At 39.7% G+C, this 72089-nt stretch overlaps 1 protein-coding gene across 1 annotated transcript; it reads right to left on the bottom strand.

Annotated features, from left to right (window-relative positions):
- Window positions 1–26413: 26413 nt before the first annotated feature.
- LOC110933350 lies at window positions 26414–28816 on the bottom strand. The gene is made up of 4 exons (XM_022176580.1): window positions 28553–28816; window positions 28024–28389; window positions 27155–27616; window positions 26414–26659 (listed from the first exon to the last, which is right to left on the bottom strand). Exons 1-4 carry the CDS (start codon window positions 28814–28816, stop codon window positions 26414–26416), a joined length of 1338 nt encoding a protein of 445 aa, XP_022032272.1.
- Between the last annotated feature and the right edge of the window lie 43273 nt (window positions 28817–72089).

The raw sequence follows: 72089 nt of genomic DNA, 5'->3' as shown, positions 1-72089 counted from the left end.
TCTTTTATACAAACATTGCCTGCATGACGTTTTATACAGACATTGTTTTTGGCGTTTTTCAGGTAATGTACCGTAAGTCTGATTGCACCAGCACTTGCTCATGCAGGTGTTTTGAACAGTTTGGTTTGCTATGTAGACATGTATTTTATGTTTTGAGAAGTTTGGATATTAGGGAATTTCCAAAACAGTACATTTTGAATAGATGGCATAAAGAGGCTTCGCCAAATTGCTCTTCCGATTACTCAATGAGTCATGAATTTATGACCGAGCTTGATCCCGATGTGCAAAGTATGATGCGAGAAATTATTTTTGCAACATAATATAATTTGAACCGTTTATCTGGTAATAAGGAGGAGCTATCCTTATACAAGGATCATGTTCAATCTTATATGAAGAAGGTTCAAGATATGTAGATTGTTGCTCCTCCTCCTAGTACTAGGGATAGATTTGCGGAGATAACAGGTCAATATCAAAACGACAAGAATCCGATAAGAGTCCATGTTGGGTATAAGTCGAAAGGTTCTTGATCTCGCAAGCGTTTGAAATCCAAACAGGAGGAAGCAATCGAAAAAAACAAAAGGGAAGCTCGGGGCGAAAGAAAGACAGTGTAAGAATTGTAAAGCTTACAGACACTACACATCGACATGCTAGAAGCCCGTAACTAAAAGAAAATCGACACGGTCTTTGAGAGCAAGTGAAGAGTAGTTTGGCGTTGTTTGTATATTTTTATTTTTTTTCAGAACACAGAAATATTGGCATTTGGTGTCACACCCCCAAAATCCACCTGCGGAGTACTACCGCTTGGAGGAGTGACTGACCAGGATCCAGCCACCAATCATATTGAACAAGCATATAAGTAGTTATAAAGTCTAACCAATACAATTGGTGTTCAATCAAAACATAGTTTAAGTTGCAAGCGGAAGCATAAGTCTTAAAATTAAAACATAAGTTCAATTGTTTTCAAGTTTAACATGGCACACAGCTATCCATGTCCCACAACGACTCTCCTCCGTGCAAGCTCCAGCTAAGTACCTATGGTCCTGCAAAGCATGTAGTAACGAGTCAATAACAAGTTGAGTGAGTTCACGGTTGGGTATTCGTTTTAGGTTGTTTCGAAAACAGTTTCCTTTATCTGGCATCCTGCCGTGGGGGTTACCCCAAAGTTAAAAACGTGACTCATTTATTCCCGGTTACTCTGGCATTCCAGCTGTGGGGGCTACCCCGTGTTAGTTATCTGGCATTTCGGCCGTGGGGGCTACCCCATGTATACACTAGACTCGTTACCATATCGACTGCTGACTGTAGTCATGTTTATGTGCCCTGAAACTGTCAATGTCTATCATCATTGACGTGCCCCAGATCCATTAGTTCACGCCCGTCCTCTGCGGCACGGTGTGAGGTTTGTCAGACCTAAATAGCGCTATCTAACTAATGACCCGCTCGCCATTGGCCCGGCGATTAAGTCGATATAAAAGGAGGGACTTCGTGATAGAGTTTTGGTCTAGTACGAGTTATCTGCCCGTGAGGACGAGGAATTACATTCCTGAACCATTGCTGTCCTACCCAAGGAGGACGAGGAATCTACGTTCCTTAACCCTATTCCCAACCCAGGGAATCCCATGCTTTGTAGAGGGTGTGAACTCACCTTGGTTTGCTCGGCAGATACACAGAAAAGTCAATCAAGTTGTAAGTGGTCAACTACGTCCTAACATAGATACCATTCATGTCAGATTCTGACCAAGTAGTGCACGTATGTTCTACATGCATTGGACACAAGTAATGATCATGGCATACAAGTCTAGCATGGCAGTTCAACAACAGTTCGCAACAAGTTCCATCGTAACATTCATGTAATAACCAAAGTCTAAGTGTGACCCAAACCGTTGGTCTCGTAATAGCACGCAAGCCCAAAACACGCATTCAACAGTAACACAAGAAGCCCATAAGTCCGGCCCAAATACTCAAACCCTTAGCAGTGTGGACGTCCAAATAGTGTGTACATGCATATGGTCTCGAGTCGAGACTGTGCGGTCTCTAGTCGAGACTGTGCGGTCTCTAGTCGAGACTGTGCGGTCTCGAGTGTAGCTTACAAGATCTCGAGTCGCAACCGAGGTGGTTTCGGGTCATGCATGTATTGGTCTCGAGTCGCAACCGGACTCGCAAGCATGGTCTCGGGTCATGATGTTTGTGTGATGATCATGTGTGGTCTCGAGTCGAGACTAGGGGTTCTTGACTCGCAACCTGTGTCGCAATCTATGTTCTCGAGTTGTCATGGTCATGGTCTCGAGTCGGAACCAGGGGTCCGAGTGTTGGTGATGAGCTTGACCGAGTCCTTGTTGATGCCGATTGAATCCGAGAAGAAGGAGAGGAAATGTGAAGTTTTATCTCTAGGGTTTTAGTGAGAGAATGTGGGAGAGTGTGTGTGAGAGTGAGTGTGTTGTCCAAAGAAATGGCAAGCATGGCTATCTACTAAGGTTATATATCCGTTCCAAGTAGTGCACCCTAAAGGGCTTTCGGTTGGGTTAAAATGAGGTGCGTGGCCCATCCGGCCCACTGTTTCATTGTTCACTCGAGACCGCATGGTCTCGAGTCGTGTCCTTGTGTCTCGGTTCACATAATCATACTCATACATACAAGCATAACGCATAATCACATAATTTCACTTAGGTCATTCATTGAATCAACAAGTTAATTAATCACATAGTGTTCAAGCATGTTACATAGAGATACAACGAAAGGTTCTAAGTTAACTAATCACATAGTGTTCAAACACTAACCGATTGTGAAAGGCACCGAGATGGTAAAGAAGATGAATAAAATGGAGTGTCCGAGTGTTGGTGATGAGCTTGACCGAGTCCTTGTTGATGCCGATTGAATCCGAGAAGAAGGAGAGGAAATGTGAAGTCTGATCTCTAGGGTTTTAGTGAGAGAATGTGGGAGAGTGTGTGTGAGAGTGAGTGTGTTGTCCAAAGAAATGGCAAGCATGGCTATCTACTAAGGTTATATATCCGTTCCAAGTAGTGCACCCTAAAGGGCTTTCGGTTGGGTTAAAATGAGGTGCGTGGCCCATCCGGCCCACTGTTTCATTGTTCACTCGAGACCGCATGGTCTCGAGTCGTGTCCTTGTGTCTCGGTTCACATAATCATACTCATACATACAAGCATAACGCATAATCACATAATTTCACTTAGGTCATTCATTGAATCAACAAGTTAACTAATCACATAGTGTTCAAGCATGTTACATAGAGATACAACGAAAGGTTCTAAGTTAACTAATCACATAGTGTTCAAACACTAACCGATTGTGAAAGGCACCGAGATGGTAAAGAAGATGAATAAAATGGAGTGTCCGAGTGTTGGTGATGAGCTTGACCGAGTCCTTGTTGATGCCGATTGAATCCGAGAAGAAGGAGAGGAAATGTGAAGTCTGATCTCTAGGGTTTTAGTGAGAGAATGTGGGAGAGTGTGTGTGAGAGTGAGTGTGTTGTCCAAAGAAATGGCAAGCATGGCTATCTACTAAGGTTATATATCCGTTCCAAGTAGTGCACCCTAAAGGGCTTTCGGTTGGGTTAAAATGAGGTGCGTGACCCATCCGACCCACTGTTTCATTGTTCACTCAAGACCGCATGGTCTCGAGTCGTGTCCTTGTGTCTCGGTTCACATAATCATACTCATACATACAAGCATAACGCATAATCACATAATTTCACTTAGGTCATTCATTGAATCAACAAGTTAACTAATCACATAGTGTTCAAGCATGTTACATAGAGATACAACGAAAGGTTCTAAGTTTCGAGTTGTCACATCATCCCCAAGTTGAAAGAAATTTCGTCCCGAAATTTGGTAAGCACTCACTGAGGAAGCTAGTTAAGTTGTATGGTTTTCCCGGTTTTCCTGGGGTGTCACATCCTCCCCCCGTTGATCTGGAATTTCGTCCCGAAATTCCGTAGCTTCAGCCTCAGTAGTGGTCGTACAGTTTGCGAACAGTTGGGGATACCTTTGTTTCATCTGATCTTCGCGCTCCCAGGTGAACTCTGGGCCACGACGTGAGTTCCAACGAACTCGAACGAGAGGTATTCTAGTGCTCTTGAGGACCTTAACATCCTGGTCCGTGATTTCAACTGGTTCCTCGACGAATCTAACTGCTCGTCGATAGTGAGTTCCTTCAGAGGAACTATGTGGGTCTCATCTGACAGACACTTCTTCAGATTCGACACGTGAAAAACGTTGCGAACTGCACCGAGTTCTGCTGGTAAGTTTAGTCTGTAGGCCACCCTGCCTATCTTCTCAATGATTTCGAAAGGTCCAACGTATCGTGGGTTAAGTTTTCCTCGTTTACCAAAACGAACCACACCCTTCCAGGGTGAAACTTTGAGTAGTACCCGCTCCCCAACCTGGAGCTCAAGTGGTTTCCTGCCCTTATCAGCGTAGGCTTTCTGACGGTCACGAGCGGCCGCCATGCGTTGTCGTATTTGAGCAATCCGCTCAGTAGTGTCCACCACATGTTCCGGACCAGTGATTTGGCTATCCCCCACCTCTGCCCAACAAAGAGGTGACCGGCATTTACGCCCGTACAATGCCTCAAACGGAGCAGCTTTAATGCTGGTGTGGTAGCTGTTATTGTACGAGAATTCCACAAGTGGTAGATGCTTTTCCCAGCTGTTGCCAAAGTCGATTACACATGCACGAAGCATGTCTTCTAAGGTCTGGATAGTGCGCTCGGACTGCCCATCCGTCTGAGGGTGATACGCTGTGCTCATATCTAAACGTGAGCCAAAGGACTTGTGCATTGCTTGCCACAGCTCTGAAGTAAAACGTGCATCTCGATCGGAGATAATAGAGGTGGGCACCCCGTGCCTCGAAACAACTTCCTTGAGGTATATTTCCGCTAGAGTGGAGAATTTATCCGTTTCCTTGATAGCCAAGAAGTGAGCAGACTTTGTGAGTCGATCCACGATCACCCAAATAGTATCGTTTCCGCGCTGAGATCTAGGTAGGCCAGTAACGAAATCCATGGAAATTTGCTCCCATTTCCATTGTGGTATCTCTGGTTGCTGGAGTAGGCCTGAGGGTTTCTGATATTATGTCTTGACTCGCGCACAAGTCAGACACTTGCTGACGTAAGTTGCTATGTGGGCCTTCATGCTAGGCCACCAATACGTAGTTTTAATATCGTGGTACATCTTATCCGAACCAGGGTGTACCGAGTAGCGGGACTTGTGTGCCTCATCCATCACAAGTTCTCGTAGGTTGCCATAGAGTGGAACCCAAATGCATCCTGTCACGTAGTAAGCACCGTCTTCCTTCTGTTCTAAGCGTTGTTTTGACCCGCGTAGGGCTTCAGCCCTGACGTTTTCTGGTTTCAGTGCTTCCATTTGAGCAGCTCGTATTTGAGAAGGGAGACTAGAATGGATCGTGAGTTGTAAAGCTCTCACGCGCTTAGGCGCAGTGTCCTTTCGACTGAGGGCGTCAGCCACAACATTGGCCTTGCCCGGGTGATACCTGATGGAGCACTCGTAGTCATTCAGTAGCTCGACCCACCGTCGTTGTCGCATATTCAGTTCTTTCTGTTTGAATATGCGCTCTAGGCTCCTGTGGTCGGTGTAGATGGCGCACTTGGTACCGTACAGGTAATGTCGCCATAACTTAAGTGCGAAAACAACAGCTCCCAGCTCTAAATCGTGTGTAGTGTAGTTCTTCTCGTGAACTTTGAGTTGTCGTGAGGCGTAGGCTATGACTTTATCTCGTTGCATCAATACACAGCCAAGACCTTGAATTGATGCATCACAGTAAACCACAAAATCGTCTGTGCCCTCTGGCAGTGAAAGGATAGGTGCACTACAAAGTCTATCCTTTAGGTGCTGAAAGGCTAACTCCTGTGCATTTCCCCATCGATAAACAATGCCTTTCTACGTTAGCGAGGTGAGAGGCTGTGCGATCTTAGAAAAATCCTTAATGAACCTCCTGTAGTAACCTGCCAATCCCAAAAATTGGCGGATTTCCTTTGGTGTGTGAGGTGCAGGCCAGTTCTTAATAGAGTCTACCTTGGATGGATCAACGTGAATCCCATCCTTGTTTACCACGTGGCCTAGGAAATGGACCTCACGAAGCCAGAAGTCGCATTTCGAGAACTTTGCGTAAAGCTGTTCGGTTCGAAGGAGTTCCAGAATAAGTCGTAGATGCTGCTCGTGTTCCTCCTGACTCTTAGAATAGATCAGGATGTCGTCGATGAAGACTATAACGAACTTGTCCAGATAAGGCTTGCACACTCGGTTCATCAAGTCCATGAAAACTGCGGGTGCGTTTGTCAGCCCAAACGGCATGACCAAAAACTCATAGTGCCCATAACGAGTTCTAAAGGCTGTCTTAGAGACATCCTCTTCTCGAACTCTCAGCTGGTGATATCCCGATCTCAAATCGATCTTTGAATAGTAGCTCGACCCCTGCAACTGGTCGACCAAGTCGTCAATACGTGGTAGAGGATAACGGTTCTTCCCAATCACCTTGTTGAGTTCACGATAGTCGATACACATTCTGAAGATACCGTCCTTCTTCTTCACAAATAGTACTGGAGCTCCCCAGGGCGATGAGCTTGGACGAATAAAACCCATATCCAAGAGTTCTTGCAGTTGCGTAGAGAGTTCCTCCAACTCTGATGGAGCTAAACGATAAGGTGCACGAGCTATAGGCGCAACTCCAGGAGCTAGTTCAATCTGAAACTCGACTTGGCGATGGGGTGGAAGACCAGGTAATTCCTCAGGGAATATCTCAGGATAGTCACGCACAACCGGAAAATCTTCTATCTTCTTCTCCTTCTCTGAGGTGTTAGTAACGAGAGCCAAAACCGCAGTGTGGCCCTTTCGTAAGCACTTCTGGGCCTTAAGGAGAGAGATGATGTTCTCAACAGCACTTCTCTTGTCGCCACGAATTATGAGAGGTTCATCACCGGAACCAGGAATACGAACAATCTTCTCGTTGCAAAGGATCTCTGCTCGGTGTTGGGATAACCAATCCATCCCAATGACAACGTCGAAACTACCCAAGACGATAGGAATAAGGTCAATAGAGAAGGTCTGGTTAGCGAGAATAAGTTTGCAACCTTTGACTACGTGTGAGGCCTCCAAACTCTTACCATTAGCTAGCTCTACAGTGTGCTTGTTGCTCAAGGGTGTTGGAATACGCGTAAGCATTTGACTAACTTCTAGTGACACATAGCTAGTATCGGCACCCGAATCAAATAAAACTGTAACATAAAAGTCGTCGAGAAGGAACTTACCCGTCACCACGTTGGGGTTGTTCCTTGCTTCACCTTGGCCAATCACGAACACCCGCCCCTGGCACCATTGTTGTTGTTGTGGTTCCCATTGTTACCGTTCCCCTGATTGTTGTTGTTGTTGTTCTGGTTCTGGTTCAGTTGGGGACAATCTTTCTTGAAGTGGCCTTCAGCTCCACACTGAAAGCACCCCTTGTTGTTACCTTGTTGCTGCCGCTGATTCTGTTGAGCTTGCTGACGATTCTGATTGGCGGGGTATAAGCTCCTGCAATCCTTTGCAGCGTGACCAGGCTTGTTGCACCGATGACAGTTGCCCCTGGTGCATGGCCCACTGTGGTGTAGGTTGCAGCGATTGCATTTGGGGTGATTCCCCTTGTACCCACCATGACTTTGACCACCAGACGATTGCTGACTGGGGCTCTTGTAGTCATCAGTCTTTCTCTGCTGAGACTGAGATTGCACAAAAGTTGAACCCTTGCTTGAAGCTCCGTCCCATTTCCGTTTGTTGTCACTAGAGGTACCAGAAGTAGTTGCAGCACCTATTCGCTTTGGTAACTTGTTCTGCTCCACCGCCTGATCAGTAAGACGGTGAGCCAACTGAACAACCTGCTGGATAGTGGCCAGGTTCGCTGAAGTCACATGACTTTGGATTTCTGGCACCAAGCCCTTGAGATAGAGTTCAATTCGCTTATATGGAGGATCCACCATAGTAGGACACAATAAGGCGAGCTCATGCGATCTCTTAGTATACGCCTCAATTTCTGACCCCGTCATCTTGAGGTTGTAGAACTCGTCTTCCAGTTTATGAATGTCATCACGACTGCAGTATTCCTCCCTGATCATTTCCTTGAAAGTTTCCCATGGGGTGGCATTGGCAGCAACCAACCCTAGCATTTGAACTTGAGCGTTCCACCACGTGAGGGCTAAACCCTCGAGAGTACCGGTAGCATACTTCATCCTGCGCGCTTCAGGGCATTCACACATTTCGAACACAGATTCTAGTTTCTCAAACCAGTGGAGGAGACCTACTGCTCCTGCAGTTCCGCTAAAGTAGTGGGTCGGCAGTCCATAAAGGTCTTAAAGGTGCACACCGGTGGCTGAGAATGTTGACCTAAGGTAGGTGAAAGAAAGACAGAATTTAACACAAAGGTTGGTTCACGAGAGTAGGATCCTAAAGATCCTAGAATGAGTTCGGACTGCAGGATATACCTCCTGCGTATGCAGCTGCCAGTGCCGCAGCAACTCGTTCGTTAATCAGAGCCGTCAACTGGGCTTGAGTCATGTTAACGCGTCCACTCATGATCTTCATACAAGAGGGAAACATGAGTGAGAGAGGTTCGCGAAAGTACGATGATAGGATAGAGTAAGCACGCACGTGTTCAAGCAACAGTAGCTATACTAATCAAGCATACCATGGGCAATGTACTATGTAACTAACAAGTAGGCAATATACACAGATCATATCACCTAGAATGTCGAGCCTTGCATGTGGAGTGAAGCGTCGTTGTGGACCGTTGAGCACTGTACAGGTTATAGTCTGGTTTTAACAAAAACGTTTCTCCTTTATTAAAACCAAGTTCACTATAACCAATGGCTCTGATACCAATCTGTCACACCCCCAAAATCCACCTGCGGAGTATTACCGCTTGGAGGAGTGACTGACCAGGATCCAGCCACCAATCATATTGAACAAGCATATAAGTAGTTATAAAGTCTAACCAATACAATTGGTGTTCAATCAAAACATAGTTTAAGTTGCAAGCGGAAGCATAAGTCTTAAAATTAAAACATAAGTTCAATTGTTTTCAAGTTTAACATGGCACGCAGCTATCCATGTCCCACAACGACTCTCCTCTGTGCAAGCTCCAGCTAAGTACCTATGGTCCTGCAAAGCATGTAGTAACGAGTCAACAACAAGTTGAGTGAGTTCACGGTTGGGTATTCGTTTTAGGTTGTTTCGAAAACAGTTTCCTTTATCTGGCATCCTGCCGTGGGGGTTACCCCATAGTTAAAAACGTGACTTGTTTATTCCCGGTTACTCTGGCATTACAGCCGTGGGGGCTACCCCGTGTTAGTTATCTGGCATTTCGGCCGTGGGGGCTACCCCATGTATACACTAGACTCGTTACCATATCGACTGCTGACGGTAGTCATGTTTATGTGCCCTGAAACTGTCAATGTCTATCATCATTGACGTGCCCCAGATCCATTAGTTCACGCCCGTCCTCTGCGGCACGGTGTGAGGTTTGTCAGACCTAAATAGCGCTATCTAACTAATGACCCGCTCGCCATTGGCCCGGCGATTAAGTCGATATAAAAGGAGGGACTTCGTGATAGAGTTTTGGTCTAGTACGAGTTATCTGCCCGTGAGGACGAGGAATTAAATTCCTGAACCATTGCTGTCCTACCCAAGGAGGACGAGGAATCTACGTTCCTTAACCCTATTCCCAACCCAGGGAATCCCATTCTTTGTAGAGGGTGTGAACTCACCTTGGTTTGCTCGGCAGATACACAGAAAAGTCAATCAAGTTGTAAGTGGTCAACTACGTCCTAACATAGATACCATTCATGTCAGATTCAGACCAAGTAGTGCACGTATGTTCTACATGCATTGGACACAAGTAATGATCATGGCATACAAGTCTAGCATGGCAGTTCAACAACAGTTCGCAACAAGTTCCATCGTAACATTCATGTAATAACCAAAGTCTAAGTGTGACCCAAACCGTTGGTCTCGTAATAGCACGCAAGCCCAAAACACGCATTCAACAGTAACACAAGAAGCCCATAAGTCCGGCCCAAATACTCAAACCCGTAGCAGTGTGGAAGTCCAAATAGTATGTACAAGCATATGGTCTCGAGTCGAGACTGTGCGGTCTCTAGTCGAGACTGTGCGGTCTCGAGTGTAGCTTACAAGATCTCGAGTCGCAACCGAGGTGGTTTCGGGTCATGCATGTATTGGTCTCGAGTCGCAACCGGACTCGCAAGCATGGTCTCGGGTCATGATGTTTGTGTGATGATCATGTGTGGTCTCGAGTCGAGACTAGGGGTTCTCGACTCGCAACCTGTGTCGCAATCTATGTTCTCGAGTTGTCATGGTCATGGTCTCGAGTCGGAACCAGGGGTCTCGACCCCCCAGCAACTGCTGATTCTGCACAGTTGTACTATCCAATGGAAATTTGATTTCATGCAACAATTGTGTACTATCCATTTAAACATGTTTCTTGTCTAACAATTTACTAAAATGGATCAAACAATCAGATTTCAAATATTCATAACACATTCATAGCACATTCATGTTGTTCTTCATATATTCAAGTCATGTTCATGTTGATCATCAAACTTGTTCATCATATTTTTAGGGTTTTTAGCATTAATCATTGTCACACCCCGATTTCCACGTGTCACCGGTGGGCCCGGTGTGGGGTACAGTGACGTAGTTGGCATCGTCATAGACAATCAACACAATATAATAATGCACAGCGGAAGCAGAATAGATACATTTCAACTTTAATTTAAAATGACATAGTAACATCATAAGTAGTTGAAACGGATCCACAGGCGGATCAAATAAAATAAGATAAAATTGTTCAACAGTTATTTGTCGTCCGAGCTTGCGAGACTATAGTGGACGCTCTTAGGAAACAGCCAGCCTATTTTCGTATAGTACCTGCACTTAACCTTTTGGGAAAAATACGTCAGTTTACACTGGTAAATACAAATCGACTGACTCATTTTGAAAATGATTGAAAATTGATTTAAATGCACAAGGCATAAATATTTTTATTAACTTGGGATAATTATGCAATATAAACTTGTGAACGATTTACATGCACTCGTATCTTTGGTGGCCCGGGATCTGCTGTCCGGGCTAAAGATTAAATGACACACCACATTAAAGAGTTATACACGCCGAGTGTACGCCTACACCCCGTGCTCTAGTCGTGGCCATCTCGTAAGATAATGCCAAGGATATCCAGGACACGGTCAATAACCCCCCAAAGCCTAAAGTAAGACAAGACTGTTTAAACGAGTCGCACAAGCTATTCAAGACTGTACACCCATAAGGCGCAGGACTTGTGCGCCCGATCAAGCGGTATTTTAAATACCGTACCCCAAGCCCGTATAGGGAAAATAAGTCAAAATGTATTTACCTGAGCAAGTATGTAACACAAACGGTAAGTGTGGTAGCTTTTACTGGGCCTCCTAATCTGGAACAAAGGTTTATAATTAACCTATTAGATTTCTAACGGGTCTTTTATTTAAGCTTAAGCTTTGACCGGTTAGTTTTAAAGATGATACGGTTTACGCACGATTAAGCGAAAGACAGGATAGAATGTGATTTAGACCCGACAAGTTTGAATACTTGTATAATATGGGTATACTAAATACATTCTGGATTTTGAGATAAAAATGATAACGTTTGACCCGTTTCGGTCAATTTACGCAAACTAGTTACGTAAACCGAACCGAACGCATAAAGGGCGCTACGGGTAGCCAAAAGAGTCAAATGCAAGTTTCCTGAGATAATATTCTTTAAATATGATATAACATCAGTAAGTTATGTTCCATATTGCCCGGAATAATTTTAAACTCAATTTATGCCTTAAAAGGGCATTTTGGTCATTTAAAAGATTATGAAAGAGTCAAATTAGAAATCTGAGGTTCGGGTCTGGTTCATACAGAAAATATACTTCATTTAACATATTATAACAGTAGGGTATGACCCATATACCAAACTTAACATTTAAAATCAAACTATGCACCGTAGGGGTATTTTAGTAATTTCACAAGGGCTAAAAATGCCAAAACTGGAAATCTGAGTTCATATACTTATACTTACTGTTATTATGTGAAAATATGCTAATTACATCAGTAGGTATAAGTCCTATATGTTAAAAATGAGTAATACGCTTACTATGCGCTAAAAACGCTTAAAATACGATTTAACGACGTTTCCGGGTTTTCAAAATAAATCTGATATTTTTATATTTCCAGAATGCTCAAAATAATATATTTAACATATAAAATCAGTAGAAAAAGGTTTCGGGTCAAAAGAATGTGTAAAACTCATTTTATGGCTTAAACGGTCAAAACCGACATAACCCGAAAGAACTAAGCGATCTAAGATACGATCATCCAAAAATTAATTAAAAATCATCTAAAATCCCAAAATATTATAATACATCAGTTGGTAAAAAGTTTTGTATCAAAACGTGGCCAGAAATAGGTTATACACGAAAAGGACCGTTTATGTAACTTTAAGATATAGTTTTACGCTAATGGCCATAACTCAAAATCTGGACCACCAACTGATCCGAAATTTTCGGTGCAAGTTTATATATTAGAAATAAAGATTTCTACTCTTTCACTTTTCCAAAAATCACGTTTTATATCAAAAAGGGCAAAATAGTCAACTTTATGCATACATCGGAAACATGCATTTGAATCGGCTAAGCATAGACTTAATCAACAAAAATTCCAGAAAGTTTTACCAAAATAAAAATGGTCAAAAATACTCTCCAATACAGATCTCAAACATGCATGTACGAATCCGAATCGATAGTCTACGAAATAGTCGTTTTATAAGACTTTCGGTTCCGATTCGTATCTCTACTAAAGATTGTCGAGTTGATCATTGTAAAACACATTCTTATATTCATTATAAAGCTATCTATGATGATCAAACAGATTGCATGTTATTTATATTACCATTTAAGCTATTTTTCTCAAAAATCACTTCTGTTGACTTTTTAGAATCACGTTTGACTCGACAATTAGCATGCATATAGTGGGATTCAGATAATACCCTTTAGAGGGTTTGTTTCCCACATAATTACCAACATATATCTGGTTTCAATTTGAGAAATGACTGAGTGAAACTCGTTTAATCAGAAAGTCAAAGTATATGAACAACCAGTTTGACTTTTACTAATATTTGATGTAAGAACGAATTAAGGACTGAAATAGAAGCTTACAAAGGTCCTATAGATGCTTAGTGAACACTAGGATGTTGCCTTGACGTTCAGATTAGCTCCAGAAATCTGCCTTGAAGGTTCTTGAGAGTTGAGAGCTTTTGTTTACAATTGCAAGTGCCAAGAATGAGCTCTTTGATCTGATTTAAAGCTGAAATCAGATGTCTTGAAGAGGTTACTGTTGCTATAGGCATGCAAGACATATTATTGGAGCAAAAGGAGGTGGCCACAGCTGTTACCAACTTCAAATTCGGACCAGAAATGCAAAATTCGCGAATTTATGTTACTGGGGGTCTCACGCGGCCCGCTTGGGTCAGTCCAGGCGGGTCGCCTGACCTGCTGATCAGCCAACAACTTTCAAACATTGACAGCTTTGGTCCCTGAACTTGCACGCGATGTTTCGGCTACTTTTCTCGACCCGTAAACCCCCAAACTTGGTTTTTAAGAACCTTGGGACATTTACCTACATGGTAATGTCCTCGGATAACTTTGCGCTCAACCGAAAAGCCATGAAATTCGACGTTGACGCTTTTAGTCCTTCAAGTACGGTTTTGGCCATAACTTTCTCATACGTTGACGAAACTTCACGAAATTTTAACCACATATTCTAGTGAATATATTTTAGCCTCTCAAAGCTTCGGGTCTGCCAAAAGTTCACTCAGAGGTATAAATTAAACATGTTGACACTTTTGGCCCCTATAGTTTGCAATTCCTCACTTTTGTGCAATTTCCGCGTCGTATGATCCATGAACCACCCGTTTAAGGTTATGAACATTATGTAGGGTTATCATAGAGTCTATTTATCCATTGTTGACACTTTGGACCCTTACGTTCCATAGTTTTCACTGTTTGTCACTTTTAGTCCCTCTAAAGTTTGTTTTCACATACCGGAACCTTATGACACGTGTCAAGACATTATTGGACGAAATTTTTCGAGGTGTTACATCCTCACCCCCTTAAAAGAAATCTCGACCTCGAGACTTACTGAAACAAATGAGGGTATTTCTCTTGCATCGTGGATTCCACTTCCCACGTGTATTCGGGACCTCTACGGGCATCCCATTTGACCTTAACAATAGGCACGTGCTTCCTTTGAAGCTTCTTTATCTGTCGATCCTCAATCGACAAAGGTTTTTCCACAAATTTCAGACTCTCGTCTATGTGTATATCCGTATGCGGTATAACCAGTGATTCGTCAGCGAAACACTTCTTCAAATTACAGATGTGAAACACATTATGAATAGCGCTAAGCTCTTCAGGCAAGTTTAACTTGTAAGCGACTGACCCGACACGTTCGATAATCTCGAAAGGTCCTATGTATCTCGGGCTTAGCTTGCCTTTCTTTCCAAATCGCATCACACCCTTCCAGGGCGATACTTTAAGCAATACTTTTTCACCTACATCGAAGTGAAAATCTCTGCGCTTAGGATCCGCATAACTTTTCTGCCTATCCCTGGCAGCCTTCAAACGATCGCGAATCTGAACGATCTTGTCTGTCGTCTCAAAGACGATATCTGGTCCTGACAGCTGGACTTCTCCAACTTCTGCCCAACAAATGGGTGATCTACACTTTCTACCGTATAGGGCCTCAAAAGGCGCAGCCTTTATGCTGGAATGGTAGCTATTGTTGTAGGAAAATTCAATCAGTGGTAGGTTCTTATCCCAACTACCACCCAAGTCGATCGCACATGCACGAAGCATGTCTTCCAAAGTTTGAATAGTACGCTCACTCTGACCATCGGTCTGAGGATGATAAGCCGTACTAAAATTCAAACGAGTGCCCAACGATTGTTGGAAACTCTTCCAAAAATGCGACGTATATCTAGTATCTCTATCGGAGATAATAGATATAGGTATACCATGTAGCGCTACAATCTTATCGACGTATAATTGTGCTAACATATCGGAGCTATACGTCTCCTTGATGGGTAGAAAATGAGCTGACTTAGTCAGTCTATCTACTATGACCCATATGGTATCATTTCCCTTTTTCGTCTTCGGCAACTTGGTGATGAAATCCATTGTCACCATTTCCCATTTCCATTTGGGAATTTCAGGTTGTTGAAGCAAACCTGACGGCTTCTGATGCTCGGCCTTGACTTGCGCACAAGTCAAGCATTTAGCTACATGCTCAGCTACTGACTTTTTCAAACCAATCCACCAGTAGTTTGCTTTCAAATCCTGGTACATCTTATCAGCTCCAGGATGAACGGAATATTTAGAGCTGTGGGCTTCCTGGAGGATAACATCCCGAAGTCCTCCATAAACTGGAACCCATATTCGTCCGTTTAGTCGTAGCATTCCATCTTTGTCGTAGGATAACTGCTCCTCAGTTACTCCTAACTTTTCCGCAGGATAGTTAGCTTCCAGCACAGCTTCCTTCTGTGCAGCTAACACCCTTTCATTCAAATTATTTCTTATTTCAATGCGCTTGGCATTGATTCTGATCGGTTTCACCCTTACCTTTCTGCTTAAGGCGTCGGCAACCACATTTGCCTTGCCTGGATGGTATCTTATTTCACAGTCATAATCATTGAGAGTTTCCATCCATCGCCTTTGACGCATGTTCAATTCCTTCTGATTGAACAAGTGTTGAAGACTCTTGTGATCCGAATAAATAATACACTTGGTTCCATACAAGTAATGTCTCCATAGCTTCAAAGCAAATACTACTGCACCCAATTCCAAATCGTGGGTGGTGTAGTTCTTCTCGTGCACCTTTAGCTGGCGAGAAGCGTAGGCAATGACTTTGCCTTTCTGCATGAGTACACAGCCCATGCCAGTGTGTGATGCATCACAATACACCACAAATTCTTCAATACCATCGGGCAATGTCAACACTGGAGCATTGCTCAACTTCTTCTTCAGAATGTCGAAGGATTCCTGCTGCTTAGGGCCCCAATCAAACTTAATCTTCTTACGAGTCAGCGATGTTAGGGGCGCAGCAATCCTAGAAAAGTTTTCAATGAATCGCCTATAGTATCCTGCCAATCCTAGGAAACTGTGAATCTCGGTGGGAGTCTTCGGCTCCTGCCAGTTCATGACTGCTTCTACTTTAGCGGGATCTACTTGGATACCACGCTCGCTTACAACATGTCCAAGGAATTGGACTTCTCTAAGCCAAAATTCACACTTCGAAAATTTGGCATAAAGCTTCTCCTGATTCAGAAGTTTGAGAATACAACGAAGGTGTTTCTCATGGTCAGCTTGGCTCTTCGAGTAGATAAGGATGTCGTCAATAAAGACGATAACGAATTTATCTAGATAGGGCTTGCAGACACGATTCATGAGATCCATGAATGCGGCTGGTGCGTTGGTGAGCCCAAACGGCATCACTAGGAACTCGTAATGTCCATAACGAGTCCTAAACGCTGTCTTGTGCACATCTTTGTCTTTGACCTTTAACTGATGATAACCTGACCTTAGGTCAATCTTGGAGAAATAGCTTGCTCCTTGCAACTGATCGAACAGATCGTCGATCCTGGGTAACGGTTATCTATTCTTGATAGTGACTTTGTTAAGCTCACGGTAATCGATGCACAGACGCATCGATCCATCCTTCTTTTTAACGAACAAGATTGGTGCTCCCCAAGGAGACGAGCTAGGTCTAATAAAACCTTTAGCTAACAAATCATCCAACTGCGTCCTCAACTCCTTCATCTCCGTTGGTGCCAATCTGTATGGTGCTCTTGCTACAGGTGCAGCGCCTGGAATGATGTCTATCCGAAACTCTACTTGCCTATCCGGTGGCAGACCGGGTAGTTCTTCAGGAAATACTTCAGGATACTCCGAGATAACAGGAATATCTTCAATCTTCGGCTTCGGCTCATCAATGGTAACTTATGCCATATAAATGACACATCCTTTCTGCAAGCATCTGGATGCCTTGAGCATGGACACTTGCTCCGGCAATCCATGATGGGTATCTCCTTGAATAGTAAGTGACTCACCAGACGGAGTCTTCACTATCACCTGCTTTCTATTGCACAGAATCTGGGCTTGGTTACTCGACAACCAATCCATGCCTATCACTATGTCGAATCCAGCTAGCTTAAAGGGAAGCAAGGATAACGGGAAGGAATGATTCCTAATGGATATAACACATCCATCTAGAACAGTTGAGGCGGTTTCTATGATTCCATCGGCTAATTCCACCTCATATTTCACGCTTAAGGTTTTAACAGGAAGGTTCAACAATTTACAAAACTTATCATCTACAAACGACTTATCAGCTCCTGAATCAAACAAGACTCTAGCAAAAACATCATTTACAAGAAACGTACCTGTAATGACGTTGTCGTCAAGAACTGCCTCCTTGGCGTCCATTCTGAAGACTCTCGCATTAGTCTTCTTCCCATCATCAGCTTTCCTCGCATTCTTTGGGCAGTTTGGCCGAATGTGCCCTTTCTCGTTGCAACCAAAACAAGTTGCATCCTTCATTTTCTTGCAATCCACAGCTTTATGATCTGTGGACTTGCAGATCCCACAACGTTTCTCGAAAGACTGGGATTTTGCTTCCAAACGACACTTCCCAAAATGGTGTCTTTTGCAGTTCTTGCATTTGGGTTTTTCACCCGACTGATCTCCTTTCTTGAACCCCGACCCTTTCCTATGGTCGTTGTTTCCCTTGTGTCGTTTCTCAGATCTTCGTGAGGTGTCATCCTCACGTTTCCTTTTGTTCTCCTCTGAGCTCTTCATAGCTCTCAATCGGACAACATCTTGAGTGAGGGAGAGGGATAGATCAGCTACGGATCGAAATGTCGTAGGCCTTGAAGCCTTGACGCTTGCCTTTATCTCCGGTGCCAGACCCCCAATAAATCGAGCAATCCTTCGCGGCTCCGGGGTCACTAGATAAGGCACTAACCGAGATAGAGTGTTGAACGTAGTAAGATACGCTTGACAATCGAGGTTCTTCATAACTAGAGACACAAAATCCGATTCAATTCTTTCAACCTCATGCTGCGGGCAGAAGTTCTCCTTGATCAGGGCCACAAACTGTTCCCATGACAAACCGTACAGTGTGGCCTTACCGGCAGCTTGTAGGAGTGACTTCCACCATGCTAACGCATCTCCCTTGAACGACTGGGACACGTACTTCACGACGTCCCTATCAGCACACCCGCTGATATCAACCACAGTATCCATCTCATCGATCCACGTCATGCAATCTACTGCTCCTTTTTCCCCAGTAAAATCTCTGGGTTTGCAAGATACGAAATATTTGTACGTACAGGTCTTGCTGTGCGTATCATGCTTCAGCTTGACTTCTTGCTTAGGAATACTGCTGTGGTTGGAGGAGTGATTATCCTCCTCATTCTTCTTCGGCTCACTCTTTTTAGAAGGTGGCTTACTATGAGCCTCAGAATGAGTCTTGGGCTTTATGTGCGACACTGTTCGGGTCCTACTCCGAGTACCGCTAGATTCTCTGAATTGCCTATCCATAGCTTTGGCAACAGCGTTATCTATCAGTGCTTGCAATTCTTCACCAGTGACGTGAATCCTGGTATTATCTGGGTGTTCTCCAGAATGACTGTTGGTTTCCTCCGATTTGGCCATTGTAGCTTTAAGCTACAATAAAGGACAAGGTCTAATTTAGAACCTAACAGTATTATCGTTCTAGACGATTTATTAACCATGGTATCAAGAACCTTAACAGTTAATTTAATAAATTTCATTCAGGCTCTTATTAGCAATCAAGGAATGAAAATATATATATTGGCATCATAGGCCTAGTCACTACGGACAGCTACTAAATTGTAAATTTAGATTTTTATAGGATTATAAATTGTATAATTAAACAAATAATCCTTTACTAGACAGAGGGTCATAAACCACAACTGCCACTATATGACATAGTCATAACCCGTAGGTATCAAATCATTAATAGACTTGTATACAGATATAATCTGTAGATAATTTATTAAAAAGGGTGGCTTGTGTGATTTTCAGATCACGCTTAGCCAGGAATGTTAACATGTTTTCAGATGTTAACAGGGAGTTGAATCTTTTCAATCAGGTTTTACCATCATGGCCAAGCCTGTTAATAAGGCATTCAAGCTAGGTTATACCTTACTAAGATTCTTATTAATGGCAAATCAAATAAAAATTGATATTTTCCATTATTTAATTATTAAATTCATGCACATAAATAAAAATGAGAAATTCCAATTAGCCATTTCAAATTTCAAATAAAGTAACTAGTACATCTTTGCCCTAAACGGGACTTTAATTCAAATAACATGAATAACATGCCCGCGCAGGGGCTAAACAAATAACAACAACAACTAAGCAAAACAAACCCACGCAGGGGTTAACAGAACAACATACCCACGCAGGGGTAGAATAAAAGAAATATACCCACGCAGGGGTAGAGTACGGGAATAGATGTCCACGCAGGGACATGAGTAATGAGATAACAATCAAAGGATTCAATGATCCTTCTTACTCTTACCCTTGAGTAAGTCAAACACCTTCTTGAACATGCCACTGTTGCGTCGGCGATCAGCTCGCATCTCGTGTTGCAACTCACGTCGCATGCTGTTAATCCCATGCAGGATTTCTTGAACCTGCGGCGGCGACATCATAGGCGCCGGTGGCGGTGGCTGGTACTGCTGCGGCTGCGGTGGCTGTGGCTGCTGGTAACCCGGAGGATAACCAAAAGTAGACTGCCCAGCAGCCCAAGTGTCTCCAAGTGGACCACTAGGTGGAAGCGAGCTGTAGTTTGCAGCTTGCCAATAAGGGTCTCCTGTGTAGTCGTAACCCTGAGGGAAAACCTGCTCGAACGGGTTAAACTGGGCTGCGCTAGCATAAGCCGGAATCGGCTCTCCATAGTTCTGCGGCGGCAGAGGCGGGATCGGTACTGAAGTGACCTCCGATACGGGATGCGGAGACTCCCCCGTCTCGGACTCCTCGTGAAGAGGCGTGTAGCGGCTGCTACCAACGTGTGGAGGGGTGCCTATGCGAATCCCTCCGCGCGTAGGCATACGCGCGTTCCTCCTTGGCCTCTGAGGCGGAGGAGGTAAAACTGGTGGCGGCGGTGGCGACGGAGTGATCACGTCGCGCCAGAGGGCCTCAGATAGGTCCTGCTGCAAGGGCGGCTGCTGAAGCTGCTGCTGCTGAGAGTGGTGCTGCGAGTGCACCGGCGATCCATGGTGTGACTGGAGCATCGGAGAGTTGTGGCGGCTGGGGGTGTAATACCAATCGTGCTGCCGAAATCTCTCCTGAAAGCTGTCCACACCATTGTAGGGTGATCCCCTAAATGGTGACCCATCCGATATCTCGATGGGATGGTTAGGCGTACCTGACGGTGGCAGTGAAGGGTCCGTGTCCTCGTCAACTTCCATCTCGTGATCACCAGGAAAGTGGTCCTCCGGTCCTAGTGGGTTATGACCCACCGGCTCGTCCAAATAAGCATCAGGGTTATACATACCCTGGTAAACTGGTGCTGGGTATTGGTGAGGCGACTGATGAAGAGGTATATAAGATCCATGAGAACCATGGGGCCCATTCTCCGAGTGGGGCCCAAATGATTGGGGTAGTGATGGCGAAGTGCTCATAGACACCGAGTGTCTAGCCGGCTCGGCGAATGATCCCCAAAGATCATTGGCTGCAGTGTTGTGCGTAGCTGACGGGGCTCGCCTGTGTGAAGGTCCTGCCTCATGGTCGTGAGATGTAGCGAATCCTCCTCGACCTCTCATACGTGGCGGCATAATGATCCTGTCAAAATTTAAACAAGTTGCACAACAAAATATATAAGACAAGGCTAATAATAAAAATAAAATAAAATAAACGAAATGTTGAACATTTCCTAAGTTCTTTGTCTAGACTCGAAAATCGAGGAATGTGCAATTGTGTAACTGAGATTAAACACATTAGGATAGTGTTTAATTCACTCAGCGTTGGCTCTGATACCAACCTGTCACACCCCGATTTCCACGTGTCACCGGTGGGCCCGGTGTGGGGTACAGTGACGTAGTTGGCATCGTCATAGACAATCAACACAATATAATAATGCACAGCGGAAGCAGAATAGATACATTTCAACTTTAATTTAAAATGACATAATAACATCATAAGTAGTTGAAACGGATCCACAGGCGGATCAAATAAAATAAGATAAAATTGTTCAACAGTTATTTGTCGTCCGAGCTTGCGAGACTATAGTGGACGCTCTTAGGAAACAGCCAGCCTATTTTCGTATAGTACCTGCACTTAACCTTTTGGGAAAAATACGTCAGTTTACACTGGTAAATACAAATCGACTGACTCATTTTGAAAATGATTGAAAATTGATTTAAATGCACAAGGCATAAATATTTTTATTAACTTGGGATAATTATGCAATATAAACTTGTGAACGATTTACATGCACTCGTATCTTTGGTGGCCCGGGATCTGCTGTCCGGGCTAAAGATTAAATGACACACCACATTAAAGAGTTATACACGCCGAGTGTACGCCTACACCCCGTGCTCTGGTCGTGGCCATCTCGTAAGATAATGCCAAGGATATCCGGGACACGTTCAATAACCCCCCAAAGCCTAAAGTAAGACAAGACTGTTTAAACGAGTCGCACAAGCTATTCAAGACTGTACACCCATAAGGCGCAGGACTTGTGCGCCCGATCAAGCGGTATTTTAAATACCGTACCCCAAGCCCGTATAGGGAAAATAAGTCAAAATGTATTTACCTGAGCAAGTATGTAACACAAACGGTAAGTGTGGTAGCTTTTACTGGGCCTCCTAATCTGGAACAAAGGTTTATAATTAACCTATTAGATTTCTAACGGGTCTTTTATTTAAGCTTAAGCTTTGACCGGTTAGTTTTAAGGATGATACGGTTTACGCACGATTAAGCGAAAGACCGGATAGAATGTGATTTAGACCCGACAAGTTTGAATACTTGTATAATATGGGTATACTAAATACATTCTGGATTTTGAGATAAAAATGATAACGTTTGACCCGTTTCGGTCAATTTACGCAAACTAGTTACGTAAACCGAACCGAACGCATAAAGGGCGCTACGGGTAGCCAAAAGAGTCAAATGCAAGTTTCCTGAGATAATATGCTTTAAATATGATATAACATCAGTAAGTTATGTTCCATATTGCCCGGAATAATTTTAAACTCAATTTATGCCTTAAAAGGGCATTTTGGTCATTTAAAGATTATGAAAGAGTCAAATTAGAAATATGAGGTTCGGGTCTGGTTCATGCAGAAAATATACTTCATTTAACATATTATAACAGTAGGGTTTGACCCATATACCAAACTTAACATTTAAAATCAAACTATGCACCGTAGGGGTATTTTAGTAATTTCACAAGGGCTAAAAATGCCAAAACTGGAAATCTGAGTTTATATACTTATACTTACTGTTATTATGTGAAAATATGCTAATTACATCAGTAGGTATAAGTCCTATATGTTAAAAATGAGTAATACGCTTACTATGCGCTAAAAACGCTTAAAATACGATTTAACGACGTTTCCGGGTTTTCAAAATAAATCTGATATTTTTATATTTTCAGAATGCTCAAAATAATATATTTAACATGTAAAATCAGTAGAAAAAGGTTTCGGGTCAAAAGAATGTGTAAAACTCATTTTATGGCTTAAACGGTCAAAACCGACATAACCCGAAAGAACTAAGCGATCTAAGATACGATCATCCAAAAATTAATTAAAAATCATCTAAAATCCCAAAATATTATAATACATCAGTTGGTAAAAAGTTTTGTATCAAAACGTGGCCAGAAATAGGTTATACACGAAAAGGACCGTTTATGTAACTTTAAGATATAGTTTTACGCTAATGGCCATAACTCAAAATCTGGACCACCAACTGATCCGAAATTTTCGGTGCAAGTTTATATATTAGAAATAAAGATTTCTACTCTTTCACTTTTCCAAAAATCACGTTTTATATCAAAAAGGGCAAAATAGTCAACTTTATGCATACATCGGAAACATGCATTTGAATCGGCTAAGCATAGACTTAATCAACAAAAATTCCAGAAAGTTTTACCAAAATAAAAATGGTCAAAAATACTCTCCAATACAGATCTCAAACATGCATGTACGAATCCGAATCGATAGTCTACGAAATAGTCGTTTTATAAGACTTTCGGTTCCGATTCGTATCTCTACTAAAGATTGTCGAGTTGATCATTGTAAAACACATTCTTATATTCATTATAAAGCTATCTATGATGATCAAACAGATTTCATGTTATTTATATTACCATTTAAGCTATTTTTCTCAAAAATCACTTCTGTTGACTTTTTAGAATCACGTTTGACTCGACAATTAGCATGCATATAGTGGGATTCAGATAATACCCTTTAGAGGGTTTGTTTCCCACATAATTACCAACATATATCTGATTTCAATTTGAGAAATGACTGAGTGAAACTCGTTTAATCAGAAAGTCAAAGTATATGAACAACCAGTTTGACTTTTACTAATATTTGATGTAAGAACGAATTAAGGACTGAAATAGAAGCTTACAAAGGTCCTATAGATGCTTAGTGAACACTAGGATGTTGCCTTGACGTTCAGATTAGCTCCAGAAATTTTAACCACATATTCTAGTGAATATATTTTAGCTTCTCAAAGCTTCAGGTCTGCCAAAAGTTCACTCAGAGGTATAAATTAAACATGTTGACACTTTTGGCCCCTATAGTTTGCAATTCCTCACTTTTGTGCAATTTCCGCGTCGTATGATCCATGAACCACCCGTTTAAGGTTATGAACATTATGTAGGGTTATCATAGAGTCTATTTATCCATTGTTGACACTTTGGACCCTTACGTTCCATAGTTTTCACTGTTTGTCACTTTTAGTCCCTCTAAAGTTTGTTTTCACATACCGGAACCTTATGACACGTGTCAAGACATTATTGGACGAAATTTTTCGAGGTGTTACAATCATAGTCATAACATGAACAACAATCAAAACACTTAAACATACTCATCTAATGGTTTCAACCATCACATAACACCGATTACATGAACTTATCTAGTATATATGCATGCCGGTTTCATGAACATCAACAATAAGTGGTTTAAATCACAGTTAGATACAAGATATCATTAACCCATCATGCAATATATCCGAATTCAAAACACGTTAACCGATTATCATCACCATACACATTAAGAACATCATCATGCTATTTCATCAAGGCAAGTAGCATCATTAGTCACATAAACACCTAGTGAGCATCTAGAAACACTAACCGATTGTGAAAGGCACCGAGATGGTAAAGAAGATGAATAAAATGGAGTGTCCGAGTGTTGGTGATGAGCTTGACCGAGTCCTTGTTGATGCCGATTGAATCCGAGAAGAAGGAGAGGAAATGTGAAGTTTGATCTCTAGGGTTTTAGTGAGAGAATGTGGGAGAGTGTGTGTGAGGGTGAGTGTGTTGTCCAAAGAAATGGCAAGCATGGCTATCTACTAAGGTTATATATCCGTTCCAAGTAGTGCACCCTAAAGGGCTTTCGGTTGGGTTAAAATGAGGTGCGTGGCCCATCCGGCCCACTGTTTCATTGTTCACTCGAGACCGCATGGTCTCGAGTCGTGTCCTTGTGTCTCGGTTCACATAATCATACTCATACATACAAGCATAACGCATAATCACATAATTTCACTTAGGTCATTCATTGAATCAACAAGTTAACTAATCACATAGTGTTCAAGCATGTTACATAGAGATACAACGAAAGGTTCTAAGTTTCGAGTTGTCACATTTGGCGTTTTATATTTTTATATACCATTTTTTATTTTTTCCCACTTTTTCCCCCCTTTTTGTGCATAACATGTGATTTGGAAGTTACATAACAAACAATATAAGATCGGACACAAACATAAACACCAAAAAAAGATACATTTCAGTAAATAACAATACCTTAAACCTCTAATTTGGTGATGATTAACTATATAATATTTTGCTGAATGAGATGGACAACATTGTTAATCCTCACTTAAGAATGTTGTACAACAATGTTGTCCACCCCATTCAGTGAAACTTTATTGAGAACAAAACTGAATCTCCAAAAAACGACGTTTGCAATATGTGGTTTTTGAACATTTTGGCATTTATAAATTGAATGGTATTTAGTAAATACGGCGTTTGCTTTTGTTGTGTTCAATGGAAGGTCTGAGGCGTTGTTTATATAAGATGTTTTTGGCGCGTATTTTAGGCATGAGTTTATTATAATAAATGTTAGTAATGAAGCTTCCATCGTTTCAGTTACTGTTTGTTCAGCTTTATCGGTTAAACACAAAGTTTAGCGTTTTATATTAATGGGGTTTAGATGAAGATGTGTATGGATTTGTAGTTTACGGCGGGAATTTTAATGGCGTTTTACTCATGAGTTTGGCGTTTTGTATAGAGCAGTGTAAAGACCCTTTTACCCTTAATGAAGCGCGTCCACATAATAAAATTGATGTCATTTATGAAAACGCCACCGCACCAATCTAATCCGTAGATTGTTTTAATCCAATGGATGAGGGGCGTTCTCACCGTTTTCAAACTTTTAGGCGTTTTCCTTAAATCATGCCCCTATATATGTGGGTATATGATAACAATAAAAGTTTAAATAGAATAAACATTCCATCCGCGTTTATTTATTGCAAGTTCAATTACAAACATTACAGGTTTTAGGAACCGTTTTTCGACGGATGTTATAGTATCCCCTACTTTTGAAAATTTCATCCCGAAATTAAGGCTGGCAAATCGTGTCTTAACAGGTTTCTGAAGGCGCACACAACATAAGTTTCAAACTTGATTACGATTCATTTAACTACTTTCTACCTCATGTCTATAAAACAGTTTTATGTTTTATGTACAAAGATGAATAAATGATAGATCCTAACATTGTAATTTTAATTATTTTAAAAATTAAAAAAGTCAAAGGGTGTATTTTTCAGTTAAACATGTCTAATCGTGTCTTAACAGGTACCCAATTGCCAGCCCTACCCGAAATTTGGGGGTAGAAGCATTCTTTTGAAAGAGATGAGGGTATTTTTATCGTATCGAATCTTCACGCTCCCATGTAAATTCAGGTCCACGTTTCGACTCCCAACGAACCCTGACTATGGGGATTCGACATCGCCTTAGGTGCTTTTCACCGAAGTCCATGATTTCAACAGGTCATTCTACGAAGTGCATCAACTCATCAATCTGTATATCTTCCAATGGTATATGGAGATTCTCATCAGCAAGGCATTTATTTAGATTAGAGACATGGAAAGTTGGATGGATTCTGCTGAGTTCTTCGGGTAACTCAAGCTTGTAAGCTACAGGACCAATTCTTTCAAGAATTTTGAAAGGGAAAACATAGTGCGATGCTAGCTTGCCTTTTTGTCCAAATCTAATAACTTCTTTCCATGGCGATACCTTCAAAAGAAATCGATCGCCAACACAAAATTCAAGCGTATTTCATTGTTTATTAACATAACTCTTTTGACGACTCTGGGCAGCTAGAAGACTATTGAGAATTTGGAGGATCTTGCCAGTTGTCTCTTGAATAAGTTCAGGTCCTGTGATTTGAGCTCTACCGATCTCGTGCGAACATACTGTTGATCGGCACTTACGACCATATAGAGCTTCAAATGGGGTTATACCGATGCTGGAGTGGTAACTGTTATTGTAAGAGAACTAGATTAGCGGTAGATGAGCATCCCAGCTTCCTTTGAAATCGATGACGCATGATTGCAACATGTCTTCAAGTGTCTGTATAGTGCGCTCAGACTGACCATCAGTCTATGGATGAAACATAGTACTGAGATCTAGTCGAGTGCCTAATGCTGACTGTACTGCTTGCCATGTGCGTGAGGTAAAACATCCATCTCGCTCAGAAATAATGCTCAACGGCACACTGTGTCGACTTACAATTTCATCGATATAAATACGAGCCAACTTCTCATTCTTGTAATCTTCGCGAATCGGAACGAAATGAGCAGATTTGGTAAGGCGATCGATAATAACCCAAATCATGACGTGCCCACTAGAAGTGCTTGGTAACCCAGTAAAAAAATCCATGGTTATATTTTTCGACTTCCAGATAGGGATTTCAGGTTGAACGAGTAAGCCTAAGGGTCTTTGATGTTCTTCTTTAACCTTCAAACATGTGAGACACTTGGAAACCAAAACGGCAATATCCTTTATCATTCCAGGCCACCAATAAGAGTATCGGAGATCCTGATACATCTTATCAACTCCTAGGTGTATTGAATATCCCGTTTTGTGGGCCTCGTTCATGAGAAAGATGCGAAGATTGTCACGGTTAGGTACCCAAATGCGATTTAGATAGTGAAGGATCCCGTTGGATTTGATTCTAGCTTGGTTTCCGCTCTGCATGATAATTTTTCATGTAAATCATTTTCCATTATAGAAGTATGTTGGGCTTCACGAATGCGGTTTTGAATGTCGCTTAAAACTTGAGAACACATGAGATAGATTGAGTTTGCATACTCTTTTTGACTAAGAGCATCTGCTACGACATTGGCTTTGCCTAGGTGGTAACGGATCTCACAATCGTAATCGTTCATTAGTTTGACCCATTGTCCTTGCCTCATGTTTAGCTATTTTTGATTGAAGATGTGCCGGAGACTCTTATGGTCAGTGTAGGTCTCACACTTGGTTCCATATAGGTAGTGTCTCCATATCTTCAGAGCGAACATGACTGCCTTGAGTTCGAGGTCGTGAGTGGTGTAATTTCTTTCGTGGACGTTGAGTTGCCTTGAGGCATAGGCTATCACCTTGCCTCGTTGCATTAAGACACACCCTAAACCTTGCCCTGATGCGTCACAATAAACCACAAAGTCCTCACAACCATCTGGGAGGGTAAGGATAGGTGCATCACAAAGTTTCTGCTTCAAATTTTGGAAATCCTCTTCCTGTTTAGGCCCCCAATCGAACGGTTTACCCTTGTGAGTCAAGGCTGTAAGTGGTAAAGCAATTCGGGATAAGTTGGCAATAAAACGCCGATAGTAGCCTGCTAGACCGAGAAAAGACCTGACTTCAGCGGGGGTGCGTGGAGCCTCCCAATCTTGCATTGCTTGGATTTTTGCTGGGTTGACATGAATTCCCTTGTCGTTGACAACATGACCAAGGAATTGGACTTCCTTTAACCAGAATTCACATTTGGAAAACTCAGCATAAAGTTTCAGTATTCAAGAGTGTCAAAATAAGTCAAAGATGTCGCTCGTGATCCGACTTGGTCTTGGAATAGATAAGGATGTCGTCAATAAAGACAATAACAAAACGATCGAGATAGGGCATGCACACCCTATCCATTAGGTCCATGAAGACGGCTGGAGCATTGGTCAAACCAAAGGGCATGACCAAGAACTCATAGTGGTCATAACGAGTTCGGAATGCGGTCTTTGGGATGTCTTCTTCACGTACTCTAAGTTGATGGAATCCAGATCGAAGATCAATCTTTGAGAAACATGTCACCCCTTGGAGTTGATCCAATAAATCGTCAATACGAGGTAAAGGGTAATGATTCTTAATGGTTAGCTTGTTGAGCTCCCGATAGTCTATGCACATTCGGAACGTTTCATCATTCTATTTAAAAAAAGGACAGGTGCACCCAAGGTGATGAACTAGGGTGAATAAACCCTTTGTCTGTGAGTTCCTACAATTGACTTGCCAATTCTTGCATTTATGATGGGGCCAATCAATATGGTGACTTTGCAACTGGGGTGGCACTGGGTATAAGATCAATTCGAAGCCTGACTTCTCACATGGGAGGAAGTCCTGATACATCGTCTGGGAAGACTTGTGGAAAATCTATAACAATAGGAATATCTTCAAGCTTCTTCTCTTTGCCTCCCTTCTTGACAATATGAGCTAAGAAGGTCATGTAATCCTTGCGGAGGTACTTTCGGGCTTGTAGGCATGACATCAACTTAAGCCCTTTGGATGGAGTTTCACCGAAGATTTGTAGGATTTGGCCACCGATGAGTGGAATTCGAATATACTTTTCATAACATGCTACCTCGGCATGGTGCTGACTGAGCCAGTCCATGCCGATGATGTCAAAACTTCCCAATTTCATAGGGATGAGGTCAATCGAGAAATCGTGCTGATTGAGAGTAAGAGTGCAGCCACGAATAATTGAATCCAAGGTAATGGGTTCTCCATCCGCTACTTCTACGGTGAAAGATTCGGCTAAACCAACACGAGGTAAACCAAGAATTGACTCGAACTCTAGGGACACAAAACTCTTATCCGTACCCGTGTCAAATAAAATAGATGTATAACAACCCTCCAAAATATTTTTTCGACACCCCTAATATATTTAAAATATCCATATATGTCCTAAAATACACACCATATACGAAAACAGACCCCGTATACCTTTATTAAAAAAACAAAAATAAATGGGCTCTGGCGGGCCGCGTAAGACCACCCCTGGGTCTACGCGGGGCGCGAGCGAAGGGCCAAACGGCAAAACCCTGAGCTGCCATGTGGCACCATCGTGTCGAGTCTATATGCATGACCAGTCAAGGCTAAACCCTAGGCGATCTATGTCGCGGGCCGCGTAGCCCTTGGCTACATCCTACGCGGGCCGCGAGGACTCCCTGTCCCAGCCCTATAAATGAGATCGTTCAGCTTTCACTTTCCGACGCTCACACCTTTCTTTCTCTCTCGAAATTCTGAAGAGTAAACATAATTTTCAGGTATAATACCCCCTAAATAACGAAGTTCTGCCTCGTTGTAAGTATCATAAATCTGGTTACGTATTAGATACGCTGCCCGATTGATCTAGGGTTCCATAACGGCTGTCGAGGTTTTGCCCGACGTAGTCGTTGGAATACCGTCTCGGGGAGGGTATTACTAATGTAAATATTGGGTTATCATACTAACGCGTGTGCATTTGTGTATTTAATAGATAATCACCAGGAAATCCTTAAGGAAAACCCTAAGACAGCAATGTGAGTAATCTCCTTTTTTTTGTATACATTCTTGTAGACTGTTTTTACAAAACCTTAAATATTTTACAATGTGATTAGCAGTGATTGAGTCTTTGTAATTCTTCAATTACTGCCGGTATGTTGGGGTTTTGTATACAAAATGTGGAACACGTTACCATTGGACAACGAGTTAGCCAATGTGTAATATGACCCACCAGTCAGGATTGACAATACTAAATGAGTAATTGTGTAGATATAAACATTGTAATCGTTCTCAATACTGTTAAATGATAAAACTCTTCTTGATTAAACTGGGATTCACTCACCAGTATTTCCCACTGACAAAATGTTTTTAAACGCGTTTCAGGTAACAAAATGTGAAAGCCAAATAGAAGCCAGCTGGACAGCACTGAAGGCTTGGAAAAATGGCTATAAAAGTTACCTAAATAAAGAGATGTTTTTATTAAATAAAATAGGGTTTATCCCTATAAAAATGTGTGTACTTGAAACTTGGGATTTTCCCATGTATTTAATTTTAGAGAAAAATTCCCGGATAGTCCCTGTGGTTTCGCCTTTTTTCACCTATAGTCCCCAACTTTCTAAAACTACCTGAATAGTCCCCAAGTTTTCATTTTTTGTTCCCGGATAGTCCCTGGGTCTAACTTCAGTTACTTTTCTCTGTTAAAATGATGTGAAATGACAAAAATACCCTTTCCTTAAAAGGCCAAACCACAGGGACTATCCGGGCATCTTCTTCATTTTTATTTATAAAACCCCACCACCATACCCACTTCCACCCTCCACCGTGCCGCCGCCGGTCTCCGCCGCGCAGAACCACCGTCGTTCCTCTTTCCCCGATGCGCTCTCTCTCTCTAACCCATCGTCTTCTTCAACCAATTCATCTTATTCCAAACAAAACACTCCCCGACAAGCTAAATCAAGAGTCACAAGGAAAACAAGTCACTGTCATCACAAAAGCAAATATATGTTTATCACAGAACCAATTTGTTTATCATAGAACATCAACGAGCCGCCAAAAATGTGGGAAGTCAAAGGTTGGCACCTTTGACTAACAAACAAACAATTAATTTTTAGGAAACACAAAGATACAATTAACATCTGATTACTAACCGGTGGGCTGTGCACGCTGACACCATCCTTTCTTTGTTGTCACCTCATCGGACCTGAGCCGGAACCACCACCGCAGCGCCGCTGTAACACTGTACATCGCCGGACATCGTCACCGCTCAACGCGAGCCCACCGCCGCGCCGCCGCCGTTGCTGTAATCCGTTAGTCGTTGCCGCTAGTGGCGCCGCAACTGCTGAAAAGATGAGGAGGTCACTGGTGATGGCCGATTCTCCTTCATATCCGTCATCATTCTCTCTCTCTCAGATCTAATATGTGTGTTGGACGGAAAAGCTTCACTGATGTAGGTGGAGAACAAGGTGGGCAAAGGGGTTTTGTGGTCGTTTGCTCGGACAGAGGGGACGGGTGTGAAACAGGGTAAGGAAAGGGGTGTGCCGATCGGTATGAGGTGTGGTGGGTAAAGTCAGAGAGAATGAACGGTGAGGCTATGTTGGTGTGTGGGTGCAATAGTGGTGTGTGGCGTCGGTCGGTTGAAGGGCAGTGGTGGGGGTTGAGGTGGTGATGGTGGTTGTGGTGGTGGTGGTGAAGGTGAAAGTGGTATTAGAGGGGTGGGGATGGATATGCAGGGGAAGAAAGTAGTGGGTCCTACATAAAAATAAATCTATTAAATAGTTTAAGTTATTTTGTTTTTTAGTAAGGGTATTTTTGTCATTTCACATCATTTTAACAGAGAAAAGTAACTGAAGTTAGACCCAGGGACTATCTGGGAACAAAAAGTGAAAACTTGGGGACTATTCAGGTAGTTTTAGAAAGTTGGGGACTATAGGTGAAAAAAGGCGAAACCACAGGGACTATCCGGGCATTTTTCTCTTAATTTTATAAAAGCATGGTATTTTACTCTGATAAAATATTTCCTAACAACGGTCCAGATGAAATTTTCGATGCCAAAATGATAAACACCGATATAACTAAAACTGGCCGCGGCCGCCCGTTCCCGGGTAATTAGGGGACGTGGGTTGCGACAGAAGGTGGTATCAGAGCCAAGCCACTGATTCAGCCACAGAAGTGTTCTGCTGACACCATGATATTATTCAATATGTTAGGAAATTTCCTACGGAACTACGTGCATATTTGTATTTTATTGTTGTATGTTATTTGACTATTTGTTAGTTTACAGTATGAGCGACCAAGGACCTTCCGACGCCTACCGTCAGTTGTCCAGCTCACCAAGGAAATTTCCTAACATATAGTTTACAGAAGCGAAGGCACCTCTTCACAGCCTGCCCTCTCAGGGTATTCAGCTGCAGACCCTAACCTGGAGCAACTCATAGCACCCCAGCCCTTACCACTATTTCCCACACAACCAATGGAAATTGAAAACAATCTAGAAAATCAAATCCCAATGCCTGGTTTCAACCCAGATGAGATACCTAGGATACCAGCACCCAATCCCTTAGACCCAAATTACGACCCGTGGTTTGACGACCATAGGGATTACTAGAAACACTACCCCATACCAAAAGAAGAACCCATGCCAAACCTAGCAGCCTACCTAGATTTGGACCCTCTAGATCCCTACTATGATAACGATCAATACATTAGAGAAATTCTAGAGAATCCTTATCCTTACCAAGAACCCATGCCCCAGTTCCCAAACCCAACACCCCCAATGAGTGCAGAGAATGTGCAAGAACTCCGAACCTTTGGCGAGGAGATTTTGGAAGGTTGTGACAGGATGAGACAGATCGGAGAGCGACTCGTCTGGAAGTATGACGAGCGTAATATGGAGTTCTGGATGAACCCATATCAGTGATGGTGGTAGTAATAATAATAATAAAATAATAATAATATATAATATGTGTGTATGTTTGAAAAAAAAAATTTAGATAATAGCTATGGATGCCTACTAGTATTGTAATTTCAGTTTCAGTTGTACTGTAATATATATGGATGCATAGTATAAGAAAGAGTAAGTCGCAATGTTCGACGATTTTGACCAATATGCGTATTGTGTGATTGATAAAATTTTATTTTGTGATATTAATATGTGGCAAATGTCTTGTAGGATCGTATTCGGCCCTGTTTGAGTCGATCAGAAGAATTCCTATCCAAAACAAGAGGCGGAAACTAATGTTCTGGTGTGATTACAGCTGGATTCACTTTAAATTGCTGTTGTATTGATCTTGATAACGTTTACAGACTCTTACAGCACTTCGGCAGCACTTCGTGGCTCACCGGAAGAAAACACCTACAACACACACACTAGTTTCGCTTGAAAGACCAACTATATATAGGAGACATGGTTTCGCTTATACGGACATGTACGTATAAGCGGAACTATATCACTGACATACGAGCGGAACTATCTATATGCCACATAAGCGAAACTAGTGCCATGACACAAAAGCGAAACCTATTCTAACCTATTTTTCTAGGACTTCGTGCCATTTTTTAACCTATACTCTACTAGACTCGATATAAGACGTAGTCGACAGACGTAGTGCACCAACAAACTCCCCCTCGGATGTTGACGGAGTCTTTAGTGTCGAGTCTTCAATTGTCACTCTACAGTCTTAATCAGTCTTCGATCTTCTTCTGAAGTATTTGTCATTGCAAGAATCCGCAAACTCTATCTTCATCATCAACAAACTCCTCTCTCTCGGATGTTGACACGGTGTCTTCAGACTCCCCCTCTTAATCTGCTGGGATCATAGTCTGGAATTTACAGCTTCGAGATTCATACCAAGATCGTTACTTGGCTCTATTCCAGCACAAGATCATCACCTGGTACTCATTAACCTGCACAATCTCTACCCACACATAAGTTTCTTCAAAGATTAAATCTTTTCAACAATTTAGAAACTATGTTGGTAAACTACAGTAATTATTTTGCATTCAGGATCTTTTCCTAGCTCTTATCATTTTCACATGCACTCTCCCAAACCTGTTCTTCAAGTTTAGCACTTGGAACTTCGAAAATCAGCTTCTCAACACCAGTTGTCGAAAATCTTTTTGAATTTTTTAAAAATTTATGCTAAATCACACTAAAATCTTTTTGGATTTTCTGAAAGATAGTAACTAACATCACTTGTACAACATGAAAATGCAGAAATGAAATATTTACAGACAATATTTTTGTGAGTTCGTGCAAGAGGATCATATCAGTTTCTGAGACATATCATCAACACCGTTAAGCTTGATTTCATTTTAAGTTTTAAACAATTTACCTAGATTGTCAGTATGTTTGTCCACTTAAATTTTCACACAATTTTTCAACTGTTTCGAGATACGCAATTAGTGTCTTAATTACTTAAACTTATCCGTGTGTCCCACTTCTTGAATATACTCCCGTATCCAGATCCCAATATTCAGTCTTACAGGTGAGTATACCACAGATGATATCTGTAAAGGGGTTATGTGCGAGGGCCGTGAGAGCTCAGGTCGATACTTCCGTATACGCAAAGAGATGACGGTTTCGACTTTTGGTGTGTCCCCTTTAGAGGATCTTTTGTTTACAACAGCAGTGACTATCAATTTTATTGTTTCATCAGCATGTTGAGGGTGATGCTATATTTCAAGCATTTGCAGAAAGCATTATCCGGGGACTAGGTCAGTACTTCCATACAGCAGAAGTCCCGGGATAATACCCCAGATATCACTGAGTATAAAGACCTAGTATCTCAGAATAAGGGACCTTTCAAACAAGATTTCAGGGGTTACCTATATATCCAAGTAGTTTTGTTAACCCACAAAATAAGCAAGTTTGATTTTAGGTTTATATCTCGTTACAGTTTACTAAATGTGCGAAAACCTACTGACACATCCACAGTAAGATTGTTTAGCACATTTTGACTTTACATTTCTTTAGCATGCTTGATAGTCCACTAATGTACTATCATTTCCTCTTATATGCAAACAAAACTCATTTTTCAGTTTTATCATGTTTTTGGTTTTTTCAAATTTTCTGATGTTTTTGGATTTTCTAGAATTTCTTACTCCCCCTAAAATTCAAATACATCTAAAGAAATTGAAAACAAACTATACAGAACATGACAACTGATATCGAATTGCCTCAATTCTCCATTCGTTTGGCTTAAACAATCAGAACTCCCCCTCACAACAAACTATTTTCCCATAATGATTTCAAAACACTCAAGTTTGTTTTAATCAGAATGGTTTTTCCGGAAAATAAGTTTTATTGATTTTACCACTCGTAAAACTGGGGAACAAAACATCACATTGTTCGCCAATTTTAATGAATGATAGTTAATTCAAGTTCAATTTAATGACCTTGATTAACCACTTGTAGGGTCACTTGTAGGATCAATCTGAACCACTTGTACATAACAATCAAATAACCACTTGAAGAATTAACAATTAAGCACTTCAAACCTGTTTTTCAACCAATTACCATCTGTTGGTTGAATTCTCAAGGTGCCGATTCCTACTCCTCGCTTACAAACCTGGGAGTTCCGGCAAGTCCTGCAAAACTTCTCAAACACATTATACAAACATGATAAAGAATGATGCCGATTCATGATCCACGATTACCAACTTGGGATCTCCGGCAAGTCAGGTTTTTACTCTTTGAAAAATATATCCACCCAAGCCTGACCTTCCTTGGGTGTAACAACATTTTCTTCATCTTTACTTTTAACGGACTTGTGAACACATCTTTTAGAGGCATAAAAGTCTTTGACACTTTTGGCCTTACCATTGACCATTTTGCCAAAAATGTGTTTCACATTTCCATTAAAAGTTTTTTCAACATCAAATTTCTTCTTGTCAGAATAAAATTGATTTGAAATTTCAACTTTTCCAACTTTCTTCATAAAATTTTCAGCACCCAACGGTGGAAAATTTTCATCGTTCATAGTTGGAACTTTTCTTTCAACCTTTTTCTCAACACGTGGCTCATCTGATTTTGTGGAATCAGATTCATCACCAGAATTGTTACCTGAACCTTTCACAACCCATTTTTGATTTGGTACATTTTCTTTTCTTTTCAAAGCACTCTTTGAACATTCTCCTTTTTCAAAAGTTGAATTTTCAATGCCAGTAAACTTTCGGGTTGAAAGTTTAGTTTTCTCGACAACCTTTTCTTTCATTTTACCAGAGACTTCCTATTTTGGTTTGAATGTCTTCGGACAATTCCTAGCAACATGACCAACAGTTTTACACTGAAAACAGGTTCTCTTTTCAATCTTCTCCTGAACAACAGTCTTCTTCAACTCTTCTTGCTTCTTGGCAAGGAATTCTTGATTTGTCTGCTTTCTGAATGATTGTTCTTTCTCAGCCTCTGACGTTTTCCCTGAAACAAACATAGTTTTTGGTTTATACATTTTTTCATTTTTATAGTTTTTCGGTGGAACAAAACCTAATCCTTTCTTTTTGAAATTACGATTATGGTTTGGTTTCTTTTGGAAACTATAACCACAATTGTAACCCATTTTCTTGTTAATTCTTTGTTGATCTCTTGAAGTGTATTGTTTAGGTTTTCCGATAAGACTTAAATCTTTTATTTCATAAATATTAATTTCTATTATTTTGAAAACCTTTTGAATCATTTCAAATTTGACACTTCTTATTGGAAAAACATCATCAGAATATAATTTGTCAGAATCTTTCAAAGTATATGCCACTTTGAATGATTCATCATTCAAATTAGATTTTGATAGCAAAAATTGTTTGTCATAAACCCGTTTGTCCTTTTTGACTGTTGACTTTGACGTGTCGAACTCAAATTTTGACTCGGGTTTGGACTCCATGTTTGACTCCTCATTGTCATCTTTATCTAACACCTGATCGACCACACTTTTTATCAACTTTGACTCATGATCAGTGTCGGATGATGTGTATGTAACATCAATATTTTCTGGCAAGTTATCCGATGGCCCAGACTCCCATTCTAAGTTTATTGCTTTTTCGACTCTCTCGGAATTTGGATTTCTAGGTGAATATCCATTTTCGACCGGGGGCGGACATCTATTGTAGACCACACTTGATTTCTTACCAGAAGTCTTCACCTTTTCTTCGTCTTTTGTCACATATTTCTTTTCTACGGACGTCTTCTCTTCTTCAAATGTCTTCAAATTCTCCACAACAGGATAAATCCTGTCAACAACAAAGGTAGAACATGAGTAACTTTCTAATAACTTTTTAACTTTCTCAGTTTCTATCTTTTGTGTTGCTAACTCCAACTCCAAATCAGCACACTTCTTTATATGAAAATTGGCATCAACAAGCTGTCTCAGGTACGCTATCTTCAATGTATTCATTGCCACAACTTGTTCACCGCTTGAATCAGTATACTTGTTGATTTCTCTATTCATTGTATCATAGGATTCTTTCAATCTGCTTATGTTGTGCAGCAACTCATTGTTCTGCTTGATTAAAGAATCACAATTCATGCACTTTTCAGGAACTTTGACAGATTCTGCATCAACTTTGACTTCAAATTCAGGAACCTCTTTGACTGTTCTGTTTGATCGTAAAAATTCAGCTCTTCTTTTTCTCTCAGCTTCAGCTTCGGCTTTTAATCTCTTTTCCTCTTCTTCCTCTTCTTCGAGCTTTCTCCGTCTTGCTTCAGCAGCTTCCATGACTTTACTGCATTTTTCAGCACATTTCAAAGAGTAAGCATTTGCAATGAAAACATTAACATTTGAAGTGTTTTTGGACATCTCTTTGGCCATGAGTTCTTGATCTGGGCAAAAATTGTCCCAACTGAAACCTTCAGCCAATTTTTCATCATCTTGTTCTGCAAAACACACTTTGCTGTTTGATGGAATATATTTATCCCAGGTAAAATTATCATATTTTCCTAGACATGCTCTTTTTGACCCGTCAATCACATCTCTCCCATGTGCAGTTTGTGCCTGATGCTGTGCTGGTGGTGTGACTTGATGATAAATCGCCTTTTTGTGATAATCGTTGTTTCCAAAAGGATTCTGGGCACCAGTAGCTTCACGATTTTTGCACTCCCTCTTGAAATGCCCCTTTTCCCTGCAACGAAAACACGTAACTTTAGATTTATCAAAGCCTAAAGTTGAAACATTTGCATCACGGAAATCATCTCGGCCTGTAATCTGTTTAAACTTCTCAGCTCGTCGCATCACGCTAGCCATGCACCATTTAATGTCCATTAATTCCATTTCCTCAGCATCAATTTGATCGTAATCCTCTTTCGTGAGCATTGGATTACCGATCTTTCCGACCACAAAACTACTATAAGACTCCAAAACCATTCCCAACAAAGACATTTGATTTTTGGCAACTTCTTCAGAATAATCTTGATCACTTTCAAGATTTAATACAATATTGCACTGAAGTCTTCTTCCATTCTTTGTTGCAGAAATGTTTGGATCGAATGATGAAAATCTTGTGCTGCTTGATCCCTGGGATAATTTCTTTTCAGAAGAATCTTTAACACTAAACGCAGTTTCAATTTTCGGAGAATGATTTTGTGTTCCAGTAACACCACTTTTGTAGTATAAGCTGATGTCCTGTTCTCCATCATAGTTCTTCATCCTGGCGATCTTTCTCTGCTCCATCTCTTGAGCTTCCAGGTGTTTGATGAAATCTCCCAGTGTCATATTTTTGTAATCTTTTCTGTTGGATCTCAGCATCATCAGAAACGTTCCCCATGTTTCATGTGGTAGCGCATCTGCAAGTTTTCAATCAATTCATCAGTATCTTTCTTAATTCCAAGTTTTGTCAAATTTCTCACCAAGTTACAATATCTATCAATTATTTGTTTGGTGTTTTCAGATTTTAAACCATGAAATAAATCGAATTCTTTCTTCATGAGAGACATTTTGTTTTTGAGCATATCATCACTTCCAACAAATTTTGCTTCCAATTCTGTCCAGATAGAATAAGCAGTTCCATCATGTTGAAGCAGTATCAAGATATCTTCTTTTATTGCTTGCTGAAGCAGACTCACCATCAGTTTCTCATCCCTGTATTTCTTTTTATCTTCCATACTCATTTCTCTAAGTGTTAACTGAGTATTATTTCTTGTGGGCCTAACATATGGTTCTTTAGTGTGTTCCCACGCGTCTAAGTGATAAGCCTCAACCCAGTTTCCAAACCGTTCAGACCACGCATTATAATCATCAATATCCATGAGTTTAGGCGGTTTCTGAGACGTTCCGGTTTCGTTCTCAAGCAAAGCACTCTGAGTCATTGTGATCGGACTAGCAAAGGCGTTATAGAATTCGTTGTCCATTGTTCGATTGTCCAAAGTTCACAAATTTCCAAGTTTAGGCAAAGTTGTTCACAAAAGCGAAACCACTTGATGTACAGAAAAGCGAAACCCTGAGTGTACACAGGAGCGGAACTACAGGATACTCTATGAGCGGAACCTTTAAGTTGTTCACACAAGCGGAACCTCAAGTGTCACAAAAGCGGAACCTCCAAAGTGTCTTATGAGCGAAACTACAAGTGTCACAATAAGCGGAACTACTGTTTATGATCACAAGAGCGAAACTAACTTGAACTTTGGAGTGAAACCAACTTAAAATTAAGTCCACAAAAGCGAAACTACTGAGCAATTTGGAGCGAAACCTTAGTTTATAGGTCCAAAAGAGCGAAACTATGTGATCAGATGAGCGAAACTATGATGTTTGGAGCGAAACCACCTGATGATGTCATCTTTTTCACGAGTCTGTAAAAGCGAAACCACAAAAATCCTATGTTCTAGATTGATTTTCGCTTTGAAACTTTCAAGGGTTTACTAATACATGATTCCGAGTGCTGTGTGTGAATTTGAGTTGGTTTTACCGTGAAAAATTTTAAAATTTTGAAGAAAGTGTAGAAAATTAGAATGAATGCAGCTGAAATGGCAAGAACTCTCCCTCCTGAGCTCTGATACCACTTGTAGGATCGTATTCGGCCCTGTTTGAGTCGATCAGAAGAATTCCTATCCAAAACAAGAAGCGGAAACTAATGTTCTGGTGTGATTACAGCTGGATTCACTTTAAATTGCTGTTGTATTGATCTTGATAACTTTTACAGACTCTGACAGCACTTCGGCAGCACTTCGTGGCTCACCAGAAGAAAACACCTACAACACACACACTAGTTTCGCTTGAAAGACCAACTATATATAGGAGACATGGTTTCGCTTATACGGACATGTACGTATAAGCGGAACTATATCACTGACATACGAGCGGAACTATCTATATGACACATAAGCGAAACTAGTGCCATGACACAAAAGCGAAACCTATTCTAACCTATTTTTCTAGGACTTCGTGCCATTTTCTAACCTATACTCTACTAGACTCGATATAAGACGTAGTCGACAGACGTAGTGCACCAACATAAAATTCAGATGGACAACAAAGTGAACCAGGAAAACCAGAATGACAATAACCTGTATAACGATAACCCGAACAATGATAATAATGGAAATCCACCGGATAACAGTGCCATTCAACACATAGTGGCACAAGGGATAATAGATGCCATGCCATATATTATCAAAACAGTTAGGGAAGCAGATAATAAAAGTAACAATGGCAGTAAGCGACCAACTGAACCAGATCACAGCGTGAACAATGGCCCATACTTAAAGTGCCCATTCCAAAAAGAAGAAGAACCATGTCTTATGGTTGTTCTTATAAAGAATTCTGGTCCTGTAAACCAATAGAATTCTCGGGCAATAAAGGACCCATTGCACTCTACGCTGGATAGAAAAGACTGAGGCAGTTTTAAAAATAAGCAAGTGTGCGAAAGAGGATAAGATAACGTTTGCTTCCAATCTGTTTATGTGACAACCCGTACTCTTGTTGTCATGAGAAGGGTATTTTGGTAACACACGCAATTAATTATGTCACTATTATTATTAATATTATTATTAATAGTGAAATATTAATAGAACGCGATGAAAGATTTATCGGCCCAACTGTTTACACATCTAGATAAATTAATCGGACCCGTCCGCTTATGCGAGATGTTATGCAATAACGGATCCACGCACACTTGGGTGAGACCCAAGCCCACTCTCTAAACCTAAAACCCACCATATTTAATAATCCTAAACCTTTCCCCCTCTCATTTATTTTCTTCAACTAAAACCCTAGAACTCAAAGGATGGCAGCCGCACATCTCCTCCCCTCCCTCTCTAATCTCCGGCGACCGGAACACACCTCCGGCGAATGCACAGTCACACACTCACCGGCAAATCCTCATATCCTATTCTCCCTCCTTACCTTCCCTGAACTCACACAAAAGCAGACAAGACTCCTGAACCAAATGCCCGACACTCGACGAAGATTACTGGCGGAGCTGGTGGTGACGACCACGTTTTCAGTGGCGGTGTCGGCAATGAAGGCAGCCACGACAGCAGATTTTCTGTCAACCCATGAACCACTCGGTTAGTATAAACTTGTTATTTATTGTCTTGAATCCTCTGTGGTTTTAATTGAACAAAATGGAAGTGTGTTCTTGTGTAGATGTTAACTGTTAATAGTTGTTTTTGAGGGATAGTGTTGAATCGTGAATTTTTGGTTCATGAAAAACTACATAATTGTTACTGGTTGTATATTTTGGATATGAAAGTTGTTGGAGTTAGGAAATTGAATACAAATGATAATATAAATTGTTTTGTTAAAGTATGAATTCATCGAGATAAACTGATTTAATGAAAACTGAAAGTTATTTTGTGGCTGAATGTTTGTTTAAGAGCTCATTGTGATTCTTGATTTAAGAAACTGTTAGGTTTCACAAATATGTTTGTTAATTTATTTAATTAGAGATTTGTTTGGTAATGATATAATGAGAAACGAAAACCATGTTTTGCATAATATTTGGGTTGACGAATTTTGTTTATACTCTGCATTGTAAAATATTAAGCGTCGATGGATTCACAGGGTGTGTCATGATGATGATGATGATATCAGTAGTATGTTGGTGTAGATTTGTTATTGTTGGTTTGTGGAATATAGAAAAATTTGTTTTGCATTTGTATTCCTAGAACAAACTGTCTATTTAAGACCTGATCATATGATTGTGGATTTAATTGATTTGGGGTCCCTGAGTTTGACAACATATGATTCTGATTTGTGATGCCTTGATTTATTAAAAACAGTGCTAGTATCGTAGTGGTAAGAATGAATCTGTTGGATGAAATTATGAAAACCCTAAATGATAAACTGTTTAGAGATGTTATGAATATTTGAAATTTCTGTGTTTTGATCCGATTCGACAGTAATACGGTAGAATAAAACATCTTAACGAAATTTGATTGGACAGTACATGTTAATGAAAATTGATTGGATGGCACTGACCTGGATAAGGGTTCTAGAAAGATCCCACAGTGGTTGCGAGTCGAGACCAGTGGATTCATCAGTGGTTTCGACTCAGCAGCTGTTTCATCCAAGATTGCGACTGAGACCAGGGCATGCATATCAGGGGACTCGAGACCCGCTAGGTTGCGACTCGAGATCTCATGATCTCGACTCGAGACCTCATGATCTCGACTCGAGACCTGACTCGAGACCCCAAGGTTTCGACTCCTGTATGCACTTCTCGAGACCATCTACTTGCAACTCGAAACCTCTTGGTTGCGACTCGAGACCTCATGATCTCAAGTCGAGACCACCCGGTTTCGACTGGACAACATTGCTTTGTTATTGGGCTGTACAAACTGATGTTATCGACTGTGTGCTATTGTTGTTGTTTAACTGTACTGTCTAAATTTTCACATGCTAGGATAGGCCTAGTAACATATATGCTAGTATGACATACATTGTATGTGTTAGATACGTGTAGGACTATACGTGACTACGTGACACTACTTACATACGAACCTAATAAATATTTAATAACCATAATAGGGTAGGGTTGACCAACGTAACACAAGTAAATTGACTACCGAGCAAAGCAAAGGTGAGTTCACTACTTTTTACTTAAAGCATGCGTTCCCGGTGGTTGGGAAACGGAACGAAACAACTTTTCCTGGTTTGGAATTGCTCACTATCTCCTTGTGCGGGATGCGGTATTTCTATCTCCTTGTGTGGGATACGGTTAACAACACTATCCCCTGTGAGGGATACAAACCTACTTTTCTCCCCTTATACGGGACCCTTAGTTAATTACTATTTATACTGGATGCAACAAGCGAAACTAAATGAATCTCTATCACTCAAGTCCTCACTACTTAATACCGATTAATCGTCGGGGCCTGGCGAACGGGTTATTAGTTGATAGCGCTATTTAGGTCTCACCAGCCTCACACCGTGCCCACGTATGGGATCGGGCGTGAACCAATAGACTCTGGCAAACCGTCAATGATGATAGAACATTGACAAACGGGGCACTCTACGGAAACGTACAGATGAAAAGTATTTGGTATTGTAAAAACAGTTTAGTAGCTTACTTATGGGGTAGCTCCCCATGGCATTTATAAATGAGTAAATTAACTGTTGAAACAAGTTTTTGGAATTTAAAACTGGAAAATTGTAAACACGTGAACTCGCCAACGTTATGTTGACACTCTACTGCATGCTTTGCAGGTTGCGCGATACAACTCTGGATGGACGTTGCAATCGGATGGAGTGCGTGGTTCATAAGTATCATGATAATAAACCTGTGGTTTTCAATTACGATGCGTTTTCTTCCCTTTTCCGCTGTGAACTTAAAACTATGTTTTGAAAAGTTTAAATTAGGTCACTAATTATGCTAATGTTTATAACCACAATCTAATCCGTTCAAAATAATTAGTGGCTAAGATCCTGGTCGTCACACGCCTTGCGGTAATACTCTGCGTGTGGATTTTGAGGGTGTGACAGTTTAAGAACTCAGCCTTAGAATGGTGGAACACTATCCTCCAGTCCAGAGGAAGTGACAGTGTTTACAACATGGAATGGGAAGAATTTAAGAATATGGTAGAAAGGAAATTATGCCCTCCCAATGAAAAAGAACAGATAGCAAATTTCTTAAACCTTAGAACTACTGGAGTGGATAGTAAGGGTTATACTACGTTATTCTCTGAATATGCTCGAATAGTACCAACCCTTGCATCACCAGAACCAGAATTAATCTCCCGATACATCTGGGGATTAATCGGGGAGATTAGGCATGTAGTCAAGGCAGCTAGACTCCAAACTATAGAAGAAGCTGTAGAACTAGCAAATATCTTGACTGATGAATTAGTGCGTACCCGAGAAGAAGATCAGAGGAAAAACCTAGCTCAAAGGCTTACCCAGGAATTCTATTCTGGAAATTCCAACCGTGGGAAAAATGTGGGTTCTACTTCTGCATCTTATTGCAAGTATTGCAAAAGGAAGCATTCGGGAAGATGCTCCATATACTGCAACTTCTGCAAGATACCAGGACACAAGGAAGAAGACTGCAGGAAGAAACCCAACAATAAGATATGATACAACTGTGGAGAACAAGGTCATATCAAGCCAACTGTCCGAAACTAGCTCCAGCTACGAACAACAAGACTACTAAAAATGCTAGAGCATTTGTTCTAACTGCAGAAGAAGCCAAGATTATTCCGGACGTGATTGCCGGTACGTTTTTAGTTATTGATGTTTTTGCTAAAGTATTATTTGACTCTGGTGCGAACCAAAGTTTTATTAATACTTCATTTTGCAAAGTTCTCAATCAACCATTAACTAAACTCTCACAAGAATGTCTAGTAGAGACAGCAAATGGGGAAACCATTAAGATTTCCGAAATCTTGCAGGGAGCAAGAATAGATTTTTTAAATCAAAAGTTTATTGCAAACCTTTATCCAATGAATCTGGCAGGATTTGATGTTGTATTAGGTATGGATTGGTTAATAGTTAATAAAGCCAGTATTCTATGTGATCAAAAGTCAATTCAAGTAAATTCACCAAAGGGTGAAAAGATCACAATTAAAGGAGATAAGCCATCTAGATCCACAAAATTCATCTCTGTGATGAAAGCAACAAGTTATATAAGAAAAGGATCATTAGTGTATTTGATTTCCATAATCACTAACACTAAAGGAAAAGAACTGAATAATATTCTAGTAGCATCTCAGTTTCCAAATGTGTTTGCAGAAGAATTACCAGGACTACCGCCAGACAGGGAAGTTGAATTCAGAATCTGTTACGCCCTAACACGTTTTACCTTAAAAAAAATGACGCAGCGGAAAAGGGCTTTAAAATTTCTTTCCTTATTAACGACATTACTTTCGCGAAGGTTCCAAATGCTAAAAATATTAAACGTTCTATAAAAGAATTCACAACATTTATACTAAAATTTACATTTCTAGACGTTATACACTTCAATTATATGACCGATCTATCCGTGCAATCCTTGCTCTTGACTCGATCTATGTCCGCTTCACTTTCTAAGTAGCAGAAGAAGTCCGTGTGGCACCTGTGGGCATCACATACAACTTAGTCATTAGTCAACGACAACATCATATAACATTAATCTCATATAATTAAATAATGAATAACGTTCGACAATTTAACATTAGTTCATCCAACTATCCTTACTCATCCTCTTATTTCAGGTAGAGCTTAAATTTCGTAAGAATCCGACATTCTCGTTCCTGCATTACATACCAACCTCAAACGCATAATTAGTAACGTTAAAACTCTACATATTTAAATCATGCACACGTACCATCTTACATGCATACATACTCCTCTACATACATACATACCTTTCTTACGACCTTACATACGTACATACACTCATACATGTCTTTACACATACATACATGCACAACCACATACGTACATACCTTTCCTACATCTTTACATACAATATTTACAAGGGTCTTAGACTTAGGTTTAAAGCCCATAAATATCTAAGGAACCGTAAAAAAATCATGTTTGGAAAGTCCGTCGTAGTTCACGGATAACAAACCGAAGCCTACGACACATAAATCAACTTAAATAACAAGAATTTAGCCTTTGAGACTTGGGGAGGCCGTCGCCGACGCCCCTAGGGCCGTCGGCGACGGGCCTTGCATTTACCCGTAGCCCAAAAACCCGTAGACAGGTAATTAACCCGTCAGCACAAAAACTGATTTTCCCTTGCCCGTCGGCGACGGCCCCCTACCCGTCGGCGACGCCCTCTAGTTTTTGCTGTTTTCTGCAGATTCGTTTCGTCGTCCGAACGCACTAAAACGCGCGTAACTTTTGAACCGTTTACCCGTTTGACCTCCTGTTTCTTCCTACATGCTTGTAAATTCACATTCTATCATATGAACTTAAAATCTTACCTCCGGATTAAGGAAATTCTTATCTTACATGCATTCGACATATTATCATTTTCTAATGATTCGACCCGTTCGTGCATTTATCAACATAATCTATTTATTTGACCTCAATCTCATATGAACTTTAATAATTTCATTGGCGCTTATCATAAAGGATTAAGTTCTCGGACGTCTTGCATTCTTTTAACCCATTTTCACTCAAAAGCTTATTTTTGACCCGTTGTGGGTATTTGCGCTTTAAGTGGACTATGACATACAAAACCCTATATTTCGCTTTCATACTTGACCAAAACATTACTCTAATCAATTAGCTTGTTTCCAATAGACATTTAAGGTTGTTTACCCGATATACCTATCAAGGGCGTTTTTGTCAACATTGCTCCATCCTTTACAACCAAGGACTTCCTTGCATATTTAACCAATCCTACCACTTAACTACAACTCTAACGCACATACCTTGTTCGGATCAAAGCTAAGATCCGTTTAATACTTCGTCAATCTCATACAACTCATTCCTATTTGACCTCAATTATCATACTTAATTAAGTTGCAAATAACTTTACATAAACAACCAAAAGTGATTACGGAAATCACTTACCTCGTGCATCCGTATTCATATTTGTTTCTTCGCCACTTCTTGACCCGTTAGCCTTCCGTGCTTGATTCCATCTCGACATGATTCCTATACTTCCATGTCATCGAAATCACATTCTTATTAGCATACATAATTGTACATGTTAACGATCATATCGATCACGTAATTCCTATTTGACTATCATTAGTTACTTCTAGCAAGCATAATACATGTGACCAAATTCATATCATTTCAAACTCATGTAGACCATCATGTCATCGCATTAAACACACATTCGTCAAACACGCTCCATATAACTTACCTTAATCTTACAATTATGACAACTCGTCTAACCATCCTTCTTATACACGGTTGACTTTTAGAAGTCAACGGTTCATTTAGTTTAACTTTCGACTTATCATTATATACCCGTAACATCATAATCGACTATACGGACGACAATACATACATTTTATCATACGATTGGGGTGCGTACCATCTTTTAAGCATAACGTACAACTAATTCATGCACAATCTTCTAAATTCATACATAGTTCATCAAATCCTTCTACTAATCAACATGTGGTATTTAAAATTAAACATCATACATATTATCATCACATTTTGTTCACTTCATCTAACAATAATTCACCATTTCTTATCCAATTTCTTTAAACACTCACACACATGTATGATTCCAAACATTGTTAACATAAGTAAATCATCAATTTACATTACATCATCTAAAACCCACTTCATAACTACTTATTAATCACTTACAAGTGATCTAATCTTAAGTTCTTCATAATTTCATCATACTTTTGATATGTGTACTACCTTGTAAGCATAGTGTACAACTAGTTCATGCATATCCTTCTAATCTCATACATAATTCATCAATTTCTTCCTTCTAATCAACATGAATCATACATGCATAAACATCAAACATACTAGTATCACATTTCTTTCAATTCCTCTCCTAAGAATCCATCTTACAAATCAAAATACATCAATTTTAAGCAAGAATTTAAACATAGATGATTTACCCATGTCATCATCTTCACCATAACAAACGGGTTTCACCCTTAAACATCAAATTAACCTAAACCTTGCATAAACCATGTTCCAAATAATGAATCTAACACATACTCATGCTCAATTTCACACAAATTTGCGATTTACAACATAACCCACTTCGTGCATAATCACCAATCTAACTTTTAAGACATACCTTGCGATCCCCTTGTGAAGGTGATCATTAATCTATGCTCGGTTATGAGTTAAAGCTTCATCTTGCCCTTCAATTTGAAGATTTTGAAGAAACTAGGGTTTTGACCCTCTTTTCCCTTCCTGATCATCGACACACACACGCACACTATGTGTGTGTGTGGTGTTTTAATTTTTGTTTTATAAAATCAAGTTTCCCACTTAACGTTTTTGGTCCCTCTAGTATACATTCCATCATAATTGTTACAAGTTTCATCCCTTAGCTTATCTAATAGGCATTTAACTAGGTTTATTAACTTAGTTATTGTATCTCATTTTACTAACATGGTAACGAATTTAATAATTCGAATTTTGGGGTGTTACAAGTCTACCCCCCTTAAAGAAGGTTTTGTCCCCGAAACCTTTCTCGTTCTTACTCTTACCCTTCTATTGTACTCATTCAATGGGCACATTACAACATAAGTCATTCGGGGTCTTTGCAAAAATCTTAATCATGAATAATTATGATCGTACGCATTGTCCTTATCTTCTTAAATTAGTAATTTACTTTCATAATCACACGAGGTCAGGGTCTGGTCCAGAGCTCTTATTAGTGTCTTTTACTTTATATTGCTAGTTTCTAGTACATACTATCACTAGCATTTCATTCATTAAACTTATTCCAAATGTATACAATTATTACTCGTAAAGACCTAAGGTCACAACTGGTTTCTAGCTTCCTATTTAACCATATTAAATTCATACATCTACTAATCAAAATAAATCAATTTATTTCATACTACTCATACATCATATGCTATCTTTTATTTTGTTCACTATGAGCTATCCTAAACATTCCATTACTATCATTACCTCTTATTAGCTTTAAGCTCATAGGAAGGGTCGATATATTATCATACGCCTACTGCAATCATTCAAAGGCTTATTATTACAACCAGAATCAACCTTCTTACACCTACTTATCTGTACTTAACATGAAGACTAAGCATTATTTCCATGCTTACTATTGTTATTTATGTCATGCGTATCTTTTCTACAATGTCTTGTTCAATTAAACATGGCCAACAAGCCGAGCATCAAGGTTAGCATTTCTTATCGATTCTTGTCGTCTCTTACATTCTATCAGAATTTCCACAGTTACGAGCTTTCAATTTCAATACCACTAGTTCGCATAGAAGTATTATTCAATATGTAACTTTCTATTTAACATCCACAAGTTAAACCAGTTACTAACCTCGCTAATTTGGCACGAGCCAACGTTTAACAACCCGGGTTGACTTGCTCCTTCACGATCCCGTATCTTAACAGGGTTGATCTTGTCCATCTGGTAACATGAGCTTCCATTCATGAGCATTCTTTCACCATCCTAGGTAGCTTTATTGCATCATGATTACTGCCAATCTCATTATAAAATTTGGGATTTACACATTTCATTCGATCTCATTCAGACATGTTGTTTATCACATCACCTCATTTATATATCAATACTTTCTCAATTACTTCTTAAGACATTAGTGTGTTAGACCTATTCATAACGGGTCAATACATGGCCATTTCTTAATATATCATTCTTATTATTTATATATACATACGTATCGAAGTACATGTTTGTACTCCTTTTCAATTCAGACTTGCTTACGATCTCATCGCTTCACTGTTCCAGTGCTTTCTCGCAAACACTTGCCTTCCCGTTTTAAAGTTAGTCATAATACTTATTTCGCTTACAATACTTAACATTTTAGTTCCATTTGCTCATATACTTTCATTTCCTTTACACATTCGATTACCCAATTAAAGGGGTAATGGCATATACTCTCATAAAGAGATTCAAGCATACCGCTTACGACCCGGTCACATCGGGTTAATTGCTTTCAACATAAATCTTTCGTTCTATCCATATAACGGATTGAACTTCATACATTCGTTATTGCATTCACGACCACCCGTTCTAAACGGATGGTACCTTACCCTTACTCGACTTGTCCGACTTGAACCGGTCGACTTGCATGGCTTATTATAGCATTCGCTATCATAACCAAATCCGCAAGGGATTTGCATCATTCGTATCTTTCATTCCTTGAATCCGTCTCGCGGACTCAAGCATTGCATTCGCATATTTCATTCTTTGAATCCGTCTCGCGGATTCAAGCATTGCATTCGCATCTTTCATTCCTTGAATCCGTCTCGCGGATTCAAACATTGCATTCACATCTTTCATTCCTACAAGGTACTCTCAATCCCCCGAGAGTCCTACTACCCATTTCACCCACACGCCTAGCTGCTACCAAACTCTATCGGACATACCTGTAATAATAATCACGGTCTCACGAACGTCATATGTTTCTTGTGTACTGGCCAGGTACACATTCCACGTACTAGTTTCGTGCCTTCGCGTAATTGCCACCTTATGTCCGAAGAAATTAGTTTCGGCTCGTGTAACCTTTTCAAAACTTATTTATCATGTCGTTATTATATTTTGCTAAAAATTTTCTTTCACTTGCTTAATTATACCATTTCATATGCCCACATGTTAGGTTTACGTACCTGGGGTCAATTCGCCTTATTACTTGCCTTGATGTCGGTCCTAGACCGCATCCACGGATCATCCCTTCTAAACAATTGCGCTTACCCTTCACATAACATACTATTAATTTCCTTCAATTACATAATCTAATACATACTTACATTTGCTTTTGCCTTTAGGCCTTGATCGAGTCTTGGATTGCACGGGTTCTGGTCACAAGAGCACACCGGTTTGAGTTCAAGTATTTACCTCCTTTTACTTGATTCTCTCAAACCAGGGCTCTGATACCAACTTGTTACGCCCTAACACGTTTTATCTTAAAAAAATGACGCAGCGGAAAAGGGCTTTAAAATTTCTTTCCTTATTAACGACATTACTTTCGCGAAGGTTCCAAATGCTAAAAATATTAAACGTTCTATAAAAGAATTCACAACATTTATACTAAAATTTACATTTCTAGACGTTATACACTTCAATTATATGACCGATCTATCCGTGCAATCCTTGCTCTTGACTCGATCTACGTCCGCTTCACTTTCTAAGTAGCAGAAGAAGTCCGTGTGGCACCTGTGGGCATCACATACAACTTAGTCATTAGTCAACGACAACATCTTATAACATTAATCTCATATAATTAAATATTGAATAACGTTCGACAATTTAACATTAGTTCATCCAACTATCCTTACTCATCCTCTTATTTCAGGTAGAGCTTAAATTTCGTAAGAATCCGACATTCTCGTTCCTGCATTACATACCAACCTCAAACGCATAATTAGTAACGTTAAAACTCTACATATTTAAATCATGCACACGTACCATCTTACATGCATACATACTCCTCTACATACATACATACCTTTCTTACGACCTTACATACGTACATACACTCATACATGTCTTTACACATACATACATGCACAACCACATACGTACATACCTTTCCTACATCTTTACATACAATATTTACAAGGGTCTTAGACTTAGGTTTAAAGCCCATAAATATCTAAGGAACCGTAAAAAAAGCATGTTTGGAAAGTCCGTCGTAGTTCACGGATAACAAACCGAAGCCTACGACACATAAATCAACTTAAATAACAAGAATTTAGCCTTTGAGACTAGGGGAGGCCATCGCCGACGCCCCTAGGGCCGTCGCCAACGGGCCTTGCATTTACCCGTAGCCCAAAAACCCGTAGACAGGTAACTAACCCGTCAGCACAAAAACTGATTTTCCCTTGCCCGTCGGCGACGGCCCCCTACCCGTCGGCGACGCCCTCTAGTTTTTGCTGTTTTCTGCAGAGTCGTTTCGTCGTCCGAACGCACTAAAACGCGCGTAACTTTTGAACCGTTTACCCGTTTGACCTCCCGTTTCTTCCTACATGCTTGTAAATTCACATTCTATCATATGAACTTAAAATCTTACCTCCGGATTAAGGAAATTCTTATCTTACATGCATTCGACATATTATCATTTTCTAATGATTCGACCCGTTCGTGCATTTATCAACATAATCTATTTATTTGACCTCAATCTCATATGAACTTTAATAATTTCATTGGCGCTTATCATAAAGGATTAAGTTCTCGGACGTCTTGCATCCTTTTAACCCATTTTCACTCAAAAGCTTATTTTTGACCCGTTATGGGTATTTGCGCTTTAAGTGGACTATGACATACAAAACCCTATATTTCGCTTTCATACTTGACCAAAACATTACTCTAATCAATTAGCTTGTTTCCAATAGACATTTAAGGTTGTTTACCCGATATACCTATCAAGGGCGTTTTTGTCAACATTGCTCCATCCTTTACAACCAAGGACTTCCTTGCATATTTAACCAATCCTACCACTTAACTACAACTCTAACGCACATACCTTGTTCGGATCAAAGCTAAGATCCATTTAATACTTCGTCAATCTCATACAACTCATTCCTATTTGACCTCAATTATCATACTTAATTAAGTTGCAAATAACTTTACATAAACAACCAAAAGTGATTACGGAAATCACTTACCTCGTGCATCCGTATTCATATTTGTTTCTTCGCCACTTCTTGACCCGTTAGCCTTCCGTGCTTGATTCCGTCTCGACATGATTCCTATACTTCCATGTCATCGAAATCACATTCTTATTAGCATACATAATTGTACATGTTAACGATCATATCGATCGCATAATTCGTATTTGACTATCATTAGTTACCTCTAGCAAGCATAATACATGTGACCAAATTCATATCATTTCAAACTCATGTAGACCATCATGTCATCGCATTAAACACACATTCGTCAAACACGCTCCATATAACTTACCTTAATCTTACAATTATGACAACTCGTCTAACCATCCTTCTTATACACGGTTGACTTTTAGAAGTCAACGGTTCATTTAGTTTAACTTTCGACTTATCATTATATACCCGTAACATCATAATCGACTATACGGACGACAATACATACATTTTATCATACGATTGGGGTGCGTACCATCTTTTAAGCATAACGTACAACTAATTCATGCACAATCTTCTAAATTCATACATAGTTCATCAAATCCTTCTACTAATCAACATGTGGTATTTAAAATTAAACATCGTACATATTATCATCACATTTTGTTCACTTCATCTAACAATAATTCACCATTTCTTATCCAATTTCTTTAAACACTCACACACATGTATGATTCCAAACATTGTTAACATAAGTAAATCATCAATTTACATTACATCATCTAAAACCCACTTCATAACTACTTATTAATCACTTACAAGTGATCTAATCTTAAGTTCTTCATAATTTCATCATACTTTTGACATGTGTACTACCTTGTAAGCATAGTGTACAACTAGTTCATGCATATCCTTCTAATCTCATACATAATTCATCAATTTCTTCCTTCTAATCAACATGAATCATACATGCATAAACATCAAACATACTAGTATCACATTTCTTTCAATTCCTCTCCTAAGAATCCATCTTACAAATCAAAATACATCAATTTTAAGCAAGAATTTAAACATAGATGATTTACCCATGTCATCATCTTCACCATAACAAAGGGGTTTCACCCTTAAACATCAAATTAACCTAAACCTTGCATAATCCATGTTCCAAATGATGAATCTAACACATACTCATGCTCAATTTCACACAAATTTGCGATTTACAACATAACCCACTTCGTGCATAATCACCAATCTAACTTTTAAGACATACCTTGCGATCCCCTTGTGAAGGTGATCATTAATCTATGCTCGGTTATGAGTTAAAGCTTCATCTTGCCCTTCAATTTGAAGATTTTGAAGAAACTAGGGTTTTGACCCTCTTTTCCCTTCCTGATCATCGACACACACACGCACACTATGTGTGTGTGTGGTGTTTTAATTTTTGTTTTATAAAATCAAGTTTCCCACTTAACGTTTTTGGTCCCTCTAGTATACATTCCATCATAATTGTTACAAGTTTCATCCCTTAGCTTATCTAATAGGCATTTAACTAGGTTTATTAACTTAGTTATTGTATCTCATTTTACTAACATGGTAACGAATTTAATAATTCGAATTTTGGGGTGTTACAGAATCCACCTGCTACCAGGAACAGCACCAATTACCAAAGCAACTTACCGTTTGGCACCCGCAGAGATGCAAGAATTAAAGAAACAATTAGACGAATTGTTGGAGAAAGGATTCATACAGCCGAGTTCATCGCCATGGGGAGCACCGATGCTGTTTGTTAAAAAGAAAGACGTGTCAATGCGAATGTGCATTGATTACCGTGAATTGAACAAAGTCACGATTAAGAATCAGTACCCATTACCGAGAATCGATGATTTGTTTGACTAGTTGCAAGGAGCTCGATTTTTCTCTAAAATCGATTTACGATCAGGATATCATCAATTAAAGGTACATGAAGAGGATATTCCTAAGACCACTTTCAGAACAAGGTATGGCCGTTATGAATTTACTGTCATGCTATTTGGTTTAACCAATGCCCCAGCTGCATTTATGGACATGATGAACCGAATATGTAAGCCATATTTGGATAAATTTATAATTGTTTTTATAGATGATATTCTCATCTACTCTAAAAGTAAGGAGGAACATGCAAAGAATTTACACGCACTTCTAAGTTTATTGAGGAAGGAAAAGCTTTATGCAAAGTTTTCAAAATGTGAATTTTGGTTAGAAGAAGTGCACTTTCTTGGACATTTAGTCAATCATGAAGGAATCCATGTGGATCCCACCAAGATCGAGGCAATTACTAAATGGAAAACCCCTGAATCACCAACCGAGGTTAGAAGTTTCTTAGGTTTGGCCGGTAACTGTAGAAGATTTATTCGAGACTTCTCTAGAATATCCATTCCCTTAACTAAGCTAACCTGTAAATCTGTTAAGTTTGAATGGGGACCAAAACCAGAAGAAGCCTTTAGAGTTCTTAAGCAAAGACTAACCAATGCACCCATACTAGCATTACCAGAAGGAACTGAAGACTTTGTAGTCTATTGTGACGCTTCTAAGTTAGGTTATGGATGTGTGTTGATGCAATGTCAAAAGGTTATAGCTTATGCATCTAGACAACTTAAGAATCATGAAGAGAATTATTCAACCCATGATTTGGAGTTAGGAGCTATAATTTTTGCCCTTAAGATTTAGAGACATTACCTTTACGGTAGTAAGTTTACCATTTTTATTGATCATAATAGTTTAAGGTATGTCTTCAGGCAAAAGGAGTTGAATATGAGACAAAGGCGCTAGATGGAAATTCTTAGTGATTATGATTGTAATATCCAGTATCATGCAGGAAAGGCAAATGTGGTAGCTGATGCTTTAAGTCGAAAGTATCATGAAAAGCCAAAAAGAGTGCGTTCTCTTGTAGATTTAAATGAACAGATTAAAAAGCACAAGAATCAGTAATCAAAGATGATACTGAGAAATTGAAAGGAATAATTAAGGAATTAGAACGAGGAACAGATGGAATTTGGAGATTCCATAAGAAAAGAATGTGGATACCTAAATTAGGAAACCTACGCCACCGTATATTAGAAGAAGCCCATAAGTCTAAGTATACGATGCATCCTGGAAGTGATAAGATGTATCAGGACTTAATAAAGATTTTTTGGTGGATAGGAATGAAAAAGGATATAGCAGCATATGTTTCTAAGTGTTTAACCTGTTCACAAGTCAAAGCTGAACATCAGAAACACTCAGGATTGTTGCAGCAATTAGAGATGCCAGTTTGGAAATGGGAATTGATAACAATGGATTTTGTTACCAAGTTACCTAAAACAAGAAAAGGTAACGATACAATCTGGGTGATTGTAGATAGGCTAACTAAGTCAGCTCATTTTCTACCCATGAAAGAAACTTTCAGTATGGAACAATTAGCTAAGCTATATGTAAATGAAATAGTTTCATTGCATGGAGTTCCTTTATCAATTGTTTCTGATAGAGATAGTCGTTTTACCTCTCATTTTTGGACAAGTTTCCAAAAAGCAATGGGAACCAAGTTGAATCTAAGCACCGCTTATCATCCTCAAACGGATGAATAGAGTGAAATGACAATTCAGACAATGGAAGATATGCTTAGAGCTTGTGTAATTGATTTCGGAGGTAATTGGGACGATCATTTACCACAGATAGAATTTTCTTACAATAACAGCTATCATACCAGTATCAATGCTGCTCCATTCGAAGCACTTTATGGACGAAAGTGCAGAACGCCAGTCTGTTGGGCAGAAATTGGAGAAAAGCAACTATCTGGACTAGAGATAGTACAAGAAACAACTGAAAGTGCAGAACGCCAGCCTGAGCGTTGATTATGTTCACCAATCGAGGGCACATGTTGTGGAAATGAGTTGGGTCACCGCAATTATAGCAAGCCCTCATTTGAGGCATCATAGGGTAGTTGGGCTGATAAAAGGTTAGGCTACAACTTGGGTTGGTGGTGGCATGAGTGGAGGTGGCTGGTAGGGGGCTTGGCCAACAATTTGGTTATTGAGTTGGGCTTGGTTCTGGTTTCGGGCTTGCCTATGGAGAGTACGACAAGTTTGAACTATAGGCCTCCCCAACCACACCCGGTACAGTGTGGGCATGGGTTTTCAGCTGGATGGTGGTACAAGCATCGATTACATCTTGGGTATAACCCAGAATACGGCTTCCTAAGTGGTGCGGTAGGAGGAGCAACTTAGGTAATTGGGGCTGCTTGGATGGGTTGATTAGGTGAGTTTGGCTGGTTGGTTTGGGTGACAGCATAGTTTTTCCATTCCGCTTCCTCTTAGCGTTGGAACGAGAGGAAAATCCAGTCTGGGTTGGTTTGGAGGATTTAGCTGATGTTTTGTTGGTTGAACTCTTCTTTCTCTTTTCGTCAGAGTCTCCATTCCGGATATGGTTTTCCATGAGTTTGGTGGCCAATTCCATTGCAGCTTCCAAGGTTGCAGGTATAGTGCTCATCACGGAATCGTGGATACCAGAAGGAAGACCCCTGATGTAATGTTCAATGAGACGATGAAGAGGAGTGAACAAATACGGGACCATCTGCTTCAGCTCGAGAAATCGCTTGTTATAGGTCATATGGTCCCCATCATTTTGCTTTAAAAAATAGAATTCATTCTCCAACTTCTTGATCTCGCTCCTTGGGCACAACCGCTTAGTCATAAGTTCCTTGAGTTGTTCCCAAGTTAGGGCCACAGTAGCTTCTGCCCCTCTTCTTCTCTTTTCAGCGTTCCACCAGGTTAAAGCTACCCTAATGAGACGGTCGGTAGCATAATGAACCTTGCGGTCGTCAGGGCAGTCACAAGTTAGGAAGGTGCTTTCCATTTCCTCGAACCATCTAAGGAGTGCGGTGACCCCTTCGATTCCCTCATATTTTGGAGGGTCACAAGACTTGAAGTGCTTATAGGAGCACTTGGATGGATTTGCAGGAGCATTAACAACATTTGGTTCGACTTGGTTGACTTGGTTAACTTGGTTAGTAGCGATGGCTTGTTGAACTTGGATAACAATGTTAGGAACCACGACATCCATTTGCTTGGCAATTTGGGTAGCCATGCGTTTACTGGAGTTTCCGGTTCTTTTTCCTCCGTGAAGGTGCCTAGAAGACATCTACAGGAATCAAGGCAAACAAGTTTGTGAGTTTGATGGGTAGGAATGATGGAGTTTTGTATATAATTTGGATTCCTTATAAAAATATCCACAAACTAAAATAAAAAGATATAAATGTACACTGCATCACTATGATGCCTTAGGCTTTGCTCATGTTTGGGCCTCATATGTCCCCCATACTTCACCTATGTAATCATGTGGGCCCCCATGATTACTGGGCTTTCGTAAGGTTTACATTAGTTCGGCCTGTTAACATACGCAAAAACCCAAATGAAAATTGAGAAACATAGTTGCGATGTATAAAGTCGGAAGGTATCCTGGTGTGGACACGGTGACAACTCAAAGTGGGGTTAGTTCACACAATGTTTGGAGTGGCATGCTTTGGCCTAATAGGTCCTTTGTACTCTAATCGCTAGTCCCCAGGTAGACAAACTGGTCTGTTACTTTAAATTTATATGAATACCAATCCTAGGCAGGACGTTCCGACTATCGGTACTCGAACCCTTCCAGTTACTACATGCCCGTCACATCACTTTGATGAGATTTGAAAACAAAAACATCACAAAAGTTTGAATAACATAAAAATAAGTATTTTGATAATGAAAGGGGTCTAAAAATAAGTATTTTGATAATGAAAACAAAAACATCACAAAAGTTTGAATAACATAAAAATAAGTATGTTGAACATAACCAGTTTAGCACGTAAGCACATAAGTCCTAGTTGACTATACTTTAGGCTCTAAGGGGTCTAATAACCTATCCTATATCCATATAGTTATTGGCTCTAATACCAATCTGTTACACCCCGACCTGCAGCGGACAAGGTGACCGGCGCATGATTGGTTGGTCCAAAGCTTATGACATGCTATTAAAAGTTTCAGTATTTATTTATTCAAAATTTAAATAATCCATGTAACAAATAATTTAAATCAACAAGTACAAAACCAAAATGTTCCAACTTAAATAATTTCATTTTTCTTCAAACGCCCAAGTCCTAAGTGATCCTTTCTTCATGCTTGTTCACCTGTATCATGTCTAAAAAGTAGTTTTGGGTCAACAAAGGTTGGTGAGTAACTCTCATTTGTTATTTGGAAAATTGTGTCTTAATTTGTTTGTAACAAAACGTGTATTAACTGGTAGTAAATAAATATGAGATATGGTATTACGACAAACCTCATAACAACCTCAAACAAATAATCAAATCATAGTGTATAAAGGTGCATGGTATTATGGTGTGCAGTTTTGTGATGCAAGATCTAGGCTCAATCAAACGGAGCCGATCTCGTGTGTTGGCATCATCTTGTTCCACTCATAGGTAACTGGGAACGGATGGCCGAATAGATCCATATGCAATATGTAATGCCTTGTAAGTAATTAAACAACAATAATACACAATCACATAACATAACAAATAGTAATTGGCATGTAAAGTTTGGAAATGTGAATTTGTCAAGCGGGACACATGATACACCCCAAAACATGGTATAAAAGGGGATTAGTTTATTTACTCACAATTTTGCGTTGAAGGTTCCTTGAAGATAAGCGCACAATGAAAAATAGGGAATTCCGAAAAAACGAAAGCGATTACCTGAAACAAAACCTGTTGGTTTCCGGTGAGTTCCGGTGACGCCTTCGTATTCCGGTAAGTTGCAGGTTTCTCTGACTTAAAAAAATAAAGTTTAGTGATTAGAGAAGAGGTGTGGTAAATGAGGTAGTGGGAATCCTAGAACCCGTTTATATAGGTGTGAGTGAGAGTGATGCTTTCTAGGGTTTCCGAAAGGTTATACCCGTCGGTGGTGTTTTGGTTGAACATGGAAAGGTTTTAAATTGCGGATTATGGGGATGGGATCACATCTAGGTTCATACATGGTCTAAAAATAGAAACGCATAATGTCACGGCCCCCGACCCACCCTGGACGGAGTCGGGGCCCGCGAGGCAGTTCCCGTGGTATTTAATTTAGGCGGCAGCGGAAGTCTTTTTATAACAGGATCTTTTATCCGTGAAATATGCTCGTTTTAATATATTACACAAAGTTTAAGGGATAAATCCCATAATGTACAATAGTTGATTTCACACAGAAATCTGTATTTTTCAAAACATGTTTTATTCATTTATTTACACTGAGCCACTTCTCTGAGCTTGATAGTGCTTTACTGCACTTTTCCTGGATCACACAGATCACCTGAAACATGTTTGAAAAAGGTTTTGTCAGCGGGAAATACTGAGTGAATCATTCTGTTTTCTAAAACGACCCGTTAGTTATAATTCACAGTATTAAGAGCGATTACAATGTTTCTATCAACCAATTATCAAGAATGGGTATTTGTCACTCGATTCATTTCTGTGACTGTGGTCATACCACTATTGGGTCCCGTTGCCCAAATAGTGACGGTGTACTCACACAGAGTAATAATAACTCACATAGAGTAATATTCACTCACATAGAGTGATATTCACTCACATAGAGTGATAATAACAGTAATGTGCACAATACCCCACATACCAGCTGTAATTTGGTGATTACAAAGACTTAATCCCTGTAATTATAACCTTGAAAATAATTTGAGGTATTGTAATATTTACTCACAAACTGTGAGAAAACAGTTTAAAAAGAAGAATGACTCACATTGCAGATTAACGAGCAATAGATATAAGCCTACTGATTAGCCTTGCTTAAACCTAATTTAACACAATGCACACACACAGGTTAGTAACTAATACAGCAATTACGTCAATTCACGAGATTAAACCTTCACAACGATTAATCAGTGCAATACTCGATAATTCAATCGGATTCACAACGAATAACAGAGCATAGTCCGAATTCGAACAGCACTCTAATATTCAAGTCGAAATCATGACGAATAATCAAAGTACAAGCTCAATTGAGCAGCACCCGGACTATCGTTGGATAGTTATAATCGATCGGACGTTGAATTGTAATAGCGATCGAGTTATTACCCTGATTGCGGCAGCACCTCGTGATTAGTGTGTGTGTGTTGGACTGTGTTGCTTATAACTCGACGTACAAACAGAAATTTTACGTCGTTTTTGTGTCAGATTTCAAGTCCCAAGGCATGGTATTTATAGGTGAAATTGGACTCCCCCGCGTGTCGCGGAAGAAGCCGTGATCCCTGTCGCGACTCGCCTGGGAAACCTACATAGCCTAGGGTAGCCTTGTTGTGGGTATAGGTCTGCTGAGTCGACGTTCAACGAAAATCATATTTAGACAACGTATTTTCGAGGATAACTATCATTTAGGGTTTAACCCCCTTGAGTTTTAGGGGCCCTGATCCTGATTCCGATTGTTATGAAAATTTTAGGGTTAGTGCAGAATTACTTGGGTGTCTCAATTAGGGTTTTCTTATTGATTAATTATTGTCCTAATTATTGATTTTAGTGGTAGGTGTTACATCCTCCCCACCTTAAGAAAAATCTTGTCCTCGAGATTTACTGGAATAGATGAGGGTACTTTCGTTTCATTTCCGATTCCAGTTCCCAAGTGTATTCTAGTCCTCTATTGGATTCCCATTTGACTTTTACTAGTACTAGTCGTTTGTGCTTGAGAAACTTGACTTTTCTGTCCTCGATCTGTAGTGGTTTCTCTATAAACTTCAACTTTTCGTTCACCTCTACATCTTGAAGAGGTACTACCAGGGATTCGTCTGCTAAACATTTCTTGAGATTGGATACATGAAATACATCATGTACTCCAGCCAATTCTTCTGGTAGTTGTAAACGATAAGCTACTGGTCCTATTCGTTGAATCACTGGGAATGGTCCAACGTACCTTGGACTTAGCTTTCCTTTCTTTCCGAATCGTACTACTCCTTTCCAAGGAGAGACTTTTAAAAGTACTTCATCTCCTACTTGAAATTCTAAAGGCTTATGACGATTGTCTGCATAGCTCTTCTGACGATCTCGAGCCGTTTTCAATCTTTCCTTAATCTGAGTTATCTTGTCAGTAGTTTCTTGTACAATTTCAGGACCTGATAATTGACTTTCTCCTATTTCTGCCCAACATACTGGGGTTCTGCACTTGCGTCCATACAGTGCTTCAAATGGTGCAGCTTCGATGCTTGAATGATAACTATTGTTATAGGAGAATTCAATTAATGGCAAATGGCTATCCCAATTACCACCAAAGTCAATTACACATGCTCGGAGCATGTCCTCTAGAGTTTGTATTGTCCTTTCACTCTGTCCGTCTGTTTGTGGATGATATGCAGTACTTAGATTTAGTCGAGTTCCCATTGCTTTCTGAAAACTTTTCCAGAAATGAGATGTAAAACGACTATCTCTATCCGATACAATAGAGAGTGGGACTCCATGTAGGGATACTACTTCGTCCACGTATAGTTGTGCTAACCTTTCCATGCTAAAGGTTTCTTTCATTGGTAAGAAATGAGCTGATTTGGTTAATCGGTCTACAATTACCCAAATCGCATCATTACCTCTTTTGGTTTTGGGTAACTTTGTAACAAAGTCCATTGTTATAAGTTCCCATTTCCATACAGGCATTTCTAACTGTTGTAGTAGTCCTGAAGGTTTCTGGTGTTCAGCTTTAACTTGTGAACAAGTTAAACACTTGGATACGTATTCGGCTATATCCTTTTTCATTCCTATCCACCAGAAATTATTCCTTAAATCTTGGTACATCTTATTGTTTCATGGGTGCATGGTATATCTAGATTTATGAGCTTCTTCTAAAATCTTATTTCTTAACTCTCCTTGCTTAGGTACCCAAATTCGTTTCTTATGGAATTTCCAAATTCCATCATTTCCTTGTTCTAGTTCTTTTAGGTAACCTTTCATTCCTTCAGCATCGTCTTGGATTGCTGTTTTCTGAACTTCTTTGATTTGTGTCATTAAATCTACTTGTAGATTTAACCTCAGAGCACGGACTTGTTTCTGTTTCTCATGGTACTTACGACTTAAGGCATCTGCAACTACATTTGCCTTTCCTTCGTGATATTGGATATCACAGTCGTAATCGCTTAGCATCTCCATCCATCTTCTTTGCCTCATGTTTAACTCTTTTTGCCCAAATATATATCTTAGACTTTTATGATCTGTATAGACAGTAAACTTACTTCCATACAGATAATGTCTCCAGATTTTAAGGGCAAAGATTATGGCTCCTAATTCTAGATCATGAGTCGTATAATTTTCTTCGTGCTTTTTTAATTGTCTAGAAGCATACGCAATTACCTTCTTGCGTTGCATTAACACACATCCGTATCCTAATTTTGAAGCATCACAAAATACTTCAAAATCTTCTGTTCCTTCGGGTAAAGCTAAGATTGGTGCATTCGTCAACCTATGCTTTAAAATCTTAAAGGCTTCTTCTTGTCTAGGTCCCCATTCAAACTTAGCGGCTTTACAGGTTAACTTAGTTAATGGTACGGCTATCTTAGAAAAATCTTTGATAAATCGTCTATAGTATCCAGCTAAGCCTAGAAAACTTCTTATCTCCATAGCTGTTTGTGGAACTTTCCACTTTGTAATTGCCTCTATCTTAGTAGGATCTACATGGATACCTTCATGATTTACCACATGACCTAAGAATTGTACTTCTTGCAGCCAAAATTCACATTTCGAGAATTTGGCATAAAGCCTTTCGTTTCTTAACAAAGTTAAGAGAACATGTAAATGCTCACAATGTTCTTTTTGACTTTTGGAGTAAATAAGTATATCGTCGATGAAAACGATCACAAATTTATCCAAGTATGGTTTACAGATTCGATTCATCATGTCCATGAATGCTGCTGGGACATTCGTTAATCCAAAGGGCATAACTGTAAACTCATAATGACCATACCTAGTTCTGAAAGCAGTTTTAGGTATGTCCTCTTCTTGTACTTTCAACTGATGGTATCCGGATCTTAAATCTATCTTAGAGAAATACCTAGCTCCTTGCAGTTGATCAAAAAGATCATCAATCCTAGGTAGTGGGTATCGATTCTTACTTGTAACCTTATTCAATTCTCTATAATCGATACACATTCTCATCGATCCATCTTTCTTTTTCACAAACAGTACTGGTGCACCCCAAGGGGATGAACTCGGTTGTATGAATCCTTTGCTTAGTAATTCATCTAATTGCTTTTTCAATTCTAACATTTCGGTAGGTGCTAATCTATATGGTGCTTTAGCTATTGGTGCAGTACCTGGAATTAAATGAATCCTGAACTCTACTTCTCTATCAGGTGGTAATCCAGGTAATTCTTCTGGAAAAACGTCTGGGTATTCTGAGACTACGGGGATGTCCTGAAATTCTTTATCTTTAGTGTTAATGATTACTGAAATCATATACACCATTTCCTGTTTTCTCGAATAACTAGCCAATTTCATTACTGAGATAAATTTCAGTGGCTTTCGAGGTTTATCTCCAGTAATTAAAATTATTTCTCCTGAAGGGGTTTGAATTTCTACTGCATTTTTGTCACATAGGATTCGAGCATGGTTGGCTATTAACCAATCCATTCCTAATACTACATCGAATCCTGCTAAATTCATTGGTAACAAATTTGCAGAAAACTTATGGCCTAATAATTCTATTTTTCCTTCTTGCCAGATTTTATCTATTTTCACAGAATTTCCTTCTGCGGTTTCTACTGTGAAGTTTTGCCTAAGAGTGGTTAATGGTAACTTAAGATCTTGGCAAAATAAAGTATTTATAAAACTTTGGTTCGCACCAGAGTCAAATAATACTTTTGCAAAGACGTTGTGAACTAAGAACGTACCAGCTATCACATCTGGAATGAGTTCGGCCTCTTGAGTGGTTAGCTGGAATGCTCGCGCATTTCTCTTGGTTGCTCCTTCAGCTGGTTTGGCTTGGTTAACTACAGGTTCAGCTAACTTAGGACATTCAGATTGAAAGTGTCCCCTCTCTCTGCAATTATAACAAACTTTTGTTTTCTTCCTGCAGTCTTCTTCCCGATGTCCTTTCATTTTGCAAAAATTGCAAACCATGTTGCATTGTCCATAATGCTTCTTTTTGCAAATTTTGCAGAAAGGAGATGATGAGGATTGTCCGGTTCCTCTCTTCTTGGCATTACCCACACGAAATCCTTGGGTAATCTTGTGAGCTAATTCCTTCTTGCGATCTTCTTCTCTTGTGCGTACCAATTCATCTGTTAGGGTATTAGCTAATTCTACAGCATCGTCAATAGTACGAGGTCTCGCAGCTTTAACGATGTTTCGGATTTCACTAATTAACCCCCAGATGTAACGAGAGATAAGTACCGGTTCTGGCGAAGCCAGTGATGGCACTACCCTTGCGTATTCAAAGAATGTTGAAGTATATCCCCGGCAATCTACTCCTAGCATAGGATGACTTAGGAACTTGTTTGCCATTTGTTCCTTCTCGTATTCGGGACAGAATTTTCTTTCTACCAAACTCTTAAATTCTTCCCAACCTATGGCGTAGGCTATCCTTCTTCCTTTTGCCTGGAGGACCGTGTTCCACCATTCGAGTGCTCCTTCTTTGAACAGATTGGATGCATACATCACCTGGTCTCCATCGGCACATTTGCTTATTGCAATTACTGCTTCGGTTTTCTCTAACCAACGCAGTGTTGCAGTTGCCCCTTCGTTGCCTGCAAATTCAGCGGGTTTACAAGCAAGAAATTCTTTGTAAGTGCAACCAGACGTTGCAGCTTTCATTCTTTTAGGGAGTGGGGCCTGTTGCGGATCATGATCGTCATGATTGCCGCCTCCATTTATGTTGTTACTGCCGTTATCTTCTGGAATACGTTTACTAGGAATTAATTGTGGTTTGGCAGGTTTCTGAACAGCAGCTACAATTTCTGGAATAGCATGAGCTATCCCTTGGGCGATAAAGTGCTCGATATCTTGTCGAGTTATATATTGATCTTCCTGTTCTTGCTCAGATTGATTTACTTCATTAATTGGTTCATTGTTAACGTTTTCCATCTGCTAATTGGTAAAATTATTAGTGTCTAACTTATCAATGATAAAATTCACATAAATAAACACATAGATTATCACAATATATAAGCATAACCAAAATTGTCGATTTCTCGACTTTTACTTTGTTATGGTATATTGTATATGCATCCATACACACCGTATCTTACAGAGTTTTATTGCCCATTTTACAGAATATTAAGTTACTATCATACAATACGGCTTTCTGTGGTTTAACTGACGGTTCTAGTAACGATGCTCCCTCTCATCGTACTTCCAAGTTAGATGCTCCCCCATTTCCCTGATCCTATTACCTGTACCTATCAGTTCTTCACCGAACTGACGGAGTTCAGCTAGGTTTTCATTACTCATGGGAGGATTTGGGAGTGGTTCTGGGTCAAATTGTGGAAGGAAACTATAAGGACTGTTGACTATGTTTTGGAATTGCCAATCATTGGTCCACCATTCCTCCATTTGGCCTAATGGTCTGGTATGAACTAGTGGGTCTGGAATAGATGGTCCTAGGTTTAGTGGGAATTGAACTGTAGCCGGGTAAGAAAAGAGATTATCGTTGATAGGCTCTAAAACATCACAATTCTCCAGTAGGCGATCTATTTCGTCCTGGAACGTGATTTCCTCAGACTGTTTAGAGCTTTCGCCAATCTCTATTCCCTTTTGTTTCAGATCTATTCCTATTTCTTTTTCATGTGGTTTTGAACTTTCTCCAGTTTCTATTTCCTTTCCCTTGCTCATACTCACAGGATTTTCTATTTTAGGGAGTTTCCTAGTGGCAGGTTTCCTACGGCGCACTTTCCTCCACCCTACGTATCTTCTCTTCTTTTTAGGTTTGGCTTTTTCCAGCGGTGGAGCTTTAAATTCCACAGGTTCTTCTATGTCAGCAATGTAACCAGTAAAGTCGTGAGAGACTTCGATAGGCACTGGATATAAGTTGAGATTCTGGAATGTTTCCGACATCTCATTCATGCTGCATAGCATATATGCAAAATGTAATGTTAAAACTTTGGAACAAAGTTTAACAAACAAAACATTGAAGTTTTATTGCATATTAATTTATACAAAGAACAACAGAAATAAACACACTTAGGATTTTATTTATTCACGGGACTGTGATTTCTCTTACTAGACCCAACTTATCGGATATTTAAAGATTAGCATTTTCTGCTACAGTAGCTAGCATATAGAGATTTGCCCATTTCCCGTCTATTTTATCTTCCCAAGGTGTACTATTACCCAACTCTTGGACTTCTGGGTTGAACCTAACTCTCTTGGTTCGGGGTTTCTTTGTCTCCTGACTCTTTTTAAGTATCGAATCCCTTTTCTCTGGGGAAAGTGGATTCTCATAGTTTGCCTTGCGGACAAAGATTCCTTCTTCTAGGTTTACTGGATTTCTAGAAGAAGACGCAATATCTATTTTGTGGTAGATAGCAGACAGCTTTTGCTTACCCATACTGTAACTAAGAATAGCCAGTTAATAAAACATATAATCACCGAATAACAATTAGTAAAATTAAGCTTTGTCCAAATACTTAATTTAGGCTGAATCAGTTGCTCGATCAGTGGCTCAATTTAATTATTAGCTCTGATACCACCTTCGCTGTCACGGCCCCCGACCCACCCTGGACGGAGTCGGGGCCCGCGAGGCAGTTCCCGTGGTATTTAATTTAGGCGGCAGCGGAAGTCTTTTTATAACAGGATCTTTTATCCGTGAAATATGCTCCTTTTAATATATTACACAAAGTTTAAGGGATAAATCCCATAATGTACAATAGTTGATTTCACACAGAAATCTGTATTTTTCAAAACATGTTTTATTCAATTATTTACACTGAGCCACTTCTCTGAGCTTGATAGTGCTTTACTGCACTTTTCCTGGATCACACAGATCACCTGAAACATGTTTGAAAAAGGTTTTGTCAGCGGGAAATACTGAGTGAATCATTCTGTTTTCTAAAACGACCCGTTAGTTATAATTCACAGTATTAAGAGCGATTACAATGTTTCTATCAACCAATTATCAAGAATGGGTATTTGTCACTCGATTCATTTCTGTGACTGTGGTCATACCACTATTGGGTCCCGTTGCCCAAATAGTGACGGTGTACTCACACAGAGTAATAATAACTCACATAGAGTAATATTCACTCACATAGAGTGATATTCACTCACATAGAGTGATAATAACAGTAATGTGCACAATACCCCACATACCAGCTGTAATTTGGTGATTACAAAGACTTAATCCCTGTAATTATAACCTTGAAAATAATTTGAGGTATTGTAATATTTACTCACAAACTGTGAGAAAACAGTTTAAAAAGAAGAATGACTCACATTGCAGATTAACGAGCAATAGATATAAGCCTACTGATTAGCCTTGCTTAAACCTAATTTAACACAATGCACACACACAGGTTAGTAACTAATACAGCAATTACGTCAATTCACGAGATTAAACCTTCACAACGATTAATCAGTGCAATACTCGATAATTCAATCGGATTCACAACGAATAACAGAGCATAGTCCGAATTCGAACAGCACTCTAATATTCAAGTCGAAATCATGACGAATAATCAAAGTACAAGCTCAATTGAGCAGCACCCGGACTATCGTTGGATAGTTATAATCGATCGGACGTTGAATTGTAATAGCGATCGAGTTATTACCCTGATTGCGGCAGCACCTCGTGATTAGTGTGTGTGTGTTGGACTGTGTTGCTTATAACTCGACGTACAAACAGAAATTTTACGTCGTTTTTGTGTCAGATTTCAAGTCCCAAGGCATGGTATTTATAGGTGAAATTGGACTCCCCCGCGTGTCGCGGAAGAAGCCGTGATCCCTGTCGCGACTCGCCTGGGAAACCTACATAGCCTAGGGTAGCCTTGCTGTGGGTATAGGTCTGCTGAGTCGACGTTCAACGAAAATCATATTTAGACAACGTATTTTCGAGGATAACTATCATTTAGGGTTTAACCCTCTTGAGTTTTAGGGGCCCTGATCCTGATTCCGATTGTTATGAAAATTTTAGGGTTAGTGCAGAATTACTTGGGTGTCTCAATTAGGGTTTTCTTATTGATTAATTATTGTCCTAATTATTGATTTTAGTGGTAGTTGTTACACATAAACAAGATTCAATCCTGATTAGTCAGGTCCTCCCATGTTTGTCGTTAAGGTTTGGGCGGCAAATTCATGTTTCAAAAAGAAACTTTATTATAATGCGCGTATATGATCAGTTTGAATATGACATTTGCACCAAACACTAATGTGGTTTGCTTGTTGCTTGTTAGGCCGTGTAGACCCGCGTTCGAACCTCGTGGTCTACCGATTTTTTTTTCCTTTTCTTTTCTTTGTTTGATTTATTATAAAGGATCCCAAAATTTCAAATAAGTCACAAAGGTCCCTCTACTTTTGTAAACATTTAATTTAGTTAAGTAAAGGTTGTTTTTCCTTTGTTGTTTATTTTTTTAACCTAAATATCTAACTAACTACGTTTTATCGCTTAACATTTCAAGACTTTTTTTATTCATAATAGAGTCTATATATATATATATATACACACACACAAATATATATATAGGAAAAGTGTAAAATACAATACGGCTTAATGTACATCACGTACGACAACGTGCGTGATTATGTATATAACGCGCGTGATTAATGTTTTCATCATGCGTGATTAATGTTTTACAGCATGCGTGATTTGGGTTTTTTAGTTTATAACATGCGTGATTTTCAAATGAACGTGCGTAATTATCTGTCGTACGTGATGTACGTTAAGCCGTATTGTATGTTAACTGGCCTCTCTATATATATATATATATATATATATATATATATATATATATATATATATATATATATATATATATATATATATATATATATATATATATATATATATATATATATATATATATATATATATATATATATATATATATATTAGGATCTGAGAATCATCATGATTGTGTTTGTTTGCATAAAACGAATAAGTGCAGCGGAAATGAGCAGCAAACTTCGTAAACATAATCATAGGAAAATATAGATTGATAAACAACTGCTATTTCATTGAGTCAAAAGATTTACAATAAAAAGCAAATGATTACAGCAAGCTTACAATCTAAACTCCCCCTCAGCCTGATACACCAGAGTTGGTTGCACAAGATGAAAGGATGAATTGAGGAGAAGAACTCACTCAAAACGATCAAGTATAACAGTACAGAATACTGTTATATTTATAGGCAAACCAAACTACTGATCTACCTCAGCTGACGTCACCATGATAGTGACATCTAACGACCTAACAAACTATAAATACTGTTCTATACAAACTACTGACATGTAACATCTGATAAGTAATAAAATGTAAAGCTAAGGAAAACTATTGCTTCACGTTCCACTGTTGTAGCCTTAGTACAGATGTTGAGTCTTCAGTGCTTTCTTCAAAGGTGATCAGTCTTTGGGAGGGCAGTGCTTGAGTCTTCAGCAGTACTTAGGATGTGACAACCCGAGTTTTCAAGGTCTCTATCTGATTTAACTTCGTACGTATTTGCTAAACGTGTTTAACAGTTATTTGAGGTGCAGTATAAATGTTATTTGTGATATGTATTATATGTGTGCGTATGTTATACATAATTGGATTGTTTAATTATTTAAAACATGGGACTTTACCTAACACTTCTAGCCGAAAACACCCATGATGAAAACACTTTAAGTGTTTTCATCCACTGCTTAATATCGAAAACAACTCATGGGCTTCGGCCCAGTAGTGATTAAATATGGGATCTGTTTAATAATGTGCAGACGAATTCGATAACTGGCAAACCCTAAACACCCTCTTCCATTCCTTGAAGTCGACGGCAGCCTTACCATTTGAGATTCTGATTTCTTTTCCCTTGAAGTTTGTCTCTTGTGTCTAGCAATAAAGAATATTCGGTTAGTATCCTATGCTCTTTGAACGGTATCATAGATTGCATGTGCTATATATGTGATTCTTAATTAAAGTAAATGAAAGTGGCATGATCGGTCCAATGATAGGAGGATTATTTGTTGAGAATTATTTGATAGTTTGAATTGTCAAAGGGCGGCCCATGTGTGTGTTGACTGGATAGGTTAAACGTTATTTGTCTGTATATATATGATTTCGATTTGTAAGATAAAGAACACCCCATGGATTATCGGTTCGTGTGTAATGGTGGTGAGCATGTGGTTAAATCGAATTGTATGTAATATATGGTCCAATCATTTTATTGCAACCTTTATAAGGACCAATCATTCTAGTGCATCTAATACTTGTTGTCATATCATCACATGAAAGACTTCATCAATAAAACAAAAAACAAAGTGATGGGTGTTGATTAATGGAGGTTGTCGGCTATCATGTCTAATTTTGGCCCAATAATCTCTTGAGGTAATGAAAGTTGTCAGCCATAATTGATTATAGGGATGATGAGGGTATGGATAGATCTAAGGATTGAGGCCACTGATCACGTTTGAGGATTTATTATTTGAGTGTTGCATGATTATAGGCTACTGTTTTGTAAATGCATAGGTGATTTGTTTGGTAGTGATGGGCGGCCAAGTAAAGACCATTGGCTGTTTGTAATCGGCCCAATGGTACTCAAGTGCCAACCGATAGTTTTATTAAAAATTTGTGATATTGCTGTTGTGTTGGGATGAAACAAACATATCGGCGAATCACCGGTTGACGAAACTGACTTGGCGAAACAAAGGTGTTTCGCCAAGACTCTTTACGACGCAACAACCTTGGCGAAACAGAAGTGTTTCGTCGGAGAGGGGTCACGGCGAAACAGGGGGCGTTTCGCCGATAGGGTAATCTGCTCAGTAACTTGGTTAATTGCTGTTAGAAGTTAACTGGAATTATTAACAACTGTTAGCCGATACACATGACTTGTATAATTCAGAATACGTGCTATGTGCTACCTGGTAATTGTTATGTGTTATTTTATATGATGGTATGTGCATGCGTGAATTTCGAGAATATAAACTGATTGCGTATACATGCATACTTTAGGACGTGATTGATTTACTTTGAGCACATACCTAGCATACCGAGCAAACCAAGGTGAGTTCACACTCCTACTAAGGCATGGGATTCCCAGGGCTTGGGAATGGGATTGAAGGAATAAGGTTGAATAGACTCGTACGGACACCATTACTAGACTACCATACCATCATCCTCGGTTGTGCA

This window comes from Helianthus annuus, chromosome 4 (assembly GCF_002127325.2).
Source record: "Helianthus annuus cultivar XRQ/B chromosome 4, HanXRQr2.0-SUNRISE, whole genome shotgun sequence".
In the NCBI taxonomy this organism is placed as follows: Eukaryota; Viridiplantae; Streptophyta; class Magnoliopsida; order Asterales; family Asteraceae; genus Helianthus; species Helianthus annuus.
The sequence above is the reverse complement of the archived record's forward strand: the minus strand, read 5'-3'. Positions and strand labels throughout refer to the sequence as shown.

What these genes read in the sequence shown, in the direction of transcription:
- LOC110933350 (XM_022176580.1), bottom strand. Translation starts at nt 28,816, where the DNA reads ATGTGCATAGACTATCGGGAGCTCAACAAGCTAACCATTAAGAATCAT. An exon ending in TCATGGACCTAATGGATAGG is followed by an intron (nt 28,390 to 28,552) that starts GTGTGCATGCCC and finishes TTCTGGTTAAAG; the next exon opens with GAAGTCCAATTCCTTGGTCA. An exon ending in GTATTTATATCGATGAAATT is followed by an intron (nt 26,660 to 27,154) that starts GTAAGTCGACAC and finishes TTTCTTTTGAAG; the next exon opens with GTATCGCCATGGAAAGAAGT.